A 72,089-nucleotide genomic window follows, 5' to 3' on the forward strand; every position below is an offset into this window, starting at 1 on the left:
TCAAGGCACACCTTTCCTGGCTTAATACAGACAGACAGGAAACACTCAGTAAGCATGGAGAGAGGGAAAATTTTGAGATCCTTTGCTGTTAGGAATCCACAGACATAGAGGCTATTTTGAGATCTCAGGAGCCTTTGGCTTGTGGCGGAACTGTGCCCAGTTTTTCATGAGAAGGAGGGTGGTGGCTCTCCTGACTCTGTGGCAGGCACACTGCTAATCATCTCCCTCTTTATTTGCCCCTACAACAGCTCTTCTTGGCGTTATCACTCCCTCTTTAGAGATGAGGAAACTAAAGCCTCGTGAGATGAAGTGACTTCTCCAACAATCACTACAGACGAGTGGAAATAGGAGGAATTACATACTTAAAAACAGTAGAGTAAATTAGTGGAGAAGCTTGATGACTATGAGTACAAAAACTAGAAGCTAGAAAGTGTGTGTGTGTGCATGTGCGTGTGCATGTGTGTGCGCATGCATGTGTACGTGTGTGTGCATGTGTGTGTACATGTGTGTGCGTGTTCCATATATATGCAATGCAAAAAAAATGTTCTAGCTGAGGATGTCGTAGTGTGGTACATCACATTCGAACATGTGGGAGGCCTGGGTTCCAGCTCCACTGCTGTAGAACAACAACAACCAGGCAAACAGAAAAACAAACAGACCCCACTCACAGTTCGTTTGGGATTAATTATAGACACTTAAAATCCTTACACTGTTAAATTTTTTTTAATTAAAAATGATTGCGCCTCCTTTGTTTCTTTCTCCTTTCTCTCTCCAGCCCTCAGATCAGATCTGATTGTCTATCTCGTGTCTCCTAAGATCTTACCTTCTCTGAGCATGCGCACGCCCAGCTTTGCGAGACGAGACGTCTTTTTGTAGTGTCAGCTCTTTGCTTAGCAAGGCTTGCTCTGGGTTGATAATTTTTGCCTTTATGCTCATAAAAACGACTGAAGCCTTTATTATTCCACGTAAATAAAGACATCGCCACCTTGTTGTCATGGATACGGCCCCTCCCAACCTCCAGCCTGTGAGTCTGGCTTGTGCTGCTCCAACCTCACAGAGGTGGAATTGGGCCCTTGGCATTCCAAAGCCAGAGACAGCTCTTCTGAGATGGAGTCAGGTGGCTAACTGCGCACAGCCTCTGCATTTCGATTGGTTTTGCCTATGTCATTACAGGTATTGATCCAGTGGTTGTTATTCGGTTATCTAAACCAAAAATAACGGCGGCTCCAACCAAGCAGAGGTTGATCTTACTCTTCCCTAAGCAGACCAAGTGCAATAATGGGGTTCTCTCTTTTTTAGAGACCCAAGTTGTTCTTCCTCCCTCCTCTTCTCTTCCTCTTCCTCTTTTTCTCCTTCTTCCTCCCTCCTCCCCCTTCCTCCTCTCCATCCTTCTTTTTCTTCCTCCTTCTCTCCCTCCTCTTTCCTCTCTTCCTCCTTTTCTTCTTCCTCCCTCTTCTCCTCTTCCTCCTCTCTCCCCTCCCTCCTCCCTCCTCTCCTATTCCTTCTTTGCTTTGCTTTGATAAATTTTAGGTATTGCCCTCATTTGCTTTGTCTAAGACAGTTCCCTGCTGTGTCCACATCCCAGGTAGAGAGATGGAGAAAGGAGTGTGGAGCGTGGGCTCCTCCCTTTAACATCCTACTGGACCAGAAGAACTCATCACCCCTGGCATAGACATCGGACTGCACTTCAGGAATGAGGACTTCAGGGCCAGAACATCTGGGCTTGCACCCTGGCTCTGTCACTTACAAAGTAGTTAACCTGAAGCTGGCTATTCCCTTCCTCTATGCCTCGGTTTCATCGGCTGTAAATGGGTGATTAGGTTAATTATTTCCCCTCAGAGCTGCCTTGAGTTTTACAGGAGCAAGCATGTATACTGTAGAATGATATCTGACATAAAATAGGCATTGAGTAGACACTGAGTAATAGAGTTATCATCAATGCTTTACTGAGACATGAGGTAGCCATGGGCAAGAGTAATGTCGGTAACACGGAGCTGTTGTTGCGGAAGTGGCGATGCTGTCTGTGGTGGCTGTAGTGTTGGTAGAGGTGATGGCAGCAATCATGGCCGTGGTGGTGATATGAAGGTAGAGGGTGCTGCGGGTAGTAGGGGCATGGCGGTGGCACTGGCTAGGATGTGGTGACGGTGAGGGTGGGGAACTGGATTGCTCGCTGGCTCATGCTCAGCTAGCTCTATTGTACAGTCTAGCATTTGCATAGGCAAAGTGCCGCCCACAATGTGCTGGGTTCTCCCACATTATTATCAATCATTAATCAATACAGCCTCTTACTGACAAGGCAACAGGTCAGTCTGATCTGGGAGATTACTCAGCTAAGATTCCCTCTTACCAGGTGACTCTAGGTTGGGTCACATGACAATAAAATTTAACTAGGACACACTCACCCCTATTCCTGTAGGAACCCCTCACCCCTGCTCCTGCAGGAACCCCTCACCTGTTTCCCTGTAGAACTCACTCATCTGTTTCTTCTAGAGACCCCTCACTTGTTTCCCTATAGGAACCCCTCACTGTGCTCATATAGGTAACCCCTCATTGTGTTCCTTTAGGCAACCCCTCATTATGCTCCTATAGGTAATCCCTTACTGTGTTCCTATAGGTAACCCTTCATTTTGCTCCTGGAAGCAACCCCAGTTAATTCATTTGTTCACCAAGATGAACTTGGGTGGTACTGTTTCCTTGCTCTGTCGATGCTGCCCGATCTGGGGTGAATAGCTGTTTGTTTACACCTCCCCTGGAAAAGTCAACTGAACGCTGGGGTACCAGAAGAGAGAAGAAAGATTACATTCTGTTTCTTGGCAACTAGCCATTCCAGTGCTGAGAAGAGCTCCAATGTATAAACCCAGTCCCCAGCATCCCAGACCCAAGCCTAGTAAGCTGAGCTGTCTAGAAAGTGGCGCGCAGGGAATAAGCACCTCACTCCTGATGTGCCTCTTGCCTGGCCCGGAGCTGCCCTCCCTCCCTGGGTACCATTGTTCATCCAGATGCTCAGAACAAGCCATTGGAGTTGTCCTTCATGTCTTCCATGCTGGTTTGTGGGCAAGGCTTTGGGGTTCTATTTCCTGATGATTGTATTTCATTGCTCCTAAGGCGGATTTTCCTTTCATAATAATAGTTGAATCAGTTAATTTCCTTAGTGAAATTGGGCTGCCCTGGCTCTCCTTCAGCAGCATTGTAGTCCAGGATGACTATTCCCCTGGGCCCACTGATGATCTACATCCTCGGTCCGTCCCACTGGGCCCAAGAGTTCTTCCCACACCACAGGCGAACATGTTTGGCTGTTCGCTTGCTCACAAGGCTTCACCAGCGCCCCTTGAGATTCATAACATCACACTCGGTCCCGTGGACTATGCTGCCCTATGTGATTGGGGCTCCTCATTCCCTGCTCTTCCTCCAGACACCCATTACATGCTCCAATCAAGTTTTTAACAATATCCAGAACAAATCAAGCATATTCTTATCACAAGGCATTTGATAGCAGTTTGGAAACCTCTTCTGGGTCATCCCCTTTCCTTTATGCATACTTTTGTCCAGACATGCCCCCTAGAGGTTTCACCAACCACCTTTGCTTATTTTGTCTTTTCTTCTTCCCCTCTTCCCCCTTTCCTCCTTATCTTCCTCCTCTCCTTTTGCTGTTCTGAAACAGATTCTTGCTGTGTAGCCCTGCTGGGTTTGGAACTCGTGATCTTTCAGCCTTCATGTCCGCAGGGCTGAGGTTGTAGTTATTTGCTGTCATTCTCAGCCCATCTATTTGCTTTATCTGAAATCGTGTGGTTTACTTGTGCGATTGCCCGCTTCAGGCCACCTACCCCTACAGATTCATTGAGAAGAGGACCCTTGCCTAGGTCGCCGGCTCCTAACAGATAGCGTGTACTCAATGTATATCTGTTGAGTCAACGAATGAATGGATATTCAAAGCACTCATGAGAAGGCTGGATGATACCACCGCAGGGCAGCTCTATACTGTTGTTTCCTGCCCTTCTGCGGGAAGAAGAGGCTATTGTCTCTACCGCCCCTGCTGGGCGGGAGCACAGAAGATGTGTAGGCTGTTTGAATTTCACTCCGAGGTCAGCTTAATGACTTATTTATTTGCGATACCCCACCTCATTCCATAAAGGATTAGCTGTGGACTGCAATGCGTTTGTGAAATACAAAGATGGAATAGAATTCCGTGGGGGAAAGGGTCAATCATGATAGATTGCCCAGAATTCAAAGTCATCTATGCCCCAGATGTTTGACTGGCTCTCAGAGTTTGCAAGAGGCCCACAATAGAAGACACAAAACTTCCTCTAAAACTAGATGATGTCATAAGAAAAAAAAAGTGGGACTTTGCGGTGCTGTAGGTAGTTACTGGTGTCTCTTCAGGGGGCTGGGTTGGTGGATGCAGCCCTACTTACTGGTACAATAAGTCGGTGGGTCAAAAGGAAGAGAAGGCCTGGAGGACTCGCTTTGAAAAATCCAACTCCAAGTGGCTATATTTCATATTGTTCTGTGCTCTCCATGCTGGTCCAGTGGACGGCTGTGTCCCCTCTCACCTTCTTCCTATGGGAACTACGTCATCTACTTACTTCCCACTTTCCCAGGTGAGTGGGAGCCACTCTAGCTGGTTTTGTTTAGGTCTTTTGTGGATGTCTGACCTAACCTCCAGCTGAGGTTCCCACTCAACCTCCAGTTGATTCGTCCCCTGTGCACATGGCAGGTCGTGAGAGCAAGCCCAGTTCATATTCTGATCGGTTACACTACAGAAGCCCATTGTTCCTGGAGCAGAGTTACTCACCCGAGCCTGCTGAAGTGGCAAATCTGGAAAGGTGGATTTGGCAGCCAGCCAGTAGGCAGCCGGGCCAGCTTTGTTCCCTGGATTCTGCCTTTCTTTAGCTGCTCCTCCTACCAGGGATGCCACACCAAACAAGATCTCATCCCTTGAAAAGCCAGTCATCTCTTTCCAGCAAAGAGATCCCAGCTGTCAGAATGCCATTATAGCATTGAATTCCATTTCATAGAAATCTGAAGATGTAAATAAAATAAATAGAAGTGGAGTGGGGCAAAGGGTTCCTACCGTCAGCAACCATGGCTCCAGAATACCGTAGAATCAGTTTAAACTGAGAGAAACTGGAAACAGCCCAAAGCCCACCCATGGGAAGACAGATAAGCCACATTCATCCATGGTGTGGATTATAAAAAGAATAAACTCATCAAGAAAATGAGCTACTGATTATCAGAGTGCCTCGGGTGGCTCTAAAACGTTCAATCCGTTCCAGAAGCCCGTTGCCAAAGACTTCATTTATATCAAGCTGTAAAGTCTGCAGCAGCAGTTCAGGAAGCCAGAATGTGGCTGCCTGGGTTGAGTGATAACTCGGGGTCGGGGGCGAGAAAGGGGGAGACTTGGATGGAGATAACCTGTTGGGGACAGTCCCTACCCTGCTGTGTAACTGTTCTCCAAACATTCTAGACTGTACGTGCATGTGTTTACTTGCAGATTTTACCTCTAAGAATTTTGAAAAGATGGAGAGAGGAAGTCATTGTTGACCTTAGTCTCTATGCACCACTTCATTGGGTTTGAAACTTTGATTGGTCTCAATTCTTGTATAAATATTGTATAAATATCTTGTATAAATTCTTTTGGAGCCAAAAGAAAAAAGGCTTTCAAAGTCACTTAACTGAGTCTGTAGGAGCCCCACCCTCAGTACAAAATGAGTACAAGGCCACACATTTCTGTGGGCAGGTGATTCGTGTGCTCCAGCCCCTTTCCCATCAATCCTTTCTTCTCTAGACCGCTTCCACTCCTGTCTGTGAGTCCCTAAAGAGACACCACCGTGGACTCACAAAGTGATTTCGCTCACCTTTCCAGGCATTCCTGCCTGTTGTCTTTAGTGTCCCCAAGGTGCCACTGTGCTGGGAGGACCTTCAAAGACTTCCTTCTGGTGCCTGGTCCCAGAAGTGTGTAATTTGAGAGAAGGAGAGAAGGAGGGAGGAAGAGAGGAAGGAAGGGAGGAGAGGGGAGGAGAGAGAAAGAAAAGGAAGGGATGGGGGCGGGGGTGGCAGGTAGACCTGCTATCTGCTTTGGGACATCCATCTTTCTTGACACTTGGAGTGACTCCCAGGATTGTGGAGAGGCTCTGCTTCTGGAAGGAAGGCTCGGTCAGCAGGCTGCTCTTATTGTCTGGCACAGTGTTATTTCCAAGGATCCCTGGAGATCATCATCACAGGAAAGATGAAAAGATGTTATTGAGAAAGATTTTCCCTCATGTTAGATGAAGTACAAAGTCAGAGCTTTGGGTATCTATGGCCCAGCATTGACTGGGTTCTCATTGGTCTGGGGTGCCCAGCACCAATGGCACATGGATAGCAGTGGGTACCCAACCCTGTAACCCAGTGGCTCTCAGTCTGTGGGTCGTGACCCCTTTGGGGATCACATTTTAGATATTTACATTACAATTCATAATAGTAGCAAAATTACAGTTATGAAGTAGCAACGAATTAATTTTAGGGTGGGGGTCACCACACGAGGAAGTATATTAAAGGGTCAAAGTGTAAGGTTGAGAACCACTGTGTCCCCTGTGTATTTCCTGGCAATAGGACACTCTAGGAAATCCGCTCACATTTTCATAGAGTCTAGGTTGTCATATTGCTTCCCGGGAGTGACCTTGCTCATCCCTTTGGAGGTTTTAGAGGTCAATGTCAACATTGTGCTCTCTTAGGCTGCTTTCAGGCCTTTCAGGATGAGGGGTTCTGTTCCAAGAGTAGGATCCATTTTTTTCCTGGCTCTTTCTGTTGGCTTTCCACTAGAGTTCCTGCTGGTGGGAGTATTCAGAAGGCAAGGGTACAGGACACATTGAATAACAGCACATTCTCGCTGAATGGTGGCACTGCTTGCAATCCCAGCACCAGGGAAACAGAGGCAGGATCACAAGTTCAAGGTTATCCTCAGTTACACAGTGAGTTGGAAGCCAGCTTGGGTTACATGTCTCAAAACAAAAAACAAAAAACAAAAAACAAAAACAAAAACAAAAAACAAAAAAAAAAACCAACCCTGCAAACAAAACCCACCACCACCAAACCTGATCATGTTCTGGGAACACCATGGTTACAGATCAGACAAAAACCAAAAGAAAAGACAAAAATCAAGACTTGGGGGGGGGGCAATAGGAGGCTAGAGATATGGCTCAACTGTTAAGAACACTTGTTGCTCTTGTAAGAGGACCAAGGTTCAGGTCTCAATACCCACACGACAGCTCACAGCCACCTGAAACTCCAGTTCCAGGGGTTTCAATGCCCTCTCCTGGCCTCAATGGGCACCAGGACACATGTGGTGCACATATGTTCATGTAGGCAAAACACTCATACACATAAAACTGAAAAATATATTTTAAAGGTGTTTTCAGGGCTGGAGAGATGGTTTAATGATTGAGAGCATTGGTTGCTCTTCAAGAGGACCCAGTTTTGATTCCCAGCATACACATGATGGTTCACAATTATCTGTTAACTCCAGTTCCATGGCAGCCAGTGTCTCCTTCTAGCCCCTGCAGGCATCAGACACACACATGGTACACAGTCATATATGTAGGCAAAATGTCCATACACAAAATAATAACAGTAAAACATGTTAAGAACATGTTTTCTATGATTTTTGCTATGAAATTCCCATGAGAAAACAAATGACAACTCCCGTTCAGCGAAGTGCAGACCAGCCTCCGAGGGGGTGACAGGCAGCGGCAAATGGCGTGGTGTAGTCTATGAGGAACATGGTCCCCTGAGAGAAATGGCCACCAGGGAACTCAAGGGGAAGCTTTGTCCTGTTCAGATCTGAGCGGGCTACAGCACATGGGAGGCTGCAGTGTGGAATGAGCCATGGCATGGGTTACCTTTTGATCCGTGCAGCGATATCAGAGGACTCTGTTCTCCCCCTAAGTCTAAATATTCATCCATGTGCTCATGAAGTCTGCGATTCATTTTAAGTTCAAACAATTTAGATAAAAACTGGCACCCTTCACAAATGCTCATTTTCCAGGCTCAGCTGTCACACACACACACACACACACCCGCCCTACCATTCCAGAGTAAAACCATTAACTGTTGGCTTCAGCTAAGCCACCTGGGTGTGGAGTTTGAGAAACTGGCTGCATCCCTGATGCTTTCATCTCCGCTTATGAAGTGCAATTTTTATTTCATGTGATTTTATTTTTTAGAACCGAATGTGTTAACACGTAAGCACTACACAGAGCCCGGCGTCTTATTTCTTTTTTTTTTCTTTCTTTTTTTTTTTTACAATGCCATCCCTTATTTCTCTTTTCTTCAGCAACAGTGGCTTCCGTTGATTCTCTGGAGGCACTGGGCGCTCATTTGCCTGGTGAAAAGCATGCTCTCCCCAAAGGTTGTTTACATTTCCTGGGTCCCTGGGAGCAGGGCTGGGTTGCAGGAACAGGGGTGTAGCTGTAAGGATGATCTTTTGAAGACTTTGAGGATAGTAGTAAGGAAACCACAGCCAATTCAGATGCTCAGAGACATCCAAACACTTGCTAATAAAGGCCCAAGGAGGAGAAAATGCTGATGATTTCAGGAGACTGATGTTTCCCACAATGCAATACTCCCCATCTACGGATCTAGCCACATGATAGCGATTAGATCTACATTAATTTAACTTTCATGGACCCAGCACTTATAGACCCACAAAGCGCGTTCCCTACCCCCGTTAATATCCAGCTTCCGTCGGCTATGTCAAAGGTACAGCGTTCGGTTTTCATCTTGAGACAGCCGGCACTCTGGGTCACAGCAGCACCCTTTCTCTCTGGTCTCTGCCCGGCACCCAGCTCCTTCTGTGTTCCTTGGCCCAGAGGAACTGCTCTTCCCACGGCTATGCCGACCCAGGAGAAGCAGCTGATGGGTCCCTCAAGCCTTGAGCAGGAAAGGAGAGCCTCCAGAGGAGGCAGAGAAGGGGGTTAATAAGCGCTTGACTTCCTCATGAGAAATGCTCTCTTGAACCAAAATGTTGTTGAAAATGAAGCCTGGGGTATGGGGCGGAGTGACAGACTCAGAGAAAAACCAGCTGCTGCGTCACTGACTTGAGTCCTAACTGGGTTACAGAAAGGTCTTGGCGTTGAGGGGAGAGCTAGGTCTTTATCCGGCATGGCGAGTGATCCCGCTATGGGGCAATCTAGCCACTACCAGAAGAGGAGCTCCCCACCCGCTTCTAAAAGGTGACTTGTGAAAGCCTCCCTTTTTTTTTAGCTCAGTCGGATCATCGGCAATATCTTCCCACTTCTGAGACCGGAAGGCACCCCTGCTCCTCTCCTCTGACCGCATCTGCGCTGTGTAATCCGTGGCAGGTACCGACCCTGTCAAACTCTGCAAATGTTTGCAATCCCTTGGGTAACCCCAGTGGAGAGGATGGGAAGCTAAACACGCCCTTCCCAGTCTTGCAGCTAGTAGCCACAGGGACTAGTTACAGACAGTGACACTTAGCAGAGAGCTAAGGCAAGGCTTTGTAGCAAAGACTTTGCTTTTAAACCGAAGGTGCTGCTAGCACCGTGGCTTTCTCCTTTCTTGCCCCTGTGAAAGGAGATGTGACATCCGAAGCTGAGACAGCCATCTCGTGACGATAGGGGACGGACAGAAAATGGCTTTGGTATGCTAGGAGAACTTTCCATTGAGCTAATACCCAGGCCCACGAACTTCTTAAAGACAAACATCACTTCCTATTTACAGAACAGGTGTCGGAGTGCTATTATACCTGGAAACAAATGAGAACACAGCTGTAGCTCAACACCGTGAACACGTCTGTGTACATCGCTGTGAGCAGGGTCAGGCTTCCACAGAGCCACAGACAACTTTTGAAATGTAAATGAAGACGGACGCATTCTACCCCCCCCCCCAGCTCTTACCCCACATTGGTGTTCTACCAGTCCCGAGTGTGTCTGTTCCTATGCAAGGCCACGGGCCAGGGCCGGACACTGCACGTAGTGGCCTCTTTAATTTCCTCCACTATGCCTTCTTCCAGCTTTTCCTTAATTGTCGCAACTTGGACACTTCTGAAGATCTCAGTCCATGAATTTTATAGAAGTTTGCCTTTCCCCCCACACCCATATAGAGCCCAGCTCGCTCGGGACCTCACACTGTAGCAATGGTATGTTCCGGGCATTTGGCTTCATTTGGTGGCACAAATTTCAACTTACCCTCTTACTGGGGATATTTGCTTTGATAATTTAAGATGGCATTTGCCACTCTCCTGTTGTAAATTTATATATATATATATATAATGTGTGTGTGTGTGTGTGTGTGTGTGTGTGTATGAGAAAATACTTTCAGATTGTATAAACACCATGGTTTATATCAAACGTTCCAAATATAATTCATTCGTTTATTTATATCAGCAGGTATACCGATTCTAGTTCTTAAGAATATAATTCACTATTATCATAATTTTCATCAAATTGTCCCAGATAAAGCCAGAGAGAGACCCTTGGCATAGGCTCTGTGTCCTTCTGTCCTGCCTGTTGCTCGTAGAGCCTTGCCTGTCTCTCTGGTACAGGAAAAATCAGACCCAGTGCCCCATGACCCAGTCCTAGTCCTGGTTTAATACCCAAGGTGCCTTGACTCCCGCTTGGTGAGGACTGGTCTGTACAAAGAAGACGCGGGTCACTTTGAGAATGCCTCTCCTATCACTGAACTCAGCTCAGTCCCCGATATGAAGGTCTGGGATTCCCCTGGGCTTGCTAAGTGGGTCCCACCTGCAAACAGCCATGAGGATGGCTGCAAAGAGGGCACCAAGACGCGGTATCTGTGACAGTCTGCACTGGAGGCGGAGTCGGGGCCTCACAGGTACTTAGAATGCAATTGGCCCCATAGGCTCATAGGAGTGAGTCTATTAGGAGGTGTGGCCTTGTTGGAGTAGGTATGGCCACAGTTGTTGGAGGAAGTGTGTCACTGTGGGGGTACACTTTGAGGTCTCCAATGCTTAAACTATGCTTAGTGTAGAGACAGTTAACTTCCTGACACCTGTGGATGAGATGTAGAACTCTCAACGTTTTCTCCAGCACCACATCTGCCTGCACGCCACCATGTCCCGCCATGATGATAGTGGACTAAACCTCTGAAACTGTAAGCCGCCCATCTAAATGTTTCCCTTTGTAAGAGTTGCCATGGTCACAGTGCATCTCCTCCCAGCAACTGAAACCCCAATTAAGACACAGGCCTTCTGTACACCTTGCTCAGGCGGACTGGGCACAGTCCTCGCTGGGGCACTGAATTCCAGCTAGCGGTAGAGCTGAGAAGACCCAATGTCGTGAACAAAGAAAATGTGGGTGTAGCTGGAAAAGCGTCTGGAGAAGTGAGGGACAGGCCTGGCCTGGAGCTCCACCTGCCATTCCTGAGAACACGGTGGGGCTCAGGGATCCCATCAAATGAGGCCTCACAACCTCTATCACTGTCCCCAGGAGAGAGTGTCGTGGGAGATGACCTTGTGGAAAGGAAGCAGAGAGGTGAGGAAGGCCAGGCTGAGAACGTGGGCAGTCTGAGGAGTCTACACCTCCTGTCTACTCCAAGAGCCCTCTCCATGGCGGATGATACAGTGGTCAGGCTGTCCTGAGGCAGAAGAGAAGGGATGAGCTGGCAGGGAAAAAATGACGCCTCGTAGGAGAGCACATAAAAGTGAGAGACCAAGCCTGACAGACGCGTGTGAATTTTAAGAACAAAATGAAACAAAACCCTCTGGATAGACAGGACCTAGAGTAAGAGGCGCTGTTGTCGTGGAAATTAATGGGTGTAGCCCTCACCAGAGAACACACTTGGTGGAAAGGCTGTGGGTGATTTCCCCTTCCTCTCATCTCCTCTGCAGACCTTATCCATACAAGCTGTACAACTGTCGGTTCCATCACATTATCAGTGAGACAACTGCAGCTTTTCTTAATTTTCTCTTAGATTTATTTTATTTTACATGTATGAGGTTTGGCCTGCATGTATATGTGCGTATTATGGGCATGCTTGGTGGCCACAGAGGTCAGAATAGGGTGTTGGGGCTCCTGGAACGGGAGTTTGTGATGATTGTGAACCACCATGTGTGTGCTGGGAACTGAGCACAGGTCCCTCTGGAGAGAGGAAGCCCATTTTTGGTTTATGATGGCTGGACTCTCACAAGGAGCGCATGAGCTCTGGGGGGGACCATATCTGGTGCCACATGGGGAGGGAACATTGCCACAGGTTTGGGAATGAGGAAGAAGGCAGAGAGGACATCCCTTGGGTGCCTTAGAGCTGGAAGAGAGGGAAGAGCAGCTGCATTCCCCAGGCACAGGTCACACTTTCTGGGAGAGCCCTAATGACTGTTAGCCCGGGAGTGGCTACCAGGCAGGTCTCGAGGCTCTGTGTGTTTCGTTTTTCTTACCCCACCCTCTACTCCTCCTGTGACCTAAGCTGACAGTTCTGCTTGTTGGGACACTAGCCAGGACTTGCTCAAGCAGGAAAACTCACACCCTCCAAAGACCAGTTTTCTAGCTGCCTGGCCCAGCAGGCCTTGACTGAGATTACACGTGAGAGAGAGAACACAAGAACATGCATGCATGTGTGAGGACATGCACACACACATAGAGCCCTGTGGAGTCCCTGTGGAAAGAGTCCTTCTTGTGGGTGTATTCCTCAACGTATTCTTCCTCGAGAGTCTAGGGAACACGCTCCCCAGCCAGTGACTCCATCCCCAACCCCTACTGTTTCTCTTCTCTGCTGGTTCACAAGAGAAGATTTTATTTTTCTTTTATTGGAGGAAAAAAGGGCTTGCATTTAATGACAATCCCAGCAGCGTGACCTAAGGGCCCAGTGGTAGACCTCACGGAGGAGTCAGAAGGCTATGACTCTCAGCTCCATTCTCTAGGGACGGAAGATCACAAAGGACTTCCTTCCTTCTCAGTGTCCTCTGAGTCCTGACTGTCCCCTCCATGATCCCCTGCCATCAGGAGCTCTGCCCCCTGCTTCTCAGTAGTCCAGTCCACTCTCGCTGTGGTATGGTGGAGTCTTTTCTGCAGACTGCCACCAAGCCCGTGCACAATCACCTACCATGCTCGATCGCTTTACGTTAACTTGACAAAAGCTAAAAGTCTTCTGAAAGGAGGGACCCTCAACTGATAATATGCCTCCATAAGATCCAGCTGCAGAGCATTTTCTAAATTAGTGATTGATGGGGGAGGGCCCAGTCCACTGTGGGTGGGGCCATTCCTGGGCTGGTGGTCCTGGGTTCTGTCAGAAAGCAGGCTGAGCTAGCCAGGAGGAGCAAGCCTGTAAGTAGCTCCCCTCCATGACCTCTGCATCAGTTACTGCCTCCAGGTTGCAGTTAGTCTTTTTACTCTTTGGGGGCCCCCCACCCAGCTCCCAAATAAATACAGACTTATTCTTACTTATGAATGCCCGGCCTTGTTTGGCTTGTTTCTAGCTGGTTTTTCTAACTTAAATTATCTGATTTCTCTTTAACTACATTTTGCCTCTGGGCTTTTTACCTTTCTTTGTTCTGTATACCTTTCTTTCCTTCTTACTCCATGGCTGGCTGTGTGACTGGGTGGCTGGCCCCTGGCATCCTCCTCTCTTTCTCTTTTTCTCAAACCTTCCCCTCTTCCTCCTACTTATTCTCTCTGTCTGCCAGTCCCGCCTATTTCTCTCTCCTGCCTGGCAATTTATTGTCCATTTAGCTCTTTATTCGACCAATCAGGTGTTTCAGATAGGCAAAATAACACAGTTTTACAGAGTTAAACAAATGCAACACATATTTGCATCATTAAGCAAATATTTCACAGCATAAAAGAGAATAACACATCTTAAGCTAATATACCACCACACCAGGTTTTTACCCTGTTGGAGTCCCTGTCCTGACTTCCTTTGCTGGTGAACAGTGTTGTGGAGATGTAAGCCAAATTAAACCCTTTCCTCCCGAGCTTGCTTTGGTCATGGCAATAGTAACCCAAACCAAGACACCTCCTTTTGGGGGTGCACAATTCCTTGTGTGGGGATTTGGACCTGGGAAAGGCTCCCAGAGTTTCAGGATGGCTTCGTGTCAGGTCACCTAAAGCCAGCTGGGTCTCCTCAGAGCTAGGATGCTGCGCCATGACCTTGACTCCTGGATTATGAAGGACGTGCTCCCCTGCTCCACTGGAGAGGGGAGGGTGGATATGGGGGGGAGGGAAGGGGTGAGAGCCATCCTGCAGCCTGACTCCAGCCTCCCTGAAGGAGCTTTGGAGAAGAGATGGCACCTCAGAGATGGTGTCACTTGACACAAAGGGGACTGAGTTTGCACCTGTCAGTATCAACTGCCTTCAATCTCAAGGCGCTAGATCAGTAGATAGCTACAGGTGGCCTGGTGGGGGGGCGGGCAGGGGAGGAGTCTGTGGTAGTTTGGATATATTGACCCCATAATCTCATAGAGAGTGGCACTATTAGGAGGTGTGGCTTTGTTGGAGGAAGTGTGTCACTGTGGAGGTGGGGTGGGCTTTGAGGTCTTCTTTGCTTAAGCTTCCCCTAGTGTCAAACCATTTTCTAGACCTTTGCCTTCTGATCAAGAGGTAGCCAGCACCATGTCTGCCTCCGTGTCACCATGCCCCCTGCCATGATGACAAAGGACTGAACCTATGAAATGTAAGAGAGCCACCCCAATTAAATGTTTTCCTTATAAGAGTCGCCATGCTCATGGTGTCTTTTCACAACAATAGAAACGCTAACTAAGATGGGGTGAAGGGCGACACACCCCTGGAACTTCCTGTCCCTGAGAGTAAAGGTAGCTCCACGCATCCAAGGACAAACTTTGTAGAAAACTAGGTACAGGGTGCTCAAAGCGAAACTCTCAGCCAGGAGATCCAGCACATTGGATCCCAGAAAGCCTACTCACCAGGGCGGGGCTGTCAGCAGGAGTTGAGGTCTCTGGTGCTGGTGACAGAGGTGTACTGCCTGGCTGGAGATGGGATGAAGTTCAGAGACTACCAGGAGCATTCCCTATGAATTCTCTCCATACCAAGCTTCACGGGACCAAAGGCTTTCATGGGCATTGGAAATTTCTCTCCCGTATTTGTGACGTCTTCCCTTCCCACTCCGCTTCCTTCTGAGCTCATGATTTTCCCATCCTTTGTGCCTGTACCCCCTGTTCTTTGTGCCATCCGGCCTGCTCATACTGCTGTGCTGTCCCTTCAGGTGTGCAAAGAGTGCCAGCTTTGCAAAGGCCTTGGAATGATGATCTGCCTGATGTGTCACATAAACTTGAGGGAGTCTAAGCCTCTCCGAGCCTCTCTTCCCTCCGTTAAAACCCTAGAACAGAATGCGTCTGTAGCAGATGTTCTCAGACCGCCAGCCCCCAAGTTATGCCCTGGAGACTTGTTATGAATTATGAACGCTCGGCCTTAGTTTAGGCTTATTTCTAGCTAACTTTTTAAAACTTAACCCATTTCTATTCATCTGTGTGCTGTTCCGAGACTTGCTCACCTTATCTGCATACTGTCCACTCTGCTTTCCTGCTTCCTCCCTGTGGGTCTGGCTGGCTGGCTCCCCTTTCCTCGTTGCCTGACAGTCCCGCCTATCCCTTCTCTCCTTGTTCTTGGCTGTTCAGCTTTTTATTAGACCAACCAGGTGCCTTAGGCAGACAAGGTAAAACAGTAACACATCTTTACATAGTTAAACAAATACAGCATAAACAAAAAGCAATATGTCTTTACAAAGGTCCACAATTATTCTGCAACACAAACAAATGTAGCCCATTTTTACATGGTTAAACAGATATTCTACTCTCAGTACTTCTCTCAAGGGAGGATCTTGGAAGCGATGGATCTGCCGTGCCTGTGCCTGGCGAATGCTCTTGATGGTGTAAAGATGATTGCTTTCACTCTATGTGCAGACGAGGTCTCCCCAGAATGCCAGGGCCCCTGAGGTCAGGCACCAGCCATAGTATTTCCCCAGAGAGGCATTGGTGTGTATGTACACTGGGAAATCTGTGCAAGAGAGAAGCCAGTTACCATAATCTAGTACTTTAACAGCAAGGTGTAGGCCAGCCCCACTCCTCACTGGGTTCAGTCTTTATCCACATCAGAACAGGGCAACCAAGAAGGCCCTGCCAGGGAGGACTCATTTTCTAGGAAGAAATACAGAGCCACAAGTAGAGGGTGGTAGAAAGAGGTCTGGAAGCTATCCCACAAGGGAGGGCAGCGGGCAGGGCCAGGGCACTGTCTGACTCGGTGTTTCCAGCAGGCCGGTTGCTTGGATGTGACTCAGCCCCAGGTGTAGCTACTCTCACCTCCGTGTGAGTTCATATTTCTAGAGTCTCAGAAGTCCCTGGATTATCTCCTGGCTTCAGACCTGTGCTTGTCCCCCTTGCCAGCACCAGGGAGAATGAGGCCAACTGTGAGGGCTATCTCTGTAGGGTGGGACATCCCAGCCTCGTCGACAGCTGCTGTCCAGTCCAGCAAGGGTCACCTTCTAGGGAGGGTGCCCTCAGGGTGCTGGTAAAACAGGCTGTAACCTGGAAGGTACATGGAGGAGACGAAGTATGCGCTGGAGAAAGGGGCAGGGCGTAGACTGCTGTAGTTCAAGGCTGGGGGAAAGTGTTGGTGACAGACAGGTCACTCCAGACATTGTGAACCGGATTACAAATATGAGACAATACAGCTCTGCCGTGGGTCTGGCCCAGGAGAAATGGACACAGCTGCCTATCATATCAGGTGGCCCCCACTGGTCAGTGAAAGAACTACAAGTGGGCACACACACACACACACACACACACACACACACACACACACACAGGTCTGCTAACAGGCAGCAACATCCACAATAAACCCAAGAACACATTTCCTCAATTCCCAAGGGCTCAGAAAGAAAAGTTTGAATGGGTTAGTCTTGGGGCATCCATACACATTGAATGGGGAGGAGCCGCATAGATAGTTCTAAGTTGTCTGAGGGCCGGAGAAGTCTGGGTAGTCCTTTAGCACCAGGTCAGCGGCGTAGGGCGGGCACCTCAGTCCTGGGTGCCGCCGAGAGGGTCCTGGTGCAAGCTGTAGGTGCAAGGGAGCAAGCCCAGAGCCGCCTCCACTGCCCGCAGCTGGGTTGAGACTGAGCGGAGTGTGTGGTGAGGCCGACAGAGACTCAGACACTGCAGGGGGCCGAGAGGATGAAAAGACAAGGCCCCAAAGATGACCGTGGGAGCAGGCAGTGGACAGTCCCTGGGGACTTGGCGAAGGCCAGGGAAGGCAACGGCTCCACAGTGTGCCGTCACTCTGGACATTTGGGGGTGTAGTGGAGAGTAGGGGCGTGCAGCTGCAGCTGGCAGCTCAAGGAAAAAGAGGTTTTTGTTTTCCTGTGCCAGGAATGGAACACATTACACTCGGCAGGCAAGCACTCTGCCACTGACCGAGCCACACCCTCATCCTCCAAGAGGCGAATTTTAAGGTCAGTTTTTCCTGCCGATGGGCATGACTCGAGAGAAAGATCAGAAACATGGCTGGAGAAAGGATAAGAAAAGATGCACGGAAGAGCAGAGTTTCCGGAAGCTGGAGGGATCTTCCCGCAGGAACAAGGACCTTGGGAAGATATTTAATTACAGTTTACGTTTGAAAGAAGTTAGTTCATTCAGGTTTGCTGGGATGGGACATGCCTGGGTGGTTTGTGTTGGGAGGCAGGGTGGAGAAGGGCAATAGAAGTTGTCTTCAGCAGCAAGATTCCTGGAGTTAGTGTGAGCAGTTCAAACTCCCCATCCTGTGCTAATCAGCATTTCAAAGGACATCTTTAGATGTTCTGTAACAGATAGCAAACGGACTGGGCTGTTTACCACTATCTGGGTCACACTGATTAAAACGCAGAAGCCCGAGCTCTCTATAATCGGTGAGATGAAAGCAAGCAGCAGACAGCAGCAAGAACACGAAGGAATGTTTCGTCAAAGTGACCTCGAAATTGCAGGGTTTTAGAAAGAGTACAATCGAAGTCCTGGACAGATTTACAAAGGAGGGCCAGCCACCTGTCCCCCTGTAGGTGACACCTGAAGTAGCCGGTATGGCTCTACTCCACTGTAGAAGAAAGCGGCTCCCCGGGGGATACAAGTGTGGATGAGCTTCTGTTAGACCAAGTCTTCTGTGGACACAGTTGCTGTGTATCAGCTCTGGAAACGATTTACGTACTAATGGGGAAATTAATCTTATCATTATTCGCGTTTTTATAACTGTATTTCTTATAAATCAAGGGAGAGATACATAAGGAAATTGAAACTATGCAGAGAAAACTGTTCTTTTACCTGATTCTTAAGCGCTCACAAGTGAAGCAGGGGCAGGTAGACACTGGCCACACAAAAACATGGGAGTTTCAAACCCTTGGGTTTGAAGAGACAGAGAGAGTGCTGGGGACGGAGTAACCTTCTTTCTCGTGCATTTTCTTCAGCATCTTCATGTTGGCAAGACTGCTGTCAACCCCCAGGCTCTTTTCAGAACTCTGTAACCATTTATTGTCTTCAGAACACTGGTGATGCCCTTAGCCTGCCTGGGTCACAGAGAGTTGTGGGAGGCTGTTCGTTCTTTCCTGGCTACCCAGACTCGAAATAACCACTCAGAAACTGTATTAATTAAATCACTGCTTGGCCAGTTACTTAAGCATATTGCTAGCAAGCCCTTACATCTAGCATTAACCCATTTCCATTATTTTATATTTTACCTACCAGCAAGGTTCCAGCTGTCAGCTAGTGTCTTTCCCCTCTGGCAGCTACATGGCATCCCCTGACTCTGCCTTCATTCTCCCAGCATTCAGTTTAGTTTTCCCCACCTATTTCTATTCTGCCCTGCCAGGCACAAGACAGTTTCTTTACTCATTAACCAATAAAAGCAACACATATACAGAAGGACCTCCCACACCATTTCCCCTTTTCTGTTTAAAATAAAAAGGAAGGTTTTTGACTTTAACATAGTAAAATTACATATAACAAAACAGGTATCATGTAAGAATTATAGTTATGATATTTATATCTACTTTATCTTTTATTATAATTAAGGAAAACTGTAACTATAAATTCTTCAACTCCATCAAAGACTCCAGAAAGATATAATATTATGTAAGTAAACAAAGTGTATTTTAAGCAACTTCCAAAACTCTAGACTTGAGAGGGACATCTCACTGCCTGGACAGTCACCCAAAGTTCTTCTGTAACATGATGGCATCCATCTTCAGCCTACAGGTCCATAGTATCCAGCAGACTTTTCCACAAAGCAGGAAATTTCAAAGACAGTTCCACCTATATTTGCAAGTTGTCAGTCACTTTCTTCTGTGTCCTGCAGAATGTCTGGCAGACTTTTTTATAAAGCAGGAATCCCGAAGAACCATCTCACCTTTAGGCAAGGTCAGCAGTCATTTTTCTCTGGGTCCTGCATGTCCAGTTCATCAAGCAGTCCAGGCAAAAGCAGTTTCATGCCCAGCTAACAAACTCCATAAGAAGCCTCTTCAATGCCCATCATCCTCTTGGAGTAATTGGTGCTGCCAGGAAAAGTCTCAGTGTCATGAAAAGTCCTCAGTTCTTAAAACATTTTAAATGCCATATTCTGTAGGTCTCTGAAAGATTTGAAAAATATCTATCTAACTAAAATATATCTTTGTATATCTAGAAAATCTAACTAATATGACTACAAGCTTGACTATTATAGATGAATATTAACCTATATTTATTAATTATACATCACATTTTTAAATGAGCTGCACAAACACAATACCTTAATCAAGAGCAGAAATATACATATGACAAAATTGACCTAAAATTTGTACCAATAGACCAAGATCCATACCAATGCAAAGTATTCATCTCTATAATATATTCCCCTTTAAATATAAAGAAACATTTATAAACAATCATTTAGGGAATTTGGGTGTAGTTCTCTCCAAACTGCTTCCTGCTTTTCATTGGGCAAAGTAATTTTTTAGGATGTTTATGGCTACCTTTTGAGGGTCTTGGTTCATCACACCACATTAGTCTGGAAGGACTCCACAGATTCTCATCCTCTGTGGAAACAAAAGAAGAGCCTCTTTTTCAAAGCAACAAATCTTTAGACCCAAATTTTGAAGTCAAAATATCATTAAAATATATATGTTGGTTTAGCTTAGCAGCCCATACAATGAAATGTCTCTCTGTACTTAACTCCTTCACAGTTAAAAATTTCAAAGAAAACATAATAATATACACAATCCAGACTCTCTGTGTATTTTCCATCTTTACACGGCTTATTTTCTTACTCTATTACTTTTTCTACAAGTTTATTATCTTTACTGTTTTAATCTATGACTGTCTATACTCTTTTATATTTAATGTCTCTTTACTCTTTTTCTTCTCTCTCCCAAGCCTATGTACATTTTTAAAACACACTTTTTTTTTAAATGCTAAGCAAGCATGACTTGGACCAACATGATCCTGCCTGCTTACTCTGCCCAGTCCAACATGGGGAAGCATGTTTGCTGCCTTTGAAAGCCATGCACATTGCCCTATTTTTAGGCACACAGCAGTCTATGTTGCCATTAAATAATTGTAGCACTCTTCTCACAAACCCCTTTTAAATGCTTGGCCTCCTGAAAGACAGAGTTTGTGCTGGCAGCATGAACCAGGAAATTGCTGGTTTGAAACTGTTGTGTTTTTTTTTTTCCTGCTACTGCTGAATCAGGAAGACTTCTCTTAAGGGAGCTGAGGCACACTGCCAACCCCTCCCGTCAAAAAAATGCAGATAAATTTTGGGTTTTTTTTTTGTGTGTGTGTGTGTATGTGCATGTGTGTAGAATTCCTTTATAAGCTTTCTCAGCTTTTACATGGATTTAGCCAGTCCCATGTTGGTTTGCCAATCTGTTGTAGGAGGCCACTCGTTCGTTCAAGGCTACCTAGACTCGAAATAACCACTTAAAACTGTATTAATTAAATCACGGCTTGACCAATCACTAGCTAGCTCTTACATCTAGAATTAACCCATTTCTTTCCTTATTCATTAACCAATAAAAGCAGCACATATACAGAGAGACTTCCCACACCAACAGAGGGTCCTTTCTCTTCAGTTTCCTCTCTTAGGCTCCCCAGTAATTCCCACTTCTCTGAAGAAAATCCATTCTGGTAGAACAGAACATAAAACTGTATTCACTGCAGCTTGGGTTAGCAATAAAACACCGTCCCGGCAGGGTGCCCCGCAAGTACTGTTTATTTTAGCCTCACAGTCTCCAAGTCCAAAATTCAAAGTAGAAGGTAGTCCTGAGAAGACGGTGACTGAGTGTTCCGTTCACCCCACTGCTTTGCCCGGAATATGCTGTGGCCTCAGGGAGTATGCATACCATTAGGGTACCCAGACATAGGGTTCACAGTGTCATTTCAGGGCCCCTGGGGAGAGTGGGAATGAGTGGGGATGTTTGGGAGGGGCCCGGGTGGAGTCCAGGAGTTGAAAATGTGCCAGCCAGCTCTGAGGGTGGTGACTCACTGGGAAACTACGTTAGAGGAGAGTGATGAGCAGGGCCCCGGCCAAGAGTGGGATGAAGAGGAGCTGTCTCTGATACTCTGTAAAGCTGAAGCGATACAGTGGCTCAGTCAGCCTTTCTGCCCGGGTGCATTGTGGTCTCTGACCTTTGGCCTATGCGCTGGTTCTAAGCCTGAATTGGGGAGGGAGCTGCCGTGATGAAAGGCCTATCCTCCCACTCTCCTTCCCATTTTTTCAACCACAGTGGAGGGAGCAAAGGAAATCAACAGCTATCTGAGGGGACCTGCTGACCGCAAACCCGAAGAGCTGCGCTTGTGGCTTAGAATAGCGTCCCAGAGGAGGCGTGTAATCCCGAGCATGCAGAAGTTTGTCTGTGGTTGAATGTGGGACAGATTAGTCTGCCATGTGTCTCTAGTAAACACTGATACTCTTTCCCTGGGATTATTATTAGACCAAAGATGCCACAGGAAGAGAAACTCAGCAAGCCCACGGCCTCAGATCCATGCCTGTGGGCTGGTCTGTGGCTGTCCAGACCCTGCCAGCCTGGAGGAGAAGCCTGAATGCTTCTGCCTGTGGACTCTGAGGATACCCAAGTAAGACACTGCCTTCGAGCTGTAGCGACCCTGCTCAGCAGTCCCTTGCAGAGAGCTGGATGGATTCTAGCTCAAGCATAGCCCTATTTTAGTATCATTAAGAAGCCTCATTGCTAGACAGGAGACAGGCAGAAAGAATGCCACACTGATCTCTGCAGGATTCCAGGCCAGTCAGGAGTACATAACAAAGCTCTGAAAAAATAATCACATTGACAACAAATTACTAAATATTATTACTTGATAGAGGAGTGGGAGAACGGGTGAGGGAATGTGTTCCACAGTTATCTTTGCATATAAGTTTGAGTTTAAAACCATGTGTTGATGTGGGATGTCCTTCTGTATGCTGTGTATATGTCTTATTACTGTTGGTTAATAAAGAATCTGACTTGGCCAATAGTCAGGCAGAATAGAGCTAGGTGGGGAATCCAAGAAGAGATAGAGGGAGAATAAGGGCCGAGTCAGGGAGATGCCAGCAGTCTCTGGGGAAGCAAGATGTGAGGTAACAAGCCATGTAAAATGTGAAATGTAGAATAATAGAAATGGGTTAATTTAAGTTGTAAGAGCTAGTTAATAATAAGCCTGAACTAATAGGCCAGACAGTTTGTAATTAATATCAAGCTTCAGAGTGGTTATTCGGGAACTGGCAGGTGGGAGAGAAACCTCTAGTTACAATGTGTTCATATTATGTGTGTATGGGTGTGCATATACATACACACATTACAAAAAAACTTATTTCAAAATGAGTCTCTTAACCAAGAACTTCCAAACAGCCACCAGGCTTACAGTATTCACGTCATGAGTTCTGCAGGTATGTCCTGGTCTGTAGCTGTAGGCAGTTTCTCCCCAAAGGCCAGGGACTCCCTTATCAGACACCAAGACTAGGGTAAGGTCATCTTCAGTCTCCAATAATCTCGTTACCTGTGGGCAAGGTGAAATGGAGTGAGGTTTATTGCCCAGCAATCCTTGAAAGGCAGGAGTGAGGCCAGAGGCCCTTTGTAGAACGGAGGAGGAATCTGCAGGAGTCACTAATGCCTCTGAAGTGGGCACAGCTCACGTGCAGCTGACTCCCATGCAGCACCAGAGCTGTGGACAAAGAAAAGCCGCACCCCATGGCTCTTTAACAAGCACCTTTTTCTAATGCATCCGAATAAATGGAAATGGAAGAATGTGTTAAAGCCGACAACATTATTTTAGGTTCCAACGTTTGATTTATCCCCAAATTCAATTTATTATAACTTGGATAGCATTTGAGTTAACTAAATATTTAGGGTTGTCGTATATCAAGAGATAGCAACTGTTAACCGTTAAGAACTACTAAGGCTCTGCCCTGGCACAAAGCTGACTACCTCCCTGTGAGCTACCTCCTGGGGATGGCACTTGTCACACTCCTGTCTTCATTCGGGTCCTCCCAGACATGGCAGTACTTGCTTCTGCATTGCTCTCCTTGTCAGAGCCCTGATCCGGGGGCCAGCTTCAGGAATGTCCTGTTCACACAGGCAAAGCTGTGTGGAGACTGGTGGGCCACTGTGCTCCAGCCTTTGGCTACAGGAAGTGTACCGTCACACGTCTCTGAATCTCCCGGATCCCTCGAGGCCTTTGTCCTCTTCTAAGGCCTCTGCCTCACTGGGTGAGCACTTGGAGCCGTCTCCTGAGGTGACCAACTGAGGAAAAGGACAACCTGCTGCAGCCCTCCCCACCCCTTCTCACTTCTCCCCACCCGTTTTCCAGAGGCCTGGGGGGAAGGAACATTCTAGGGAACTCTCATTTCTTCAGCTGCGTCCCTGCCAGATGGACCCAGTTTATAGCTGGAGAGAGGGGTGGGCAGTTGTTTCCTTCTAAGAGGCATGAATATGACTTTCCACACGCTGACTCATGGGACTGCTGGTGTCCTGGACTTTGGCACATGGTTCTGTCTCTTGCTGACTTGGGGATGGAGCTGGGGAAGCTGCTTTGATCTAGCCATATAATTTCTTCCATGACTGGGTCACGTCCCATAAGGACAGTGATTTTCTTCTCCAGTCTGGGCGCACACTGAAGTGACCTCTTACAGCCTCCTCAAGCCTGAGGATTCATTTGGTTATGATTGAAGTCGTTTGGGCTGAGCTGGGGTATGAGGTGGTCTGTCTCGGTGTGCAGAACCAGATGAAAACGTTTATGGGCATTCCAGCTCACCCACGCACCTCTGATGGTCTTTTTTAACATCATCCAGCTATATCAGGGACATTTGTCTGAGGCAGTCTTTCCCTTTGACGATTCTGCTTGTTTTCCTCAGTCAGCTGGTTTCCTTTCCTGTTTTCCATCTTTACTAGGGTCCATTCACACCAAGGCAGAAAGCTTCGTTTCCTTTTAGCCTCACCCCCATATCCAGGGCTCGCAGGCAGCAGGTAAGAGCAGGTCTGAGCAGGCCCAGCTAGACGGGCAGTTAGTTAGGCCGTCTACCTCTGGAATTTGGAATATTATAAAATAAAGGAGATTGTATGTAGAACAGTGTTCTGGGCCAGAGTCAAAAGATTCTGTTGAATTCCTCGATTAACTTTTATGTGATAAAATAGCTATAAGTAAGTACACGGGTGAATTCTGGCTTAAAAAATTCAGAGAACAGAGACATCTACAGCATAAAAAATGAAGGAGTCCTTCGCCGGCCCCTCCCCTTCCCTTCCTTTCTCAGTGTTAATGACAGCGCCTTCTGGACTTCTTTCTGGAGAGGCGGACAGCTTATCATCTGGTGTGTGGGCACAGCTGTGTGCTGCAGAGCGGAGTTTGGTCAACGAGGAACCACAGGACCATGCTGGCCCTGGGAGGTTATTTTGCCTAGTGATGCCGTAGTGATGACCTTACTGCAAGTACCTTCTGTGATGTTGCGCAGTGACGAAACTCTCTAAGGGTGCACCCCCCCCCCCACCAATGTGTCCACATAGTGAAGCAGCCCATGACTACAGAGTCGAATTGTAAAGACCCGAGTGAATCCTCAGCAGCCTACCTCCTGCCAATCACAAGTTCTCCTTCATTATCCCCTTCTACGTGACATTTGATGGGGGAGTAAGAGTTCTAAGGAGCCTGAATAGGTGTTTTCATCCCAAGACACACACACACACACACATACACACCTGCCTCATATACATACATTAAAATATACATGCAAGTGCATATGTTTTTTAACTATGTCCTGTTATGGAAAAGAGTCCCCTGTGTTCTTGAACAGCTGATGCTAGCAATAACCTTCTGATTCCCCTCACCTCCACTTCACAAATGCTGGGGTAACAGGTTATACCACTATGCATAGTTTATGTGGTATTGGGGATCAAACAGAAACTATGACCTCAGAAAGCCCCAGCCACAACCAGGGACTTTGGAAGAAGGAAGAAATAAAATCAAGGGGCCTGGAGAGGTGGCACAACGGTTAAGAGCACTGGCTGCTCTTCCAGAGGTCCTGAGTTCAATTCCCAGCAACCATAGGGTGATGCACAGCCATCTGAAATGAGATCTGGTGCCCTCTTCTGGTGAATAGTCACACATGCAGACAGAATACTGTAGACATAATAAATAAATAAATCTTAAAAAAAAATAAAGTCAAGGTCATTGCTGTCGGGGTCCAACCCCAACATAAATTATCTCTCTGGACTAGTGTGGAGGCATGGGAATAATTGAGACACAGTTCACACAGCAATATTGGAAGGGAGTCTCAGGGTTCATTCAAATCCTGACAATCACCTGTGTTTATTCTCAAAACAGCTTTTGTATCTAAAGGTCAGCTGAGGGGGAAGTTTATTAGCATTCTGTTTCCGGGGTAGCAGGACTAAAGTCAAGTCTGCAACTATGGCTGCTCTGTCAGGGAGCTTGGATTAACACCTTTTCCCAGGTGATCTCCAAAATTACAAAGAAAGGAGCTGAATGATATCATATCCCGACCCTATTGTTTAGGGTAGCAAAGCCCATCGAAAAGGCTATGTGACCACCTCAGGTGCGCTCTATGGCTTGAGAGCCTGGGCACCATACAATGTAGAAATTCGTGGCCTGTATAATATTTCCCCACACATTGTTCTCCTGTCTTCTGCAGTGCCTGCTTCAGTGACTTCCAAGGACCAGCTCTACCTACAATTGGGACAGAGAGGTATAAGTGGTCTGGGAAGAGGGTGGTGTAAGATTAAATGGAAAAGACTCATCATGCTCGATGAGCTTCCGCCTCCAGAGATGGTAGGGAAAGCAGAAGCCTGAGTTCGAATGTTCTAAGTGAGTCCCTGGGCCTCCATCTACACCTCAAGTTCCCTGTTGGCACCTGGCTTGGGCAGGGACTGACCCTGGCAAAGGAGCCAAGCAAAATCTCAGGATGCCATCTCTAAATTGTTTCCAATTCTATTTTGGATCAGATGACCCAAGAGAGCACTTGGTTAACACTCCCACTGTCTGCCCTGCGAGGTGGTGAGGGTAACTTTGTTATCAACAGCAGAGTCAAGGGCACAGCTGTAAAGAAACCAAACCTCCAGCTCAAGTATGGCCTTGTTCTTCTGAGCTGGGCGTCTCAGTGCTCTGACCAAAGACTAGGAAGGCAGGCTGTTCTCAGGGTAATAGTAGGCAAATTATTAATATAATCCATAAAAAAGAGTGGAGCCACTGAGCAAAGTGAACATGGTAACTGCTGGTAGACCAGGGCTTTCCACCCCTGAACCGGGATGTGTGCTGGTCGATCTGCCACCAACTAGATACGCACATGCTCTGTAAAACTCAGGTTTCAAGTTATGTAGGTGGCTACTTGGCAAATAGAATATTTTGTCAAGGAAATTGTCCAATACCCTGCCAAGTTAGACCTAACTCATGGAAGAGGTATAAAGCATGACCTCAGAGCTTGCTAGAATCAAATGAAATTCATGAATTTATTAAGGTGTTGGGAATTGTTTAGGCCAGAAAAAAAAAAAAACCAAGCTGTTGGTAAGTTAGGTTCTGGTACCAGATTCCATGGTTTTGAATCCTGTCCCTTACTAGTTATGGGATCACGAGTATAAAATAGAGACGCTGTCACCTATCCCACAGACTGCTGTGAGGGCTAAGTGCTTAAATGCACATCCTTAGACCTTTGCCAACGCATGATCTACAGGATTACCCTCCTCTTCCCTGTTCTCGCACTAAGTGTGTACTGAGTATCTGTTTTAAGTGTGGTGCCCACACTGGAATTTGGTAGCCAGCAAACAACAGATACTGCCAGCTGTCATGGACTGAAAGGAAAACATTGACTGACAATCATAAACAGATACATAAGTGTCTGTCCTGGGTTCCAGAGCCTAGGGGAAGCCAGAATGAGTGAAGGGCCAGGAGAAAGCCATAGATGAAGGATGGACACAGCAGGCCAAGACGCCTATACATTTGTTCTCGAGGAGTCTTCAGGGTAATGTTTCTGAACTCTGTTCTGTGGATCACTGGTCACACAAAATGCTCTAAGGGTTCACACCAAAGCAGCTGAAGAAATATGCACTCTATGAATATGTACCCTTGTGAAGAAGAGTCACAATGTGAACCTACAGTATGCACCATAATTCCAGAGTCCAAAATTCCTGCTGTTGAAGACCAAACAATCCCTATGCCATCCCAGCCCCCACCCATCACACCTTCCAGACACATACTCAGTAAATCGGTGTCCACCAGCAATGAGTGACAGGAGAAGGCAGGAGGAATCTCTATGGAACCAGAGATGCTGTAGTTGGGCAAAATGTCTGTAGCGTTCTGGTAAGAACATTGGGACAGAGAATGGTCTAAGCTGTTGCAAGCACTCTTGCATGGGGGAGGTGTTGATGCCCAGAGACACCTTGAGAAGGGCTGTAAATCTGAGGAAGAAGTGAGAGGCAGTCTAGATAAAGAGTATTTTGAAAACAAAACCCATGGACCACACTGTTTTGCCTTATTAAAAGGATTTCAGAAAGAAGTTGTCAACTCTCTGGCTTGGCTTGTAACCCTGAAAGCAGCTAAGACCAGGGAGAGCAGTGTCTGCCCAGTACCCCGGGCTCCCACACAGGCCCTGCAGAACCTGCAGAGAGTAGCTTGTACTCTTTAGATACTGGGGTCTCTCTCTCCCTCTCCCTCTTCCTTTCCCCCTCCCCTTTCTCCCTCCTTCTGTTTGTCTTTCTCCCTCTCTCTTCTTTCCCTCTTCCCTCCCTCCCTCTCTCCCTCTCCCATCCTCAGTTCCTCTCTCCATTCCCTTCCCCCTCCCTCCCTCTCCTTATTTGTAGCAGGTATATAAGCATCTGGGGCTGCAGGCTGGACACCATGCTCCATAGCCCCACTCCCTCTGACAGACCCTGAAAACCAAGGTGAGAATTTGCGCGCGCGCGCACACACACACACACACACACACACACACACACGTACACACCCCTGGTGGTTTCTGCATGTTTCCTATTGCCAGTTAAACCCACCAAAGCAAGGCATGGAAGGAAGGAGGGCATTCCCTCTGCCTTTAGGGTAGAAACACACTGGACTAGAGCTAGGGAGAGAGGTGGTGAAGGCCTGCTTGGAAGGGTGGCATGTGAGTGGACGTGCGACTGCATGTGAACCAGACACACTGTGTCTGTCATTAAGTGCAGAAGATGCTATTCATCCCTGTCCTTGTCACCCGTGTACACAATAAAACAAATCCTCCATAGAACTTCCAGTCAATGCTTTGTCTCGATTCCATGCCTTTCTTTAAAGAATATGTTTCATGTGTCTGTGTGTTTTGCCTGTTGTGTAGATGTGCACTACGTGCATGCCCATGGCGTTCAAGAGAGGGTATCAGATCCCTTGGAACTGGAGTTACGGAAGGTTGTGAGCCACCATGTGGGCACGGGAAACTGAGCCTGGGTCCCCTGCAAGAGCAGCAAGTGCTCTTCCTGATGGAGGAGCATTCTCTCCGCGCCCCCTGAATCAACGTGGGTGACTCTGGTCACCATAAGCTTGATGCTCCTGAAAGTCATAGGACTCTTGGGCTCTCCTGGGCTCAGGATGCCCAACACATTCTCTTGCATGCAGCCCTGTCCTCCAGCAGAGTTATTTCATTTTGCTTTCCTCTCTTCAATTCTCTCAAAGAAAAAAACTGGGGAAACCTGTCTGAGGAGACCATTTAGGGGGCCTTGTGGGTTCAAGGGGAGGTTCTGCTAGGGCTTTCTAGACCCTTGTGGGAGCCTCAAACAGTCTGTTCTGGGTCTCAGAGGATAGTTTACTTTACCCCAGCTAGAAAGAGTATCTGGGTCTGCCCAAGGCCAAAAGATGAGCTGCTGCTTAGAGCCTGCCGCGTACTGCCTGTTTATAGTCTCGGCATGGTTTAAACACATTGCGTTCTGCCAGAGCCCTGGGAGGAGGCTGACTAATGATGAGAGGGAGGCCTAGAGAGGTTAAGTACCTGAAAGTGGCTAGAGCAGGAACTTGGCATAAGCTACCAGGCTCTAGGGCTCGTGCTTTCAGTACGACTCAGCCTGCTTTCCCACGAGGACCGTTGTTCTCCCCAGATATCTCCTTTCGTCTTCGGAGCTAAATGCGCACTGGCCAGCAGCTGCGGACGTGGTACAGGCTACAGCGGAAATCGCTACGTCTGCACCTGGTATAGAGCAGACAGTCAGCATTACGGTGAGCTGAGGTCCTAGGTGATGCAAGACAAATTCATTAAGCACGCTACAGAGAGAGGTACGCGCAGGCCTGTTTTCATACGGGACCTGTGTTCTTTTTGGTTTTGATTGCCACCGTGCAAATGAAAACAGTCCCGATTGGTTGATGTTTTACTCTAGTAGGAGCTGGGATTATAGAGTAGTAATTCTGTAGTCGGGGCAGAGGGTAAATTCGATTGGCCATTCTCAGCCACACTGTTCCTATAGTGCCCCTCACCTCCTTCCTTCACAAATACCGCGAGACTTCCTCATGCCCTGCTGGGTCTTGGAATCAAGACTTCACTGTCCAGCACCTACCACCCCACTCTTCACTCTTGTCTTCTCTGATACAACTGACTGGGTGGGAAGGGGGTCAAAGAAACAGTCACTCATCCATCCCGTTAACGAGACTGACAGAGACCTTCTCTGTGTCTGCCTCCGTGCTGCAGACTACGGAGCAAGACATGAGCAAGGGTGTTGGTCTCTGACAGGCAAGTAAGCATTCTGCCTTCTGTTCCAAGTGCCAGGAACAACACGTGCAAAAGAGACAAGAGCCAGTGTCCCACCTGAGAGACCAGCAGGAGCTGAAGAAGGAGCATTGCAAGTTTGAGACCAGACCAACAATGGCTGCTGAGAGAGTGACTTGGTCTTCCCCAGGGACGAGCACCGGTGGATGATCCAATACCAAATGGTCCAGCCTGAAATCCTATACAGACAAACAACAGTAAAGGGACTGAGCAGGTTGTGTTTACATACTTACACGCATATGTGTGTGACAATAATAAAGAAAAAGAAACTGTGGATTTGAGAGAGTAAGGGGTTATGGGAAGGGTTGGAGGGAGGGGCCATGAGAGAGGTTGGAGGGAGGAAAGAGAAGGGGGAATGACTTAATTATATTTTCATTAAAATGCAAAAACCTATAAGTTGATAGAATAAATAAGAATAAGCAAAGAGCACAAAGAGAGAATAGACACAACAGATGACTGGACTAACACGAGTGCCCAGAGGATATTTGAGAATATCTGAAACGTTTTCACCTTCTACAAACCGTGAGAGGATATGTGGGCGGAAGCTAAGATTATGTCAAGTATTCTTCAGTGAGGTAAAGTTCCCCGGGATAAAAATTGTACCTAGCCCGAGATATAAACAAATGCTAAGGTTGACAAAACCTGGACTTTAACCAACAAATATGACACACTGTAGCCACTCACAGTGAAGCCTCACAGAATAACAGGAACACACCAGTAGCTAGAGAGAAGAGCCAATGGTTAAGGACGACTGTGAGAACACACAGGACTTTCGTGGCATGAAGAGAGAGTTCCATTCTAGTTGTAATTCAATAGACTCTTGAATCCCCTAGGTACTCATTGAAAATGTATTAAACTGGAGTCATGCCAACCTAAACAATAAACGCCAACACTAGTCCCAGTAAAGTACCAAGAGGAGACTCGAGAGAACCTTTAAAATCAGACAGTAGGAAAGTCCATTCCAATTTTAACTCATACTTCAAACACAATAAAACTACGGCTTGATATAAGTATTTAGTGAAAGTTTGAAAAACATGGAAAGGGGGAATTGTTGGAAAAATGTTTTCAGAGGGCATGGGAAGGGGGATAAGAGAGAAAATGAGGGAGAGTGGAAATGTTCAAAATACATTATGAAACTGTCAAAGAATAGATTAAAAATTTTAAGCTTGGAAAATGTCACGTTTATACATTTTAACCAAACAAGAGAACTTGCATAAATCCACAGAATCAAATACAAACCCAGAAATAACATGGAACTCAGAGCAAAGGACAAATCTTAAATTATAAAAATATTAGGACAGTGTCTGCTGGCTGGAGAGGTGCCACAGCCAGTGAGGGCACTGACTATACTTGTAGGGGACTTGGGGTTGATACCAAACACCCACTTAGTAGTTCACAACTGCCTGGAACTCTAGTCCCAAGCAACCCAACCCCTTCTTCTGAACCCCACAGAAGGAAAGAAGGAAGGAGGGAGAGAGGGAGGGAGGGAGGAGGGAAAGAGGAGTAAAAACAAGAAAGGAAAGAGACAGAAGTCATATAAACAGTGGCTGAACACATAAACAGATGATCAGGCTCTCTGTAAGGAAAAAGCAGGTGAGAAGCACTGAGATACCTCAGTCCTCCCCCTCAGATCAGCAATTGCCTGGGTATGAAGAAGGCGTTTGCTGTGAAGACGCAGTTAGCATGAAGATGCAGTTAGTTAGCATGAAGACGCAGTTAGCATGAAGACACAGTTAGCATGAAGACACAGGCATTCCTGCGCCTTTCCGGTGGACATATGAACCATCACAGCCACATGCCACATCCATCACGTAAGAACTTGCAGGCCTTCCGGTCCAGCAAGCACTTCTCAGACCTTGGCTCGCAAGTGTCTGCATGCATACGAAGTGACAGACTGCAGAAGGAACCGTTTGATCTCATTTACAGAGGATGGGTTGGATAAGACGAAGGCATTCTATCGCCAAGAAGCCAAAGCAGGCTCTTTGCCTGGTTTTGTGGGGTTTTCAAACTAGGGAGAGCTTTAACATTTTGTGGGGAGGAGGGCTAAGGCAGGGAGGGTCCCACTCTGTACCCGGTTTGACCTCAAACTTAGGGTGATTCTCCTGACTCAGCCTCCTGAGTGCTGAGATTACCAAGGCATGAGATGCCACACTCTGGTTTTAACATTTTAATATAGTTTTTAAAAATCAGAAGGAAAATTCTATTTTCATGATTCATGAGCTTTCTGGAAAATTCTTTCATTGCCCATAAATAACTCTTACTGAAACACTGCCATGTTCCTTTGTTTGCATATTGTCTCTGCCTTCTTATACAAGTGAGTTCAATAGTTTCCACAGAGACTCCAACCTCATGGGTCCTAAAATTTTTACTATCTGCCATGTGACAGGGAGAGTTGGCTGGATTAGACTATGTCCACGTGACTGAACGCACAGCTATAGAAAGCAATGGGAGGCTCTTAGGAATTGCTATGGAAATGCTCCTAGAGTCTATTACTACATTATTTTTAAAAAAAGAGCCATTGTAGAAAGCATAAATCACATATTATCGTGTGAGTGAAAGGGGAAGGATTTTTTTGCTTTATTGAATATATATATTGCATACATTATAATTATCTGGAAGGCAATGCAAGCAATTAATTAAGCTTGGTTATCTTTTGGGGGGAAGAGAGTACTGAACACACACCAGAGAAGAAAAGAAATTGAGGGTGCTGGGCTTGCTTGTCTACGTGGCCATTACTCCAAAGGGTAAGAAAACTAGGTTTAGTTATTTTTAAAACATTAACTGTGCTCATTTTGCATGTATGAGCACTCCACCTATACATATGTGTGTGACCACTGAATTCAGAAGAGGTGTCAGATTCCCACACACCTGGAGTCACAGGTGGTTGTGAGCCATTTGTGGGTGCTGGGAACTATCCACCAGACCTCGGCCAGTGCATCGAGTGCTCTTAACCACGGAGCCATCTCCAGTCCTATAAAACTAGTTTTTAAACTATGCTGTGGTAGGGTACAAGGATTTTGATGTCTGCAAGGGACTGACTTTGTGGGTTGTATTAAGACCAGGTAAGTTTGGGAGTCTGATTGGAAAGAACCTTTACACTGGGCTCAGAAGTGTGTAAAAGATCAATTTGTTAAAAAGAAAATTCTGAAAACAGGAGTGGGTAGGGAAGAGAGGAGGGAGGGGATCAGAGGCTACCTCTGAGGAAAGAACTTGGGAGACAGAGAACCTCCTCCGGGGAGGGGGGGCATTCTTTACTATAAATCTTTCTGACTGATTTCTAGTGTTTTCTTTTCACACAAAAAAAGATCTTCAGCAAAGCTGCACTGGTGACACGGGACATGGGGAGGGGGCAGTTATGGGGCATGGGGAGGGGGCAGTTATGGGGCATGGGGAGGGGGCAGTTATGGGGCATGGGGAGGGGGCAGTTATGGGACATGGGGAGGGGGCAGTTATGGAACATGGGGAGGGGTGGAGGGGCGCAGTTTGAAGGACCAAGACTGATAGGAGCACAGTGCAGCAGATCAGCTGGCTTGGAACGAATTTGGCCCTGAGTATCCCAGGCACCGCCACTCAAGGAATAAAAATGGAGAGGGTTTCTGGTGGTGGGGAGGGGCCTAGAACCAGACTCAACTGCCAAGGACTGAAAGAAAAGGGTGGAGAAGCCACCTGTCCCTTGGTGACTTCCTTCTAAGCTCCCAGGCCAGGCCATGGCATAAGCTGTCCCTCAGTGACCTCAACAGTGCTCAAGGCAGTTACTATAACACTGACCTGAGAGCATCGGGGGTGCTGCTGTCAATCTGGCCCTCTGTCTTTTACTACACCTTGGCCTCGCAGGACAGTTAGCGCTTCCACACCAGACTGCGAAGCCCAGCCAAGGCCAACAGGCACGTTGAGCACGATGAGCAGTCCCTCCGCATCATCTTGCCTCCTCCAACACCCATCTCCACCTCATTGCCATAATGGAAACTCCCCAGCACCCAAACTAGGAATTTGGTTTTTGGGGTGCAGCTCGAGCTTTTTCCAATCCATGTTTCCCCTTCTTATTCCTATATACCGTGCCTGCCTGCACCAACTGCATCCGTAAGTTCCTTGGGGGTTTAGAGGTCTCTGCCACTCTAGCAGCAAGCCCGTCTCTGCTTTGGTTCATTACACAGCCTCGTGGCTTACATTGGAGCTTTTTAAAATAGCTTTCACTTGTGACTGCCCCTTTTTTTTTTGCCTGAGAACTTTCTATGTGACTGGGTATATAGGTAAATAGAATAGGCATAAATCAAGTGTGTGCTGATGGTAAATCACAAAGAAATTTACTTTAAAGCATTTCCTCGGTATACATACAGTTTTATCGTTTATTGAACATTGAAACAAATGCAAATGCTAATGAGATGGATGCGCTTGTCTGTTTTCACGTGAAGAATCAAATCACAGCTGGATATTTGGTCCTGAAGTACATGATGCTTCTTCAACAGTTTCTGGGCTGATTGCTATTTTGATTTTATAATCACCAACACTGAGACTGTCACTTCACATAAACATGTAGTTTAAAAAAAATGGCAGAAGCATGTTTAGGGCCATTTCAGAAACTGTTGCAAATTCCATCCTAATCTCAGATCAAAACTTATTGAATGGTTTAGAGCAGAACAACTCAAGTCAATAGCTCAAGCAACAGTTCTTGGTTGATTTGTTTGTTTTCCCTTTTTTTCTGAGACAAGGTTTCTCTGTGTAGCCCTGGCTGTCCTGGAACTCACTCTTTTGACCAGGCTGACCTTAAACTCAAGAGATCCTCCTGCCTGCAGAGTGCTGGGATTAGGTGCAGGCCACCACCACCTCGCTCAACTAACAGTTACAGTTCTGGAAGTCAAACATGCTAACAAAACAATCCCAAATTTACTAACCTGATGCCTGCCTGCTGAGGAACGGCAGAAGGAAATACAAGGAGCCCGTTTTCCATAATTAAACCACCGTGTTTCTATAAGAGCAGAAAGCCCTGTCCACATAATCAAAACATACAATCATACAATCATAGCATACAATCCCACAGTTTAGGCAGTGTTCACTGGCATTGCATGGTGATGGTGTGCACAGCGCAAAGTGTATACGAGGTGAATGTTCGGAACCAAGGCTACAGTGACGTCACTCAACACAACTTGGGCGCGTGCCGACCAAAACACTTCTTAGTGGTTTTGCATTTCTTGGTTGCCTAGTTTTTGCTCAAATCCTGCATTCCGTTATGTGGCCGCTTATGGGGTCCTGATCCACAGAAGAAGAAGCTGTGGCTGGCCGGGAAGTGGTAGGGCACGCCTTTAATCTCAGCACTCAGGAGGCAGAGGTAGGAGGATCTTTGTGAGTTCGAGACCAGCCTGGTCTACAAAGTGAGCTCCAGGACAGCTAGGGCTGTGGCTTGGCACTCTTTTGCCATAGTTTTGGAAGCTGATCATCTGAGATGAAGGTGAGATAAAGATTCTGTACTGCAGTGGGAGCAGGGGTTCTCCCGGAAGTTTTCCTGGGACGCACTGACAATGCTAGATTAGGAGGAGAAAAGACATATGGATTTATTATTATGTGTGAGGAAATCACGGAGTGTAGTGGCCTCAGTAACCCAGTGCAGACCTGTTCCATATATACTGTGTTTTATTGAGAAGGGGAGAAGGGAACTAGACAAGTTGGCAATTTGAGAAGCAGAGGGATAGAAAATGATCCCTGTTGAATGGATGAATGGACTCAATGCACAGACAATAATAAAAATTCTATAGGAAATAGAATTGGCGCAAGGGCAGAACCGTCCAGGTGTGTCCACTTTCTTTAATCTTCCTGTAGGTGTGTGTGCCTTCAGTTCATCAAACCTTAACCCAGAGGTTCTCAACTTGTGGGACGTGGCTCCTTTAAGGGGGTTGGACAACCCTTTCACAGGGGCCACTTAAGACCATCAGAAAACACAGATATTTACATTATGATTCATAACAGTAGCACATTACAGTTATGAAGTAGCAACAAAAACAATTTTATATCTGGGGTCACCACAACATGAAGAACTGTATTAAAGGGTCACAGCATTAAGGAGTTGAGAACCCTGCCTTAAGCAAAGGAAATGGTTTTCTTCTTAGTGGTCTGGTCTTTAAGAAGGCAAGGGAATATTAAAGTAAAGCCCTGGTCAACATTTTTCCGTTGCAGCAGCCTTTAATTTAACAAGCAGCATAACAGGGCACACTGCTTAGGGAAGATACATTCTGACCCCAACAGAGTCTTGTGAGGGCCTACTTCTGGTGTTACAGACTGCTGGCTTCTCATTGTGTCCTGGGTGGAAGAGGTTAGGAGCCTCTCATCACTCCTGCCCCCCCCCCCCCAACTCTACAGAGTCCAGCCTCTCACACCACAGCAACCCCATAGATACGGAGGGGAGCAAGGGAAGGCTGGAGCCTTCATATCCACGGTCGCTGCCAAGGGAACTCCCACTGACCGGAAGCTGTCTTTTGTCTGATGGGCATCTTGAATACCAAAGGGACAGTGACAGTGAAGATTACAATACAGCGGACTTCATTTTAAGGAGACATAAACCTCAGCATTAGCACGGAGACCCGCGGGTGTCAATCACGTTTTCTGCACACAGAAAATGCTATTCACCAGCCTTCAGGTGTGAATTCTGTTCAAGCAGGAATTGCTTCAGGGCTTATCAGTGCCAGGACCATGCTCTCGGGGCTGGGAGATTAAAATAGCTATTCTCTTTTAAACCGTGCTAGGGATCGAACTGGGGACAATGGGCTCCTGTATTCTCCAGAAGGGCAAAGCCTAGAACAAAATGGACTGAGGTCAGGAGCAGAAGTCTTGGCTGTTCTCAGAGGGATTTGTCCTTTTTCTTTTCTTTTCCCTACCACTTCCTAAGGAAGAAAGGGTTTTTTTTTCTTCCTTTCTTTATGCACCTCAGGGTGTGACAGGGAAGTTGAAAAGGATATTTATTCTAACTTTATTTATTGCTGGTGAAGGACTTGGGGGTTCTCCGCATCAGCTCTGGGAACTGCTTTCCACAATCACATCTGGAAGGGACCTGGGCAAAGGCAGGGGCTCTGTCCTGAGCTGAGACACACTGGGTAGTTTTACGTCAACTCGACACAAATTAGAGTCATCTGAAAAGAGGGAACCTCAACGAAGAAAATGCCTTCATAAGATCAGGCTGTACACAGCCTGTATGACATCTTCTTTATTCGTTATTGATGGGGAGGGCCCAGGCCATGGTGGGTAGGGCCATCCCTGGGCTGGTGGTCCTAGGTTCTATAAGAAAGCAGGCCGAGCAAACCATAGGAGCAAGCCAGGGAGCAGCCACCCTCCGTGGCCTCTGCATCAGCTCCTTTCTCTGGGTTCCTGCTCTTTTGAGTTCCTGTCCTCATTTCCTTTCATAGGAATAGTAATATAGGAGAGTAAGCTAAATAAGCCCTTCCCTCCCCCAGTTGCTTTGGCCATGGTATTTTATTATAGCAATAACTTTAACTAGGACAGATAGGAAGTCGCTTTATGTTTGTGGCATAGATTGAGATAGCACCTGAAGCCTCTAGTAAGGATAGTGCATCGCTGGGAAACCGAGCCTCACCCCAAAGCGAGCGGTGTTTAAACTGGATTAATAACGCGAGGGTCTAGCGCCACCTGGTGTCTGCTTGGATCCTGTCGTGAACAGGGCGCGCTTTCTCTTTTTTTTCAGTGAAACTATCTCTAACCTCCAGTGAGACCGAAGTGAGGGAGATACTTTTTTTCCCTTCCATACGGGGCTGTCCTTCTGCCCACGACGAGAGACTAGAATTTGGTGGGAGATGCTGAGAAGCCACAGTCCTAATGTGTCTCAGACAAGATTGTTGGTGGAGGGGAAGGAAGCAGGAATGACTCACACGTAATATTTAGAGCCTTAGTCTCAAAAGACTGGCTCACACCAAGGAAAAAAAAAACTTGGCTCCATTTTATAGTTCCTGTGTTTTTTCAAACCAGTTTTAAGAGCTCTCAGAACCAGTACAAGGACTGTTCACAGAATCCTTCAACCTGCTTGTCACTGACCCACCAAATCTTGCCCATCAGTCTCTCTTTTGTGCTCTCACACCTTGACTGCCCTCTAACTTTCTGCTAATTAGAGTCACTATGTGCTGCTCGTTGTCATTAAAATATTTATCATTCAGGGAAACAGCTGCCGAGTGTCTATTAGTATCCCCGTTTCACACCAATCCTCGGAGGCACATGGCTGCCCCAGTTCCCTAGGGCTAGTATTATGCGATGCACCACCGCACCGCACCACACCGCACCACACCGCACCACACAGCACCACACTGCACCACACCGCTCAGCACCACACCACACCGCATCACAGGGCGGCGCCGCGCCGCACCGCACCGCACCACATCCAGCTTTTCAAGAGGCTCGCAACCCCTTCGTACCCTCTTCCCACCTTACTTTAAGAGCCATTTGTTTTTATTTTCTGGGTATGAGTGTTTGGCTGCACAGATCTGGGCGGGTCTGTGTACCAGGTGCATGCCTGGTGCCTTCAGAAGCCTGAACAGGGTTCTGGAACCTATACAGTGGAATTGGAGAAGCAGACAGCTCTTGAGCCACGATGTGGGTGCTGGGAACTCCTCTTAACCACTGAACGGTTGATCCAGTCCCTGCAGGAGGAGTTTGAAGAGACAAACACCTTTTACTTCACTTCCTGCCCTGGGCCCGTCACTGTGACCCTCAAAGGTGGACTCTTGCTGTATAAACATCTATCTTCCTCAGGGCATCTGTCCTGCCAGGAGCCCGCAACACAGACACTCCCTCAGTCTGCCCTCCTCCAGGCTTGGAAACCACCCCAGCGGAATACCCAGAGCGCCAAGCAGATATGCAGTGTCAGGAGAATGGATTTGTCTCTGCCTCCTGCACTTTGGCTTTCTGCAATGGAAAGCTAGGAAAATTCCCTGCTTGCTCCTCCCTTCCGTTCCCTTCCCTCCTGACTCGGTTCACCGTGCTCCTTCACAGGGACACATCTCCAGAGTAAGGTTAAGTGAGGCCGCTCTCTGGGTTCCCTCCTGGCACAAATTGTTACTTAAGCATCCGGATTCTGAAATAAGGTTTGAGTGGGGTAACAAGCTGCAAGGCCCAACCTTGGCTTCCAGCAATGATGCAAGTTCTCAGGTCACAGTCAGCCCCAGAGGTGGTCTGTGGACGCACAGGAGGAACACGGGGTGCGCAGGGGCAGGACCTGGGCTCCAGTCTCCTCTGCTCCTCTCCAGATCTGTTGCTTACTATCTCACAGCCTCAGTTTCCCCTTACCTTCACACTAACACAGTAGCGGCTCCCTTCCTAGCTTTAGTTTTGCCTTCTCTGGTTTTAGGTTACCCATGGTCAACTGAGAGCTGAGAATATTTTAATTTTCTTTTAAAACACTTTGATTAAATTATAATAACATCTCTTCCCCTTTCCTTTCCTCCCTCCAACTCCTTCCAGGTCCCCTGACTCTCAAACTGACAGACTCTTCTTCCCCAATTATTATTGTTACATATATGTTTATATGTGCATATGTGTGTATATGCTTATATATACAAACATATAAATGCAGTCTGCCAAGACTGTTTTGTTTTGTTGTTTACGAGCATATGGTTTCAGGGCTGACTACCTTGTATCATACAACCAATTGGGGGGCTCATCCCTCTCGCTACACTGAAGAGAGAACTGCCTGTAGTTCTTTGTTCAGGGGTCTGAACCTGTGAGATAACCCCTTCCAGGTTAGCATGCCTATTGACATTGCCATTGTGGACTTGAAAATATTGAATGGAAAATTCTAGAAACAAACAACCTTAAGTTTTAAATCGCTATTATTATAATATATTGTTATAGTTGTCCTATTTTATGATGAGTTGTTATTGATTTATTATTATGCTTAATTTACAAATGTCTATAAAGGATCATGTATTTCTACACAGTTTGACCCTGTTTACTATTCCATTAGCCCGCTGGGGGACCTTGGGGGGCCTCCTCCGCAGAGAAGTCTGCTGCAGGCAAGGAACGCTCTGTGGAGCCTTTCCTCTGGGGGTAGGTGCAGGGTCTTTGAGGGACAGGGTGGACACGCAGAGTCTCTCACTTTGCCCTTCCCTCGCCTCCTCCCCTTCCTACAGCAAAGTCTACCTCCTTCTGTAAAATGGACCCTAAGACACACACACACACACACACACACACCCCAAAGCACACAAACCCACCCTCCACACACACCCTCCAGGCCCCACAGACCACACACATATACCTCACACACTCTGTAATGCCTACCTCCACTCCCCATACCATACAGTATACATACATCTACCCACCAACCCACACACACCCCACCCCCACCCACCCCCACGTGGTTTCCCATCCTGTGGAATCAGTGCTGTTTATTTTCTAGAGTTAACTCAGAAGACAGCTTTTTTCAATGAAAGCCGGGTGGCCGGGACTGCATGCACGTCCTTTAGCGGAAGCCGGAAAAGCAGAAGCAGGAAGTACTATTCAGCATCTAGGATTTGTAGAAGGAAGGGTCCCGGAGGCTATTTCCTGTGTCACTGGAAGGACACAGAGGGGAATTGTCCGTGACAGCACAGAAAGGCCAATGCAGCCACAAGACAGCAATGCAGTTTGGCCTTTCAGGGGAGGCACTGGGCACAGACGCCGTTTGACAGCCTCGCTCCTGAGACACCCACTTTGAAAGTCTCTTGATTTCTTCACAGGCTTTTCTAATTTAAGATGCCTCCACCAGCTTGGCAAATGCTGAGCCTCTCCACCAGAGAAGAAATAGCTTGGAGAGGCTCCAGAAGAACAAAGGCCTCATTAGGATCAATCACTTATTCCGAGTACACATGGCCAAGAATCTTTATTGATGAGCTCATAGACAAATGCAGTGGTAATTAAGAATATAATGCAAATGACTTGAGCTTAGAAACTCCCTCTGTAATAGGAATTTACTAAATTAAGTCTGAGATTTTTGAAATCAGGTCTTAAAAAAAATCCCCTCTATTATAATTACCCTCTCCTCCCTGGCCCCCACCCCTTGGTAATGTAATTAGTTTAAAATAAGAACCATGATGCAGTTGGTGGTGCTGCCCACTGGTATGGTGGTAGTACTGGCTCCAGGAGGCTCTGGTCTCTGACCCACCCAGGGAAGCAGGAGGGGAGGGGTAGGGAGGGAAGGGGTACGGAGGGGAGGGGTCATCAAGGCCAGTTAGAGGAGGTGTGGCTGTGTTGCCAAACGCACACGGGACTAAGTTCGGCCTTCCAGGCAGTCAATTAGCTTCTGTTCTGTTTCTCTCAGACCCGGCACAAATTAGCTGCCTTTCTAAAGAAGAAGTGATGGTTACTCCACTGCTCTGAACAGAAACTGGGCAAGAGCCAAAGGCACTGGGGAAGATCAGAAACTCATCTCTCTGTCTCAGAGGTCAGAGACACAAACTAGACAGCCTGGGAGCCCAGCCCCTGTCCTCTGTGCTGCAGCCTTCGGGGCTTCAACTCTCCTGATCTGCCCCAGCAGAGGGCAATGCCCACCCACCTCAGCCTGCCCAGAGCCCAGACTGAGACAACTGGACCAGGAGCGCCAGCCAACAGGCAAGCAAACCAACAAAAGACAATCCAGCAGCAGCAGCAACTGTAAAAACAAAATGCCCTCTGGAGGGTCTTGCCACCCTTTAAAAGTGCATACACCTGACCCGGCCATGGCAGCCCACGCCTTAAATCCCAGCACTCGGTAGGAAGAGGCAAACAGATCTCTGTGAGTTCGAGGTCATTCTAGTCTACAGAGCGAGTTCCAGGACAGCCAGAGCTGTTTCACAGAGAAACCCTGACTCAAAACACCAAAAGGAAAAAAAAAAATTGTGTACATCCTGTTTTCGCGTCACCAGCTCCTCCCACTGGTGTTTGTAACCTTAAGAAATGCTTAATGGCAAAATGTCTGATGTCAGAGGCGAGCTGCAGGGTTGTTTCTGGAGGCACCATTAGATAATGAGATAAATACAGGCTCTGACAATCTTTCTCAGGATAAGCCCTGACTTGCTGATCCGGGTTCCCATCATGGTTGGTGCCGAGTCAACGTTAGTGAAGAGAATGAATTAATGACTCTTGTCAAAAAACTTCTGGGCCTTTCTTAGTGGAATGGGAAAATGCTTTACTTCCGGGTCTTGAACTGAGGATCCTGTGGTCAGAGGCCAACCTATGGCTGCTGGGTCCATTCAGCCAGCCCTGCACACTGTCTGTAGGTAACATGTCATCAAGCGCTCAGCTGCCACAGTGCTGCTGGCCAGGACCGCGTTTGGCCATTCCACTTCACCTTCATGCGCAACACCCGCAACCGGCACCCACCGAATATCAGCTGAGTGACTCTGACCATAGCCAGTCAACGTCCAGCTTAAATATCACCACACCAACCAAACCAAAACCCCCCTCGCATCTTGCCCCACCACCTCTTACGGCTACCATCTCTGTGATACCCATATCACAAGCCATCTCCTGACGGCTTTTACCCACACCGGGCCACACACTTCCACTCAACCCTCTATTCCTTGTGATCCCACTCATGTTTCACAGTCTGTGGAAATACCACTTTCCTAGGGAGCGCTCACAGCCCAAAGCCACACTGTCTCTCCAGCCTGCCACAGCAGAAGGCCCCATGGGCCTGAATGACGTATTCGTTAGGTTTCGGCATGTGCGTTTTCTCTTCTTCGCTGGTAGAACTCCTTGAAGACAGCAAGCCACTCTCCGGCTTCTCACACAGCTCATGGGATCTGTTTCAACATGACTTTATAACTTGAGGGAGCTAAAGATGCGCTATTGGTCTGGACAGGCTCCGTTCCACTCAACAAGACCCTAATAAGCGTCCCAGAGTACTTGGCTCTGCACGCAGCACTGGGGGTCCAAAAATAGAATAAAACATGGAAACTCACCTGGATTCATGTCGATTTTATATTTTGTGCTCTGCTGTCCTTTCAGACACTCAGTTATGCAGACAACTGGATGACCTTCCTCATCTAATCAAGGGAGAGGTTTCTACCGTTAAAACTAAATGCCAATGCTCGCCTTGATTTAGTGTCTCTGAGACTTGGAAGGAAGTGTCCTTTTCAGGGATAAGCTACATGATATAATTCATTGAGACCACGTGAGAAGCAGATGAAAGAGAGGACAGGCCTTTTTAAAATGTCAATTATTAAACTACAGGACCGCTCTGAGAATGTGCACTCGGTAGAGAGGGTCTCCAAGACCCCCAACCCATCCTCTATATGGTCTTCCTGGGTCACATGCTCAAGTCCTCTCCCACCCCACCCCCAGTCCCGACGGTCTGTTACAGGTCGCTAACACAAGCTACCTTTGTGAATTGGTCAACAGTGACTCACAGCACTGAGAGAAGCGATGGGAACTGGCCACAGCTGGTCTCTGACATGTTAGGACCCCTCTGTCTGTCTGCTCATCACTCGGCACAGCTGTGCACCTTAACCCGCCTCCCACACCCACGTGGGGATTAAAGTCGTCTTGGTCAGCCCTATCTGGGTTTCATGACCATAGTGTCTAGTTGTTCATTCTGGATAATTTAAATTAAGCTTGTATCTCTCTGTGAATCTACATAAAGGGGAGAGAAGCCTGATGGTGCTGTCTAAGAGGCTCCATCCCCTGTCCCATCGCATAAGAACACACATCCTAGCTAGATATGGTGGCTCATGCCTTTAAGCCTAGCACTCAGGAGGCAGAATCAGGCAGATCTCTGAGCTTGAGGCCAGCCCGATCTACAGAGAGAGTACCAGGACAGCCAGGGCTTCGCAGAGGAACCTTGTCTCAGATTAACAAACAAGCAAACTAATGGAGAAAAAAAAAAACCACATATTCTCTGGGATAGCATTTAAAAGGTCAAGTAATCAAGTTGAGACTAAAAGCTACGATTCTCCCTCCATCCTGCAGAACATCTGCCATCTGGGGTGTTTTCATAGGTCCTGCATCCCACCAAATGAAGCATCTCTCCTAGTCAGCTCTATTCCACAGCCAGTAATTGCCTGTATTTCCTTCTGGAAGAACCAAGCTTTGAGACTCATCGACCTACCACTACAGGAAAGTGGGTGATCCAGGGGCTGGCTGCCACCTTTTCCAGGAGTCCTCTGTCCTGCCAAGAGTGTGGTTTCTTGGGTGCAGAGATCTCTCAGGTTAAGATCAGCCCCCAATGTTCCCACTACGCTGCTGCTGATAGCTAGCACGGTAGACGCATAATAAATGTTTAGTGAATAAATAAATGCCATTCCATTCTCAGGTGATGAACAGGGAGCTATTGGAGTCAGCTGGTAACTCTGGGCCGAGGTCACCATGCATGCTCTAGGCAGCAGGGACCATCCTTTGCTCATGAGTTTGAGACACCTGCAGTTTTCATCCCTGGCTAAAGTGGAGGGGTCTTACTCTGATCTTAACACACATGTCTACTCACTGGGTAAATACTGTCGTAAATGCTTCCAACCACCGACTGTCTACAAACTTAAACTTAAGTTTAAGTTTAAATTTAAAATTAAGTAGGTTGACTGCAGACATGACACAGAACATCCATGTAAAGTCAGACATGCAGAGTCCAATAGCATCCCGAGCCTTGACATTTGCATGGCACTGTCCTGGTCTGATGTCACTGAGTCAGGTAATCATATACATTCTACAGTAGAGAAGGTGGTTTTGGAGGGACTTACCCACATGGCAACTAGTTAGTTCAGGACAGAGTCAGGACTCAAGGCGTTCGCATGGCTTCAGGCTTGATGCTGTCATTAAAAGCCACACAGCTTCCCTATACCTCAGACTGACCGTTCTTCAGGGACAGAATCATCTTGTGAGATAAATGTATATTGGCGCACTCTATAAACTGTAAAGCACCATGCGCCTTTTCTGTTACTATTGCTCTTACCTCCAACTCAAAGTAGCATGCCAGCAGGCAGCGTTGGACGGCTAAATGCTTTTTCTTCTTGCACCAGCAGTCCTTAGTGAATACACACTTTGTGTTGTCTACATAAAGATAAAAAGAGCATCCCAGGGAGCTCATCTTGTTATCTTCAAAAGTTAACAAGGACTCACCCTTCTCTGGGAGTCCCCTTCGCTTGGTGGGCTGGCGTGCCCACTAGACATGAGTTCATTTTGGAAGAGAGAATCTCAGTGGAGAGGACGTTCTCAGCCGAATGGCCTGTGGACAAGCCTGCAGTACATCTTCTTGACTGGTGGCTGAAGAGGGATGTCCCGGCTCACTGGGGGAGGTGCCACCCAATGGGCTGGTGGTCCTGTGCTGGAAGAAGCCAGGCCGAGCAAGTCATGAGGAGCAAGCCAGTAAGCAGCATTTCTCTACGCTCTCTGCATCAGTTCCTGCCTGGATTTCCTGCAAGATTTCCCTGGATGATGAGCTATAAGCTATAAGGTGACATACATAGTCCCTCTCTTCCCCAAGTAGCTTCCAGCTGTGGTGTTTCAGCACAGGAATCGTAACTATAACTATGACATCTTGTTTCTGTGGAAAACAAGATGAGGTGAAGTTTATAGCATGCGGTCAGCTCCCTGGGTCATGGGGGCAGGCTAATACTGAAGATAAAGCTGTCCAGGCTTTGGGGTCACTTCCCAGAGAAGAAAGAGGGCGCCTCCTTCCTACAAACAGTAACAGTGAGACAGAGCGATCAGTGGGGTCAAAAGTAGCCCTCAGCTTTCCAGACCACAGGGCCTCTGGTAAGTTCCTCGGCCTTGCTAAGGCTGTTTCCTCATTCTGATAATAAGAGAAAAGCGTATGGGTCAGTGCCCAGCACACAGCAAAACATCCGTCAAGGGCCAACCAAAGGCAGTGGGAGCCGTGTCTGCTGCGGTCGTGCGCACTAGCGTGGTGGGGGAGTGTCCTGCGAGCCACTTATCAGAATGAAGGGAGATCCCTCAGGCCCAGGAGAAGGAGAAAGAGCCCTCCCCGGGGAATCAGGAGCCAGCTGCTGCTGCTCACAAAGCCCTGACTTACCAACCAAACCAAGAAAGCGTAGCGGCGAGACACCGGGTAAGGAAACTTCAATGCCGTTTCCTCATTAAAATCGGTCTTGCTTGAGGATGAAGAACAGCCATGGTGTTATCGTTCCATTATCTCATTAGATCCTCAAGACAGCCCAGCAAAGGGCCTGAGAAAAGATTGTGCCCATTTCACAGACAGTGAAATCCACCAGGAGGTGAAGCCATTTGACTAAGCTTATGGAATCCAGTGTACGCTAGAGTTTGGGGCGCCACTGTTTCAAGAACACCTTGGTGGAGAGAAGTAGGGGAGGGGAAGCACTGTCTGCTGCTCTGCTCCCCAACTCTACAAGCCTTCCACTAGCTCCAAAACGCTGGGCATTCTCTCCTACCACGGGCTTTGGCGCATTCTGCTCCCCATCTGGGGTGCCGATGCTTCCCATTCTATTGCTGGGTCCTTCCTCGATCAATGCCTACTCTTCCTTCCAACATCACCTCCTGCAGGATGTCTCCTTCACTGGAAGTCCGGGGCAGAGCCCTTAAATACATATTATCTCTTCCCCAATGCTGCCTGCCATTGATGGTAACTGTGTGAAGAAGAGTGTGGTCTTTTTCTTGGGTCCATCAACGGAGGAAACTCCCGGAAGGCAAGTTCCCTATCTGCTCTTCTTACCCATGTGTTTTCAGTGCTTGGCACCCAATGGCCATTTATCTGGAGAATGAACCTGAGAGATGTGTGTATTTGGGGCAGGTCAGGGTACTCCTGCCTTCTCCTCTGGATCCCCAGCAGGCAAAGCATCGGAGGGGCCAGTCTGATGGAGCTATTTCAGCACTAAGACCCTTCCAAAGTACAAAGCCATGGGGTTCTGTTGCCATGTACCACGGTCAGCGATACTCCCGACGCTGTGCTCTTTGTAACCCTCATGCTAGCCAAAAGGGACTCCTTCAGTCTATATGTAGCTTGGGTTTTTATGAAGTGAGTTATTCCGGGGATCAGAAAAAGCTGTAAAAGTAAATTTCAAAGTCTGCCAGAACTGGTTGTGACTCTGAGGCTCTATTTGTTCTGTCCCTAAAAATCGTAATTTGGAAGGAAATGTATTTAATGTGTGTCTTTATTGAAGGTACTTAAGCACTGGAAACATAACTGAATGTTCATCTAAACCCTCTGGAAAAGGGGTGATATTGTGTTTGGAATGTCCTCTTTGTCCCCATACCACACTGTTCAATCGCTGGGCCAGCAGAGAACTCCAGTAGCAGATACCTGTGTTCTCAGAGGGAAGGGGCCTTGCTGCTTTGATTGACAGTCTTCCTGAGAAGGCTGTGCAAGGGAGGAGCTCTGATCCACCACATCTCCTCCAGACTCCTGAATCAAGCTAAATTCTTCCCTGTGTAAGAAAAGGCCCGGAATGGGGTGAGGTCATATAGTGATGCCAAGGGCTTCTTTTTTTTTAAAATCCAAGGCGTTCGTGGTTTGTTTGTTTGAAAGGTGAGTTTCAGAGACTCCTCACAGGAAGGGGCTGCTCCCAATCGTCACTTTCCTGGGATAATTCTGTCTACCAGTCTGCCATGACCCTGTGTCTTAGATCATTCTGGGCTGTTTGTATTAATCTACTTTCTGTTGCTATGACAAAGTTTCAGAGGCTAGAACTTTATAAAGGACAGGGGTTTATTTGATTCATGAGTTTGGTGGCTGGAGAGTCCAAACAGTGTCACACAAGCCTTCTGGCTATGATGTCACAACATGGCAGAGAAAGGGAAGGAACCAGATACAAACGTATGACTGAACTCCATAGCATTCATTCTTATGAAAACTAACTGGGATCCCTCGAGAGCGACACCAGTCCCGCCAAGGGCAGCATCCCAGATGCTCTCTCTATCTACCTTCCATGGCTCCACATCTTAAATGAGACCAAACTTCAGCCCATGAACCGTGAGATTCCTGTAATAGATCGTCACAGATGGCGTGCTTTAAAATGAGTAGAAATTCATGCCTCATGGTTCTGGAGGCTGGGAAGTTCACAACTGAAGGGTTGGTATCTGATGAATTTTCTTGCTGTGTCATCCCACGGTGGAGAAAGAGATAGAGACCAGTCCCTTCATAAGGAATAACTAACCCTCTCCTGTAACAGCTGTAATCCACTCACAGGGACAGATCCCTCATGGGCACAGATCCCTCATGGGCTAAACCCACCTCTTGAAGGCAATACCTCTTTATGCTATTACAATGGCAGCACCATGTCAATGCAGGTTTGGGAAGACACATGTACAAACCACATCACACAGGTCCTGTCTTGATGCTTGCTTCTCACTGGAGAGGGTTTCTCGTTAGCAGTAAGAGATGGTTGAGTCTGGAGAATATGGCATAAAGGGTTTAGTAACGACATAAACATCATGACCCGTCCTGACTGAGTGAGGTCACTTTTAGCACATTCTAGTGACTTTCAACCACAGTGGGCTTTTGCTGCTAACCTGTAGCTGAGCTTTGAACATAGGATTAGAAGTGGGAGACCGAATAAGGTAGTTTTAAGCCAATGACACAGAGCATCCCCATCTAAATTCACTTTGAGTGGCCTGGGTGATCTGCAGGCCCATGAAAAGAAGCTGACTTAACTGTGGGCTCTCTCTCCGGTAGGACCACTGTAAAAATCCAAGGGTTTTAGGTAAAGTGTATAGTTAGCTGAGAACTGTATGGGACTGCCTCTTGGCAATGATTCAGATGGATGGATGGACGGACGGACGGACGGACGGACGGATGGATGGATAGAGATGGATGGATGGATGGATGGATGGATGGATGGATGGATGGGTGGGTGGGTGGAGGGATGGATAGATGGTTGAATGGATAGACAGATGAATGGATGGACAGATGGATGGATAGATGGATAGATGAATGGGAGGATGGATGGATGGATGGATGGATGGATGGATGGATGGATGGATGGATGGATGGACAAATGGATAGACAGACGGATGGATGGATGAACAGATGGATTGATGGATGGATGGACAGATGGATCCACCTGTGACAGAAACTGTTGATACCCTGCCTGTTATTCTCTCTGCTCTTTCACTTGAAAGACTGCTCACCCCACATGCCTTCTGCTATCTCTGAGTTGTTGTGGAGTCTTTATGCATGGGAGATGGGAACGCAGAGTTTATGTCCAGGAAGTAACATTCAACTATGCCGCCTGGGGACCCTAGCTTCCCTGTATCTCCGCTGAGGTGATTTTGGGGCATGTGGTGGGATTGGGTCCCAGTTGCCCTCAGTGGCCACAGTTTGATAGCTCATCCTTTATTCATGTCCCTTCATTGTTTGACTCCAATGTCTTCTGGATTCGCCTTCTAAGTGAACTGATGGTTTTCATGCTTCGGGGGAACCCAAACAGTTCCCAGGACTGCCTTGACTCTCTGCCTCCTAAAAACAGGAATAATCTAGTTAGGAGAAAGGTTGAGTTTAAACTGCAGGACTGGACTCCTAGTAAGCCCTGTCAAAGAGCAGGCACGAAGCTTCGCCTCAGCCACACACAGCCTTCTGTGTATTTCTTTGCCCTGACTTGTTATGTACTATATTGTAGAAACAGCACTTTATTCTTGAGTAGCACCCGCTAAACTCTCATCTTACTTAGTATGCAATGAAGCTTGGCCTCATACCAAGGCCGCACAGGCTGAAGAACTAGAAGGAAGACCGTGTCAGACCCACAAGCCTGTTTTCGTTGTGTTTGCTTCTTTGTCGCCCTTCTGCAATAACAGTTTTGCTAAGGGAACTGACTTTAAGAGTCTTGCTGCCTTTCCTCTGGTTATGCAGTGTCCAAATGCTGCCGGGTCTGAAGAGTAGCTGCAGGGGTATCGGAGACGTGGAAGGATTTCTGGCTTTGCTTCACCAGAATCCCGTGCAGCACTTTCTGTTTGGGGGATTCCTGGAGCCCACGCCAGAGCAATGGCAGGCAGTGTTCAGGCAGCAGCGTCTGGGTGGCTCTGGTGTGCAGTCAGGATCACTGATGGGGGGAGGGGGTGGGATGAAGCCATGAGTGTCACAATTCTGGACAAGAAGGAAAAGCTAAAAGCGTTGTTGATGGTAGCCCCAGGTGACAGCACATTGCAGTCACAGTCACTGCATCTGCTCCTGGCTTCTTACCACTATGTCCTCATTCATCCCTCCTTGCACTTGAGCCAAGGAGCCCCCTCAGCACGCGTGCGTGCAGTCATCTAACATAGCCAAGCCCCCTTCTCCCCAAAGACCTATTGAATTTTTTATGTTCTCATTTGCAAGTTTGGGTAATGGAACCTTATATATTACCATTTTCCTGTCTCCAATTTTAATTTCCCTGTCTCTAACCTATGTGATTTGACCTCAGCTATGGTTGAGTGAAATTGCCTTAGTGCCTGGATGTAACTCTGGGGTGTTCCTCATCCCCAGAAACAAAGAAATCAAACGAAAGCCTGTACGCCAGGCCATGCAGTTGTGACTGGCCATGGCTTAATTACATGCTGGCCGCTGTCAGGTTTAGGACTCTGGAGAACTTCTTTAAGCCTCATAATCTTCCCTCATAAGATCTGGAGAAACCACAATGACCATTTGAGACTCTAAGCCACGGTGACACAGCTTGTGTAGGCCCCTGAGAGCTGAGATATTTACATACTTAGTGTGGACACTATTTAGCTGGGGGCTTCACCCCAGCTCCTGGCATAAGCTCCTTCCCCTGGGATTGCCTCAGTCCAAACTCCGCCTCCCAGAAAGCCTGACTGTTCCCCAGGGAAGGTCAAGAAAGCCCGCCAAATGGTGACCCCTCCCAAGGGAAGGTCAAGAAAGCGGGCTGTTTTTCCAATGGGCCCAGGGCCACGTGTTGGAAGCTGCCCTTCTCTCTTGTGCTCTCTGACAGGCTAAGATCGGCTGCGTCTTAGTGAGTTCCCCTTTTGGAGTAGATGCCGCTAGGACCTGGGGCACATTTATGTTTATTTATATTTGTCGATTTTCAGGTTGCCCTGTCAGAGACACCGCTGCCAGGTGTCTGATGCAAGTGGCTAGACAAATCTCACTGAGGTGAGATTGAGTGGGTAGAGACGTCTCCCATTCATTTCTCAATCAAGAGCCCTGCTCTGGTGGACACAATATGATAGACTTGAGTCCCAAGATTTGGCATAGACTTCTAAATGGGCTCTTGCGATTCAAACCTGATCTCCAAACACCACTGGGCTGCCTTTTACAAAAATCCCTTTAAATCGGGGCTAACTTCTAACATAAAAACAAACAAGGCTCCAAAAGCCTATGGCTTCTGGATGCGGTACTCCCGCCCCCACTCCCACTCCCTGCTCCCCTTCCAGCTTCTCTAGCTGTTCGTCTCTCGAATCTCCCGCATCTCTACAACGGATCCGGATCTGTTTTCCCCCTGTCCTTCCACTCTAAAACCGTATAGTTCCCCCATCCTTATGTTTTCATTCCCTCTTGCAGCATCTGCTAATCCGGTCCTTAACGGGACCACCTCTGTGCTTCCCTGGCTTCTGCCGCTTGCCTACACCGGGATTTTTAAGTTGGTCAGCTGACACAGGGTTCCTAAAAGAGTTTTATTTGTCTGTTAAATTAATGTGGCCACAGTATGCTTGTTTTATGTCTGTGTAAGTATATGGGTGTGTTTCCACAGTATGCTTGCCTTATTTCTCTGTGTGCATGTGTGAGTGTTTGTAAAAGATTTGTAAAACTTGTAACTCCAGATTACAACAGCTCTGGAAAGATACAAACACGTGGGTAACTTCCATTTTGACCAAACTGCCATCTTGGTTAAGAGTACTCACATGTGATAGTATTTTTTGACTTCTTAAAATATTCCTTTTAATCTTCTTATATTTACTAGCATTGGTAGGCTGCAACTAATTGGGTAAAATACACATCTAAATTTAGCTTATATGTCTAATTTAAATATAACAGGTAATGGTACCCAATTCTCAAGTGCCTTTACAGATCTGGAGTATGGCATTTAACAAAAGAGTTTCTAACACAGAGACATGCCATCTCTTTCAGCATCCTATAGCTCCTCCAAAAAGATGCATAGTTGCAAAAGACCTTCCAACTGGAGGCTTGCTTTTCTGCTTGGCAAAGCCACCCACACAGCAAAAAGTGGCCTTCCATCTCTTCAGCTTCCTGGATGTAATACCTGGGGAACTGATTCTCTTGTCCTGCCAAGACAGGTAGATTAAATTTTCCCCCACAGGAAAATCTTTGGGCCTCTTGTACTCAGCAGTTAACAGCAAGCACTGCTTCTAGGCTGGTATTCTCCAAGGAGTAAGGAGAGACTTGGGATTGCCTGAATAGCTAAAAAGCTGTCTCATTTCTGCTCATTTATTCCTCTTAGATCTGTCTACTCGCATTTGATGATTTAAGCTCATTATCTCATTTGTTAAGTTTCCTATTAAAAATACAGGCAGGTGCCTCTTTCACAGGCTTCATAGTCCAGGATTAACAGGTTTCAGGTGTATCTTTAAGATTCCGAGTTCTCAATTCTCTTTGTCTTCTAAAATGTTCCTATTCCAGTTGTCTTACAGATACCTGCAGGTTCCTGAAAAAGTTCTGCTGCTTTATCAAGAAATCTGGTCTGGTAAAAACTGACAGTCTAGTCTCCAGAGCCTATTTTAACCCCACCCATTTTCAAGCATATTTTACAGGTCACTCCTGCTGTCTGGGCCAAGACTAACTTACAAAGTGCTCTCCAGACAACACCAACACTTGTGCCAGCTCCTGGGACTGCACCATTGCCACCCACCTTCTCATCTCCCTCAAGAAACAGTTGCCTGAGATCTCCAGGATGACAGTAAACTGGATGCCACTCCAGCGACACCTCTCGCTGAGCGTGAGCCCACCAACTCCCAATGCTCCCCTCTCCCATGTGGCCCCATGTGCGCAGGAAGTAGCCAGACTTGAGCCGGTGCCCCTTTATCCAAGAAGTCTAAAATGTTGGGTTGAGGGGCTTCACCTCAGCTCCCTGGCACCCCTTTATGCAAAAAGTCTGGAATATTTAGCTGGGGGCTTCATCACAGCTGCTGGCATAAGCTCCCTCCCCTGGGAGTCGCCTCGGTCCAAACTCCACCTCCGAGAAAGCCCACCAAATGGTGACCTCTCCCCAGGGAGGGTCAAGAAAGCCCGCCAAATGGTGACCCCTCCCTTGGGAAGGTCAAAATCACTCCCACAGGCTATTTAAACTGCCCCCAGAGAATGAACATGTGGTCTCCTGGTTCTGTGTGGTCTCCCCTTCTTTCTTTTCTCCTCTCCATATTTTCCCAGGGCCACCCAGGAGTATTATTATCTATTAAACATGGGTATCTTTTAATTCGGTCTAATTTGGTCTGATTGGGATTATTTGTGTCTGCCGAGAGGTTTGTAGGCCAGAAAATGCTTAACAGACACTCATTTGTTTTTTCCTAAGAAGACAGTCTAGTTTGTGGCTTTCTACTATTTTTTTTCTTGGTTTGTTTGTTTTTGAGACAAGATTTCATTATGTAGCTCAGGCAACCCTTATAGCTTGATATCCTTCTGTTCCAGCCTCCTGATGCTGGGATTACATAAATGGGTGTGTGACATTTAAATAAGTAGCTTGGACTGGCTGTGCCACTCAGTGGGTAGAGTGCTTGCCTGGTATGCATGAAGCCCTAGGTTTGAGCCTCAGTACCATATAAAGTCTGGCTTGGTAGTGCAGCTCTCTGATGCCACACTGGGGAGGAGGGTCATCCTCAGCTGCCGCTGTGATGAGTCGAAGACCAGTCTTAGCTCCACAAGACGCTGTTCAAAACACTGCCAGTTTTATGTTCCCTCTTTTCCTCCAGAACCCCAAACATCGTTCTCCTGATCTGAGGGACTGATGTCGAACCTTGAGTTTCTTCTCTCGCTAGCTCATCATTACTAGACGTGGCTTCCTGGCCAGCAGAGAGAGATCTAAATTAGCCACAGGGGTCCTGGAGTTCATCAGTTCTTCAGAATAAAGAGCTGGTATGGGTTCTTGGGCGGCCTATGACACTCGCAGCAAACCTCATCCACGATGCAGCCCAAGCTTCAGCTGGGAAGACAGCCTGCCCTTTGTATGCAAGTGAACACGATCATTTTCTTTCCCTAAATTCTTTAAAAGGGCACAGAGGTGGTCATCTGTCTTCGTCAGGCTTCTCACGGAACCAGTGCAGTCTCTAAGCAGAAGGAGCTAAGATCCAGGGGTTACCCCTCCTGGGGTTTCTGGGGACCCTCCTTTGTTTGCCTCCAAGAAGCGGACACAGGCCTCTGTGACTGGGTTCCCGGCTACAAGAGGGGGCTGTAACTATGTATGGAGCCATAGGAGAGGGCACAGAGACAGGAGACCAGCAGTGACGGACAGCTGGCCTGTGCCAGGCACATGTCAGATCCTTTGCCCAAGCTGGAAGCCTGGAGACCAGCTGCAGGACGTGGGGGCATGTCACACAGGGAATCCTGGACATCTGGACAAAGTCCCCAGCTCCCAGAGACTCCCACTTAAGGGGAAGAATGACTCCTTACATCACCCGTGACAGTGACTGACAGCTGTGTTGCGGGGTTTCACTCTCTTTTTTTTCTATAGCTGCACCATCCAACAGAACCTTCTGCACTTATGAAAATCTTCTAAATCTACGTTCTCCAATATGGTGGCCACAGATACTCACAAAGAGGCCAAGATGAATGAAGAACAGAACTTTAAATTTTATTAAATCTTTTTAAATTAAAATAGTCACACACGTAACTAGAGGCTACTGTATTAGACAGTGTTCTTTTGATTTGTTTGCTGGCTTGCTTTGCTTTACCACTGAGCTACACCCCAGGAGACCCAGAGAGGGTCTTTCTACGATGGTTCTAATTCTGAGCTATATACACTGTTGTCTGAAAAATAAAAGACTACATTTTTAGTGACTCTCTCAGAAATGTGGAAAGTTTGGGTTCAAAGATGTAAGGGTAGGTGATAAAGGCCATTTCTAGGTTATGCCCCCAAAGGGAATGGTTATGCCTCCTCTGTGGCCTTCTACTCCTTCCTTCCTGCTGGACCAGGATGTGTCCGTGGGCATCCAGAACTGGGAAATAAGGAGAGGGAGAGAAAGAGAGAGGAGAACCATAGGGTTAAGAATACCTGGATCCCCAAAGATGACTTCAGGCAGCACTGTCCGACTCTATTGCTAAAATCTACATGTATGAGAAACTGAAACTTCAATTCATTTAAGGACCTGTTATTTTGTGTTTCTGTGACGCTGGGTCACACTTCTCTTCGATCCCAGCTAATATATTATCCTCTTGTCTCTTTCGGAAATGGAGGAAACAAATGTCCCTACTATAATTTTGACTGTGATTTCAAAGCTGCTGTCTTCATGCAGTTTAAGGGCAGAAATGTAAAGCAAGGGGCCTCTGTTGAGAAGACACCTTGGTAGGCTGGCACTTTAGTGGGAGAGGAAGATGGGGGCACTAAGCCCCATGCATAAGGAGAAGACTGGGCGATGATGCCTGTGAAATAGTATCAAGGTGAGACTAAAGAATGATACGGTGGGGCTGGAGAGACAGCTCAGCAGTTAAGAGCACTGACTGCTCTTCCAAAGGACCTGGGTTCAATTCCTAGCAACCATGTGGCAGCTCACAACTGTCTGTAACTTCAAGACCCGACACCCTCACACAGACATACATTCAGACAAAACACCAATGCACACAAAAATTTAAAAAAATATATTAAGAAAAAAGGATGATATATGGTCAACAGGAAACTTCCTATGGGAGCCATAACCATGGGCATGAGCTTTCTCAATGGCAGCCTCTGTTGTCCCCAGGCTGAGCTGTGCTGCGGTGTCTCCTGTCTCCTAGTGCTGCTGTGCATCTTAGCCTGGTGAGCACTGCTTTGGAGAAAGGGAGCGAACTGGGGCGTGGGGAGATGGTTCAGAGAGTAGGAGCACTTGCCGCACAAGCTTGAGGACCTGAGTTTGCGCCCACAGCACCGGCTTAAGAAGTCAGGCATGGCTACAAATACCTATAATTCCTGTACTCAGGGGTGGAGGTGGGACAGAGAAGGAGGATTGCTTTCTGACCACTACTGCAGCCAAAACCGAGCAAGCTTCAGGTCCAGTGAGAGCCTGTCTCAGGGAATAAGGATGAGAGCGATGGGTGAGGACACCTGGTGCCCTTCTCTGGTCTCTGTGCACGCATACACCACACACACGTACACTCACGTGCATACACACTGGAGCACGCACGCGCGTGCGCACACACACACGCACACACAACAAAACTGAAAAGAATAAAAGTTGGAGAACAAAGCCAAGAAACAGGGTCAGCACAAGTGCGTAGAGTCCCAGCAGAGGGCCACTGGGAGAAGTATTCTGAAAGTCCCTGGACACACGACGGGAGGGGTGTGCTGTTTTCCAGCACACATGGTGCACAGACTCCTGCAGAACTGTGTGGCCTGTGATAGCCGTGCCGCTAACACTAGGCTCTCCGCGCCTTCTTTTCTTCTACGGCCATGCCCCCAAAGCAGGGCAGCAAGGGCCAGGAGAACTGTCTGCCTGGTTTGAAGAGGAATCATTTCTCTTACACTGGAACACACAGCCATCTAAAGAGTGAGAAAAATCTGTAATTGGTCAGAGGCCAAGATGGAGTGGTGAGCGCTGAAGACAGAGCACAGGGGTGTGGGCATTCTGGGCTTGAAACAAGCAGGCACTCCGCACCCCAAATGACTCCCGAGGCGGTATGTGCACCCCTTGCTGACCGGTGTTTGCTGTCAGAGCTGCTAACTAGTAACACACATGCTCAATGTCTATGCGCTCAAGTGATGAAGCTTCAGGGGCTGCAGCTGGGGTACCAGGATGGTGGGCAGCGTCCCTATGGCAACCCGCTCACATAGGGTCATCTCTATTTGGGTTTAGTAACCGGCTGAGGGTTAGGATGCCCTGTAAAAAGGATATTTGAGAATCCCTTTTGCTGGCAGGCATCTCTGCGTGTTGGGAGTGGGATGGGGAGGGTGGCAGTTATAAGAAGTCTCTGCCTGAAAGTCTCTGTCCTTGGTGTACAAACCTCTTCATCAGCTCAGTTACAAGACACACATGGCTCAGATTACAGAGGTGAACTCTTTCCTAAACACATTAGTTATTTGGTATTTTTAGATTCTAGATAAACAGGATTTATTATATTTTGAGTGGAAACTGGCCATTTGAACCTTTACATTAAACCTTCATGCTACTGATTGTGTGTCTTATTAGCGTTGCTATCCATCCATTGCTTATCGTCCCAACGCAGCATGTTTTTATAGAGCCTTGGATTTTGCAGGAAAACTGTATTTTCGTTGGATGCACACATCTAGTTATGCTGCACAATGCTTCACCGGTACTTTATGTAAAACATAGTAGGATGTCCTGACTGGAGACTGTATGAAGTCCATTTCTGTGTCCTTCTGAGGTTAGTACCAGGGGCGTGCATTATCTGCCAGCTTGACTCTTCATTACCAATCCTGTCAAGTAAACTCGCTCCTGATTCTGAAAGAAGGAAACGGCTTCCATTTTCAGGTAATTGATCTCTCTCATAATAGAAGAATTGTCTGATAATGGCTTCGCATGACCCAAAATACTTCAGAAATAATGGCATTAATTGTAAGGATTGTCATCTGTCATGTGAGGATCCTTGTTAAATTAACCATGCATTTCCAATTCTGTATCTTAGTATCTGTTGAACTATGTTATATCACTGTTGGGAGGGAAGGAAGCAAGCATTGGGTGTAAGTAAAGTATTCCAGAGAAGAAAGAATCAAGGAGCTTGGAAATTTCTGGCTTCGATTTAATCTCCTAGAACCTCTGGAGTTTAACCGTATCCTGTTTTCATCTTCTCTGATTTGCGTGTGTGTGTGTGTGTGTGTGTGTGTGTGTGTGTTTCCAGACAGGGTTTCTCTGTAGCTCTTGTAGACCATGTTGGCCTCGAACTCACAGAGATTCTCCTGCCTCTGTCTCCCGAGTGCTGGGATTAAAGGCGTTCGCCACCACTGCCAGGCTTAAATGCGTTTTTAAGCGGCTCCTGGTGAGAAGTATGGACATGGGGTTCCTCAGTGCATTTCCCTGCTAGATTCAGAGCCTGTGCAACGCCATGCGCCAGGTTCAGCCTGTTGGCAAAATTATGGTGTCGCAGATACAATGGGATAGTAAAAGATGACATTTACAAGATGTGGGTCTAGCCAGTTTGGAGCACGAATTGGCACACTTGCACTGCGGCCTGCTGCTGGCAGAGGTCATGCAGAAAAGGCTTTAGCAGGAAGAATTTGGCGCCTGCTCTCACCACAGTTCCTGCCTGTGGAAAAACTTAAAGAGTTGCACAGTCGGCCCTGCGCAAGTCTTTTCTGTTAACATCGTAGGGTTTTGCACAGAATTACCCAGAAGGGATAAAAAAAAAAATGTTCTTTACTTTGGTAAGCTAGTCCTGCGAGCGGAAGATATACAGTGGTCACGAGGCAGATGGGAGCTTCCTTTGCTAAGGTTTTGGAAGGGACTCCGGGTTTCTTCCTGAGGGAGAAGTGGCGCGACACTTCGAGGGATAATTAAAATGTGTTTGTTTTAAATGTGAGTCATGGCGAGCCTGGGGATTAGAATCTTAGAAAGAAGAAAAGTTATCTGAGCAAGGATTGTAACCCCAAATAAAGCACTATTTCGGGGTCTTCTGAGGACCACACATTTCATCCTCATACATTCCCCCCCCCCCCCCCCCCCCCCGCACGGAGAGGACAGACCCTGCCCCGTGGCCACGCCTCCCTCTCTGGGCTAGGCGGAGCATCCACCGTGCCTACCTCTCTTCTTTGGGCACAAGGCACCTCCCCACGAAGTTTCTGATGGGACAGTTACTGGATGCAGCAGTCCATCAAACCGTCGTCGGAGTCTGAGAGTACTGAGAAGGTGTTTGGGATGTAGAATCTCGGAGAAAAGGGACACAATAAACGGCATCCCAGGATAAGAGAGCGCTCGGCCAGCACGCCTGGGGCCCAGGGAAGGGGGTGTGTGTGTGGGGGAAGCCCGAGGGCTTGCATTTGGAAATAGGAACTAGTTCCTGGTCGCATCTTTTCTTTTGAAAAAGTTGTCACTAACATGCATTAAGTATGCATTATGGATTTTTAACCTGACATTATCACGCGTTTTGTCCCTCTCCTACTCCCCTTGATACCTGCCCTCTTTGCAACCAGTTCCCCGTCTACTTTCCTGACCCCTTTCTGTAATCAAATGGATTCATTAGCCTGGCTCCCAGGAGCATGGGCCCCTACTCCCCCCCCCCCCCCACCACCACCACCACTGAAGAGAATCTTCCTCTCCCAGCAACCATGAACTGTGATCCTCAGAGATAAGGCTCTTCCTTTTAGTAGCCTTTTTACTCCCTGGTAGGTCCTCAGGTAGGGGCCTCATGAGCCCCTGCCCACTCCATGGGGGACACAGGCAGGCCCAGTTGTGTGCTTGTCCTATGCACTCCTGCTAAGTCCCCACACGGTTCCACCCCTTTCTGGCTGTCCCACGCTCTTCCTCCTCTCTCTCTTTTGTGATGTTCCCTGGGTCTCGGAGGGGGTGATGCAGATGTCCCATTTAGAGCAGAGAATTCGAGAGTTTTTTGTTCTCTGCATTTTGACCGGTTATGAGTCTCTGCAGTAATCTCCACCCGAAAGAAGTTTCTCTGATCAAAGTCGCCAGCCGCACTAATCAAATATTTAGAAGGCAATTTGATGGGCACATGCCAGCTTAGGAAAACAGCGCTGGCCGCATCTTTTAAAGTTCTTCTGGACAGTGATACAGGCACACAGACTTCTGCAAACCAGTTTTTCACGAAGTCTTGTGCAACAGTTGTCTGTCATGAAGCCTGAAAGCTGGTGGCGTGACTCCTCCTATCCCGTCCGCGAAGCCCGGCCTGCTGGTTCTAGACGACTCACCACAGTAACAACCGTGACCTCATTGTAACCCTTAGCCCTGGTCTGTGCTCACCGGTGGGGTTTTCCACAGGGCCCGATTGCCACTCAGGCCCCGCCCACTAAGAGGGTGGAAGAGGAGAAGGACGAAGTCAGAGAGCAGAACAGTCTTCACCCAGACATTAAGCCCAGAAATAGGTCAAGAGCCACAGGGATCGATGGGGGTCTGCTCAGCATCCAGCTCCTGTACCATGGCTGCGTGGAGTCGTCACTCTGCCGCCCTGAGTTTCGGTGCGACCGCTGCGGGGGAACCCATCATCCCTCCCGCTGCCCTGAGTCACGGCTCATTTGCCAGCTATTTTACCCACCACATTACTTTCCAGTGGGTGGAAGCTTCTAGTTGGAGTCCTGCAAAGCTAAAACGAGCCCCTTTCTATCGTGTTGAGCTTCTAGACTCTAGCCAGAACATTAATATACCTGAGCCCCAGAGGATGGTCCTAAAATAGGGACGATGTAAACAGTAGCCATGCCATGTGGACTTAGCTATTTCTTGCCTAAAATGAAAACCGTCCAAGCCTATTTTCCCCCTTTCTGGGAAGCTGACCTAAACACGAGAGGGTGTGCTATAAATGACTTTCAAGACCTGACTTGTAGGTTCTAATTATAAATAAGTTGACAATACTTGGTTTTCGAATGTTGGCAGTCTTCCAAAGTGCTCAGAGGCCTTTCGCCTAAGGGAGGCAGGTAGCACAGGCTCTATCTAGTTGCAGATTCTGGTTCTGAAGTTCCCTTTGATCCCCAAATCTGGGATACCGGGGCTCAGTTAACTTGTTTCGGTGTCTGGGTGTCATCTGAGGGAGCCGCTCTTCCGGTTTGCTTTGGCAATGGCTCTGTTGACTGGGCCTGGATCCACAGGACTTTTCAGAATGCCCTGTTGGCTCCACCTGGTGCCTCCCTGCCAAAAGCCTGACCAGCACTGTCTGTTCGCTCCCAGACTCCCAGGTGCCAGAGAGTGAGCTCAGCGTCCAGGCCCTGTCGCCAGGGAGGGCCCCCTCCCTGCAGGTGCTGAGCACCCAAGCCTGCCCTCAGTAGACTCTCCTCCCTCAGTGTCCCTGCTCCAGGGCAGGACAGGCCCGGGCTTGTTCAGAAGAAGAGGCTCTGTGTGGTCTCAGGGTCCCTTTAAGAGTAAAGGTCTGGTTCCATGGAAAAGAAACACTGTACACAGATCTTGGGGATTGAATCTTGGGCATTGCGCATGCGCATGGAAGGCCAGTGCTCTACCCACTGAGCGGCACAGCCCTAGCCTTTCGACGAGAACATTTTGAGGCAGGATCTTGCTAAATTGCTGGTTCTGAACTTGGGATCCCTCTGTTTCAGCCTCTGGGGTAGCTGGAAGTTCGGGTCTGTGGCACTGGGTTTTAAGGTGGAGGCCTCTCACTGTTCCCAGCTCAGATGAACTGTGGCGGATAGGGAACCGCGAGCTCACTCCCCTTTCTTGTCTCCCCTCTAATTAGCCTGCTGACTCCAGTTTCTGGAGTTCACCACCCCCCACACCTACCCCCGGAAGCAGGAAGAGGGAGGAAGGCTGGAGAAGGATACAGTCTTGTTGGGGCTTGCCAGTCTTCTTCAGAGACTCCCTCCTCGTTGTCACTAGGAGATGTCACTCCTGGGGCCCAGACAGCAGTCATCCCTGCAAACCATACCAGGTATCTGCGTTTCTTGGGTTTCTGGAAATCAAGAATATTTATAATTAGGTGATTCAGTCAGGCAGCATCCAAGTTCCCCATACGACATACAAAACCTGCTGTCTCACTGGTCCTTCATGCCAGCCCAGCCCCCTTCCTTCACTGTGCCATCAAGGCCACGTGTCCTTAAGTCATACAGACTGGTTCTGTTCACTGGGGCCCACTGGACGCCTCCTACATTGAGCCCTTCCCTGTTGTGAGGGAAGGGACGGCCGGCCACCTTCCGCCTCTGGGTGTGAGGGTGCTGGAGGCTTCTCAGCATGCCTTCAGCTTTCTCCAGAAGTCCTAACTGAAAATTTTGCATGTGTGCAGGCACACGCGCACACCCCCCAACACACACACACATTCACTAGAGTTTTTTTTTTTTCAGTCATAATGAACAAAAGTAAGTCATTTGCATAATTTGGGATGGAACTGGAGATAATGTTAAGCAAAACAAGCCAGAGTCAGGAAGATAAATATTGCATATTGATTTTCACTGTGCAACAGAGGTTTTTTTTAATCTATCTATTATCTATCTATCTATCTATCTATCTATCTATCTATCTATCTATCTATCTCTGGTTTTTCAAGACAGAGTTTCCCTGTGTAACATGTCCTGGAACTAGCTCTTGTAGACCAGGCTGGCCTCAAACCATTCACCTGCCTCTGCCTCCCGAGTGCTGGGATTAAAGGCATGCACCACCACGGCCCGGCCACAACAGAGGTTTTAAAATAAACTTATTATCGTTCTTTATAAAGATATGGTAGTTTGGGGACTGGTCCCACGAGAGGCAGCAGTCCCACGAGGGTCACCCAAGGCCTCGGTTGGTCTCCTTGTCAGGTGGGAGACCGCAGCAGGTGAGAGACAGACATACATGCCATGCAGAAAGAGAGTTTGGGTATAGAGTTTATTTAGTGGGTTATGGAGGGAAAGGGAAGGGGAAAGAGGAGAAGAGAGAGGGAGGGGGGGCAAGAGAGGCAGAAGTTACATCTTCAAAAGAGAAAGAGCTTAGGCTAGAGAGGAGGCAGAAGATCTGCTTGCCACAGAAGTGGGAAATTGGAAGTAGGCGGGGCTTGTCTCTTAAAGGGACAGGGTACCCAGGTGACAGGCCAGGCCAGCAGATCATAACACTTATGAGAGTAGAGGGGACTATTTATGGAAGAAGGGGCTCAGTGGCGGGAGGTGGAGGAAGAAAGGGTGATGATGAATAACTAAGAGGAGGTGCCTGATATACCTTCATGGAAATGTCATAGCAAACTCCAATCTTTTGTAGGCTAACCAAAATATTTAATGACAAAATGAGCAGTTTAAATTTTCATGTATGAATTATTTCTTAGCATTTTGTTACTTATGACAATTCTGTATTTAAATGTCATAAAATATTCCATATTTTTAATACAATATTTTTAATTGCGGTTTTTGCCATCTTTAGCATTAAAATTTTAATTTACCTAGAATTGATATTTTGGCATGACCTGTGACAGATGCTGAGGCAAGGCTGGCCTGGATCTCACTCCGTATTCCAGGCTCTCTGAACCTGGGATGATGCCCTTGCCTTCGCATCTGGAACGATGCGATTACAGGCAGCACCACCATACCTGAGTCTATTCACAGCTTTGCTTGGACACAGAACCACTTCTACCGATTTCTGGATTTTTCTTTTTCTTCTGACTCTTGGCAATTCCTTTTGTGTGGTTTCATGCTCAGCTATGTATTACAAATATTTGGTTCTCCACTGTCTGGAATGGCTGGAGGGTTTCCATGTGTGTGTTCATTGTCTTTAACCAGAGGTCTCTCTGGTTTTCTCAGAATGTCTAACCTACTGTCCCTAATAAGCTGAGCTTCAGGAAGTGACAGAAAGATGCTGCTGGCCACCCTTCTGTGGCTGGCCATGGTTGCCTGGGTGGTCCCTAATCTTCTGGGCTTGTTATTTATTGAGGCTCCGCAAGGGTTCCCTCTACCTAGGTGCATATTTCAAAAGATATTTAACAACAGCAGCAGCAACTCTGAACATGTGTAGGGGTGAAGGAATTTCTTGGTTGCCCTTCATGGGTGATAAAATTTAGACACTACGATAGCCACAGCCGTTTAGCAGAATTTCTCTGGGCTGCAGACCACAGCTCGCCACCCCCTTCCTTCTTTTTCTTCATAAACAAAAATACCCATTAACTCTGGAAGCTATCAGACAAACGCCCATTGTGCTGCCCTTTTTTGACCTCAGTTAGAAAAACTGCACACTTGTTAGGAGTAATTTGCAGAACTGTGATCCCAGCCAGTAACTGCACTCGGTGTTTAGCAAGCTCCTGCTGAGTAAGAAACTGGTAGGTTTAACCTCATTGGTGAGAAAGTCAGACAATTTGCATAGAGTCCACAGGGTTCTCTTGCTGGCTGCCTGTGCAGAAAATATTCTAGGTGAACAGTTTTCTTTCTTGGAGCTATCAAACTCTTAGCGACTCACTCTCCCCTCCCAGGGTGGAGTAGCTAATGCACACGTGAGGAAGGTTTTCTAACAGAGAAGGATCAGCAGAGAAGATTTCACGGAGAACATTACACGGGGAGTCTGAGTTCAAACTTGAGTAAAAATAAAGCCTCTGCTTTGACATGTAGGACTCGGTCTCCTTGTTGGTTTGGGGGTATCTGTGAATCTGGGCATAACACATAACTGCTTCTACATATGGTGGAGGAGAGAATTTATTATATATATATGTGGGGGAGCATGGTCAGAGTCAGGAACATCTGGGGGAGTCCAGAGTGCACATGGCCCTGAATCATGGGAGGAGAGGAGAAGGGGGAGAGGGAGAGAGGTGGACCAGGTGCTGTAGTCAGGAGGCCCAACGGTACAAAAAGGTGCAGGTAACCAAAATGGCTGGATTGTGTAGGTGAGAGCTGTTTGGGATTGCAGACCCTCAGACCCTGAACTTTCTATGACCCCTTACCTGCTGGAGTAAACAACTTGTTTTCCTATGCTTGCAGCTGCTCTGAGCACAAGACCCTCATGAGTTCCTGATAACAAGGAAGTGGTTTTTGGTGGGCTTGCAGCTGAAAAATCCTGAGAGCTATGGCGTGGCCATTAGTCAAGGAGAGCACTATATCAGCTGCCCTGGAACATAATAAAATTGGCATTCTTGTTTCAAGAGCGACCCACGTCTCTGTGTTTTTTAATCCCCAGACCCTTTCCCGACTGAAGTTACAGGTGGTGCAGGCTCCACAAAGAGCCTCTCAGGACCAAGCAGCCCAACTCCTAGGTTGGAGAGTTCAGAGTAGAGGGTGGGATATGCCAGCCAAACCCTATAATAGGTAGGGACTGAGGGATGCTGGGAGAATGTGGCAATCAGGTCTGCTTTGATATGTTAAATAGGCACCTCAACCACTCTTGGGGATTTGAAATTTAACAACTGTGTGTCTTGTAGAGACCAAGAAACCAATAATACCTTAAGACCCAGGTGGAAGTTTGGGCTCTATTCCAATGACCCTGAGCTAATTCCCACTCTGTGCTTTAAATGTTCATTTGGTGGCAGTGAATGGAAGTCCAAGGGTTTGCATGACTCTCCAAATAAAAATACATCAAAAGGAACCCTAGACTGTGACAAGATGACGCCCCCTGGTTAACAATGATACTGAAGTGAAATGAGGAAGGAGAAGATGACCCCGTTAGAGGGAAATTTGTCGGTATGGGGAGGAGAGTAGAAGTGACGTCACTCATCTCCTGTCTCCCCCAAAAAGAAAATGGTCCCCATCCCAGGAAGAGAAGGGTGGGTGGGCTTCAGGAGTCTCTGGCTCCCAGGCAGGAAGAAGTTGGTGGTAAGCAGGCATGGGATGCTGCAGGGAGATGATATTAACCACTGGACCTCCCACTGCAAACACCGGCATTCCAGCAGAGTCAAAGGACAGCCTCCCCAACATGGACACTGGACACATAAGTGAGTGACCTGCATGTGCTGAAGGCTAGGGAGGCTTCCTCATGGCCTAAGGGGCATGTTCCCCTTCCAGTAATGCATAATGATGTCCAAAGTAGAGGCCCAGGGTCAGATGATGCTATGGCTTGACTGTACCTACCAACGTTTACGCTGAGAGGTTTTGTTTTTGTTGCTTATTTGTTATATGCACTGGTGTTTTGCCTGCATGTTATGTCTGTGTGAGGGGCTTCTGATCCTCTGGAACTAGAGTTGCAGACAGTTGTGATCTGCCATGTGAGTCGAACCCAGGTCCTCTGGAAGAGCAGCTCTTTCTCTTAACCACTGGGTCACCTCTCCAGCCCCTCGTGTTGAGGTTGAATCCCTAGTGTGAAGCATTAGGAAGTGGGCTTTTAATAAGTGACTAGGAAACAAAGACTCAGCTTTCACAAGTAACATTAACTATATTCCTCCATCCGCAAATTAATCGATTCTCTCAATAACAAGTCTTCTATAAAAATCAATTGGACTTGCTTTTGTGTCTGGTCGCAGAACTTTCCCTGGGGGAAATAAAAACTTACCCCAGATAGGGCAACCATGACAGACCAAAGGAGCGATTTCACCAAGTCTAGCTTAAAGCAATGAGTTTGTTGGACTTCCTTATACAGCATGAGTGAGGAGTGACTTAAAGGAGCATGGTGACTCCTAAACAGCCATACCACTGAAAAATCTCACCCCAGCATGGATATGACATCTTCACAATTGCATAGGTGGAGTCCCACCTCCAGTTAGCTTTCCACCCTCTGTATAGTCTTATCACCTTCAAACCACAAGACCACTGAGTAGCAGCAGAATAATTACAGCTGGGAGGGAGTTGTAAGGCGTGGCTGGAACCTCAGGTAGGGTCTGATCACTCTGCCCCCCTCCTCCTCCTAAGAAGGGAAGTCGACCGGTTGCAAGTAGACCCAGCTGCTTCTGATGGCGATATTATTATGCTTTGGGGAATGTTCACACACCCACACGCGCACACAGACACAAGCACACACACGCACGCATACATGCACAACACCCTGCGCTATGCTGGGATTCTGCAGTTCCTACCAACAATATGATCTTTGCCAACTTTAAGTCCTTGACCTTAGGCCCTTTTCATTTCCAGAAATGTAAGTTGGATAAGCTTTGATATTCACTTATAGCAACAGAAAGATTTGATTTGCTGTGGAGTAACTGGGCTATCTTTGCATGTAATACTCAAGTGTGGTATTTGTAAACAACACCTATTCCCTTAGCACTTATATGACAGGCATTAAACTGTGAATTCACATGCCTCCCTGGTGCCCAGCTATTCCTCTTGGTTGTTAGATTTACCCATTCGCCAGGCATGGGGGGAAAGGGCCTAGGAAGAGAAGTAAGAAGTAGGAAGAGGTGAGGTCTGTTTTGTTGCATAAATAACAGGGTGCCAATGTGCTCAACTGTGCTGGTTCCCAGTCACTGCCACACCATGGTGGGTGCTATAGGCTGCTGGTCTTGGCTAGGGAGTGGGTGCCGTTTCAGTTCAGAATATAACAAAATCTCCCACACTCCCTACTTCTGTCCTAGCCACTGAGCCCTTTGGTCCTCTGCTGTGCTTTCTTCTCCCCTGTAATCCAAGCCTTGCATTTTCCAGCATTTTCCCCACACCCCTCACAGAGCTAGGTAGCTCCCGCCATATCTTTGGACTCAGCTTCCCTCCCTGGAAGGTATTTCTCCAGTAGATATCACAGCACTGTGCTCTCTGGTACCCAGAACAGCACACTAGCGATTTTATATTTGATTGCTGCCCCCTATATATAAGAATATGAATTTACCTGTCCATATGCCATCCCATGCCCAGCACCATGCTTGGCACCTTGAAGACACACAGTAAATATTTTCAGAAGGTCTACAAACTTGTTCTGGAACACAAAGTCTAAGTTGGCAGCTAGCATTGGAGGATTAGGGGGGATTGAAGTCGAGTGGGGGGGGGAGTATGCAGACTCAAAGGCCAAGGTCAAAGGTCAAGGGTACAGGAAGGCGCGATCAAGGTCAAAACCCATAGACAAGAGAGAGTATCAAGGCCACTCTGAGGAGTCAAGCAGATGTAGGAGAGCAAAGTCCTTCAATGACAAATGTCAGGGTTGGCATAGAAGTGTCCATAGGCAGACCACCTTCCGTGGGCAAAGACCGAATGAAAAGCAAACAGATGGGATGTGACTAGGGACAGTGGGTCTCAAGACTGGAGGAGAATAGGCAAGGCTGATTTTAACATGCAAAGACCCTAAGCCTCCCTTCTAGAAATTCTGACTTGTTTTTGTTCTAAAGGCAAAAGAGAAGCTGTTGAAAGTTTTAAGAAGTGGTGTGTGTGTGTGTGTGTGTGTGTGTGTGTGTGTACACGTGTGTGTGCTCATGAGTGCGTGTTTGTATGTGTGCATGTCTGTGTGCGCGCACATGCTGCTCACCGTGTGGATAACAGATTGAAGTTAAACCAGTTAGAGGAACATTAGGCATGCAGAGAGTGTTAGCAATAAAAGAATGGATATTTTGTTAAAAAAACATTTTATTCATTTATGTGGTAGGACTGGGATCCACTATTTCAAAACAACAGTCCTGCATTTCAGCTACCCGTCCCCTAGGGTGTCGGGGTCCAGTCTCAGCAGGGTTCGCACGTCCCTGGGTAGGGGCGTGTGGATTAGAAAAATTAGGTAGGAAGAACAGAGGTGTGAAAGAAATACAGAGACACAGGATAGAACTGGAGGGCCATCCAGTAAACACTGAATATTGAATGCGCACATATATATTGTTTATATACCATTTGGTTTAGATAACAATCCAAAAGGGGGGAAAAAGGCAAAAGACTGCTATAACATGACACAAAAAACAAACAGAACAACCCATTTGCTTCAGTACTCGAGATATCAAGCCACTATTTCCTGAGTTAAGCATTCTGATGTTTCAGACAGGACATGCAGTGACCACACCTTAGACCAGGTATCCTGTAGGCAGCCACTCCCTGGGTCAGATCTCCTGTCTTAAAAACAAAGGGGCAAGGTGCAGCAGACCCACTTCTGCTGTGGGAGCCTAAAAACCATTCACCTCATTCCCAGAATATCTGACTTTACCGAGTTTTCCACCTTCTCCAGATGTTTCTGCTGTGGATCAGGGCTGAGAGCTGATGCTGAGCTATCCAAGGAGACCCGAGCTCCAGGTATGCGCTGAAGACCAGGACAGACACCCAGACACCTTTTAAACACGCAGGTGTCAGGCTTCAGCCAAGAAGGTTCCCTGGATCTGTGTGCACGGACGTTTGTGAGGTGGCGTTTCCTGAGCAGAGATTCTTGGGGTGACTCTGAACCATCAGACTCAGTAGGGAGCTCATCAGATGTGGTCATTCATGGGCCACTGAATCAGAAGCCCGAGGGTGGGGTCATCCAGGTAATACAGGCTAAAGGTTTAGAATGAGCTGGGCATGGTAGCTAGTGCCTGAAATCTTGGTGTTTCAGTCTGAGGCGGGGGGATTGCCATGGTTCAAGATAAGCTGGGCTACATACATACTGAGTTTCAAGCCTGCCCAGGCTACAGTGGTGAGAGCCTATATCAAAACAAACAAACAAAAATGTAGAGGCATTTCACTTGTATTTTAATAAATAAAGCTTGCCTGAGGATCAGAAAAGTAAAACAGGCACGCTGGCCAGCCTTACAGACCAGGCAGCCATGACACACACCTTTACTCCCAGCAGCCACACTCGTTTGCCATAGAAACCAGTGGGCAGTGGTGCACACCCTTAATCCCATCCCTAGAGAGGATTATAAAATGGGAGGAGACAGTTCTCAGGCTCAGGCTCATTCTGAGATTGGAGGCAGAATCACCATTTTTGGATTGAGGTCGAAGTAAGAACTAGTGGCTGGCTGCTTTGCTTTTCTGGTCCTCAGATTGAACCCCAATATCTGTCTCTGAGTTTTTATTAATCATGCTTCACAAAAAATAACAAATGACACAGGCTGTGTGTATGTGCGTGACTCAACTGTCAGATGACTGCTGTGCAATCATGAGGACCTAAGTTTGGTCCCTTAGAGGCCACATTAAAAAATAAAATATAGCTGGGTGGTGGCGCACGCCTTTAATCCCAGCACTTGAGAGGCAAAGGCAGGTGGATCTCTGTGAGTTCAAGGCCAGCCTGGTCTACAAGCAAGTTCCAGGACAGCCAGAGTTACATAGAAAAACCTTGTCTCAAGCAAAAATGAATATTAAATAAACAAACAAACAAACAAACAAATAAATAAAAGGCTGGTGGCATGCCTGAAATCCTGCACTGGGAAACCAGATATAGGAAGGTCCCCAGAGCATGCAGGCCAGAGGCCAGACAGCATAGCAACTAGAACTCTAGATGAATTATTAAACTCCAGATTCAGTGAAAATAACCAAAAAACAAATCAGAGAATGATTCAGAAAAAGCACCTGATACCAACTGCTTACCTCTATACACACACGCACGTACACATAAACATGTAGCAGCAAAGATTCAGAATTGTAATCCCCAGTGGGAGAAAGTAGTAATTAATTTCAGGGTGAGACTCCATTAGGAAGCTGGAGAGCTGTTTCCACGGGTAACTCTGGCTTCCCATACAAAGGACGGGGTGAATCAGTTTCTCCTGGAGAGGCCTCCTGCCTTCTTGTCCTGGAACACATCCAGCTGGGCTAGAGGTTTGGCTTCTCTACCCAGTCTCTGATCTTCCACCCAGGCTCCTGCTGGAGGCCTGACTTCCTGATGCATTTCAAAGGAAATCAAGAAAAAATAGGCAGAGGGGAGACCTGAACTCAGACTCAGGGCTCCACTGGAAGCTCTAAGGAAACGGGCACTGGGAGCACAGGAATGAGCACTGGAGGAGCCAGAGACGTGGCTGCAACAGACTCAGGATGAATCCTCCCATGGTGGCATTCCTCCAGCTCTTGCTGGATGATATCATGTGCAGCCACACTCACGACTAGCCTCCCACGGTGTCTTTTGTCTCCTCCAGCTTGAGACTTGGTGGGGCATTGGGCAGCTTGCAAGCTGTAGCAAGGGGGAAGCGAATGAGGGGCTGATGTCTCAATCTAATGAGAGTAAAGCTGGACTTCCCCTCTGTTTCCTGACTTTGTGGGTTCCCCCTCCCTTCTTTTAAGATAATGTCTCACTACATAGCCCTGGCTGGCTGGAACTTGCCCTCTGCCACTGAGCCACCTCAGTGATTCTTTGTCAAATGGGAAGGGGAAGGGGAGAGAGAGAGAGAGAGAGAGAGAGAGAGAGAGAGAGAGAGAGAGAGAGAGAGAGAGAGAGAGAGAGAGAGAGAGCCATTTCAGGAGGAAATCCATTTTCTCCATTCACTATGTGGGTGGGTCCTGGGTCCTGGGAATCTCAGGTCAGGTCATCAGGCCTGTTCACAATATTTTTTACCTCGGAGCCATCTCACAGATCATTACCACACGATAGTTGAAAAGTACTGGTCTGAGGGGAGGGGTAGGGTGGAAAACTGAAAGAAGTCCTGGAGGAGAAGGGAAGAACAGATAATAAAAGATTCATGTTCACTGCTGGTCAAGTCCATCAATTCTCCATCCCGCTGAGGACCGCGAAATGCGCATGAGCGCTCTCACTGGGGTTGCAGCGTTTCTCTGCCCCTGCGGCTTTGCAGTTCCAGGAACTGGGGACCGCTCCCTGTGTTGCTCTAAGACTGGTCTAGCCTGGGCCTCCTGTAAGGTTCCCATGGCCCACCGGCCCATTTGTGTCTCTGAGCTCCAGTGAGCCCCACGGCAGAGCTGTGGAGAGGGTTGCAGATTCACTCAAGGGGCGCAGGGCTGTCTTTCTGAGAGGTAAACCTGAGAACAGTGGTAAGAAAAACGAGTTAGCTCACACCATGTCCTTTGGTTGTCGGTGAGCTACATTGTTGGGAGAGCCAGAGGGGCAATGGGTGGCCCCACCTTGCCGTTTCTCCTTAGGCACCCCAGGTTCCCTCCTTCTGCAGCGGGCCCTGGCTGCACCCTCACTGCTCAGTGCTCGCTCACACCATCCTTCCTCTGAGACAGAGCCTGCCTTCAGACTCTGCTCCCAATATGTGGCTGGCCAGGGGCCAGGGTCGAGCTGCTGCCAGAGGAGCCACTTGGCCAGAGACATGACTTTCCCTGCATGAGCAGCAGCTAGCATTTCCTCTTTGTCCCAGGGTCTCCTGGCTCCATTGGATTCTGTACAGCTGGAGGCTGCTCTGGTGGCCGTGGATGCTCCCCCTCCACACCTTAACACCCCACCTACCCACCCATTGCCCCTTTCCCCTTTCTCTCCCTTTAAACCAACCTACCCTTCCTTCCTTTCCCCCTCCCCCTCTCTTCTCCTCTCCCCATTTCTCTTTTTTTTCTTTCTTTCTTGACTGGGTCTCACTTTGTGGCCCTGGCTGGCCACAAACTCACAGAGCTCTGCCTG

Source organism: Arvicola amphibius, chromosome 1, assembly GCF_903992535.2.
Source record: "Arvicola amphibius chromosome 1, mArvAmp1.2, whole genome shotgun sequence".
NCBI lineage: Eukaryota > Metazoa > Chordata > Mammalia > Rodentia > Cricetidae > Arvicola > Arvicola amphibius.